This window comes from Brachyhypopomus gauderio, unplaced genomic scaffold (genome assembly GCF_052324685.1).
Source record: "Brachyhypopomus gauderio isolate BG-103 unplaced genomic scaffold, BGAUD_0.2 sc44, whole genome shotgun sequence".
NCBI lineage: Eukaryota > Metazoa > Chordata > Actinopteri > Gymnotiformes > Hypopomidae > Brachyhypopomus > Brachyhypopomus gauderio.
Genome location: NW_027506870.1, coordinates 3024133 through 3096221, shown reverse-complemented (window position 1 = coordinate 3096221; position 72089 = coordinate 3024133). Strand labels below are relative to the sequence as shown.

The 72089-nt window shown below is 37.6% G+C and overlaps 2 protein-coding genes across 2 annotated transcripts; one reads left to right on the top strand and one right to left on the bottom strand.

Moving 5' to 3' along the window:
• Positions 1 to 50596: 50596 nt before the first annotated feature.
• On the top strand, positions 50597 to 55657 carry LOC143486124 (uncharacterized). Its single transcript, XM_076985974.1, has 8 exons — positions 50597 to 51027; positions 51650 to 52320; positions 52428 to 52473; positions 52606 to 52697; positions 52938 to 53048; positions 53415 to 53518; positions 54874 to 55046; positions 55407 to 55657. The coding sequence occupies exons 1-8, from the start codon at positions 51001 to 51003 to the stop codon at positions 55611 to 55613; spliced, it is 1431 nt and encodes a 476-aa protein (XP_076842089.1). The 5' UTR covers positions 50597 to 51000; the 3' UTR covers positions 55614 to 55657.
• A 75-nt stretch (positions 55658 to 55732) lies between these two features.
• LOC143486078 (uncharacterized) lies at positions 55733 to 61966 on the bottom strand. Its single transcript, XM_076985871.1, has 16 exons — positions 61535 to 61966; positions 61148 to 61220; positions 60737 to 60878; positions 60409 to 60607; positions 59763 to 59838; positions 59312 to 59568; positions 59160 to 59201; positions 58985 to 59064; positions 58531 to 58640; positions 58178 to 58378; positions 57639 to 57725; positions 57160 to 57419; positions 56913 to 57041; positions 56486 to 56626; positions 56270 to 56384; positions 55733 to 56186 (listed from the first exon to the last, which is right to left on the bottom strand). The coding sequence occupies exons 1-16, from the start codon at positions 61559 to 61561 to the stop codon at positions 55957 to 55959; spliced, it is 2169 nt and encodes a 722-aa protein (XP_076841986.1). The 5' UTR covers positions 61562 to 61966; the 3' UTR covers positions 55733 to 55956.
• Positions 61967 to 72089: the final 10123 nt, after the last annotated feature.

Below are 72089 nucleotides of genomic sequence, written 5' to 3'. Positions count from 1 at the left end.
GTTTGGATGTGATAACAAGCTGTTTTATCATGTTTGTAATGTTACACATGCATTTCCAAACAAGTAGTAAGTCTTGCATTTAGGAGTTCAAAACAGCGTTTGCTGGCGCTGTAAACGCTCTAAACAGTGTTTCTGAGCATAACTTGGAGCAAAAGTGCAACTTTTGAAGAATGAACTGAAAACTCATATTTTGTTCCAAAACAGTGTTTGGATGTGATAACAAGCTGTTTTATCATGTTTGTAATGTTACACATGCATTTCCTAACAAGTAGTAAGTCTTGTATTAAGGCGTTCAAAACAGCGTTTGCTGGCGCTGTAAGCGCTCTAAACAGTGTTTCTGAGCATAACTTGTGGCAAAAGTGCAACTTTTGAAGAATGAAAAGAAAACTCGTATTTTGAATGAAAACAGTATTTGGATGTGATAACAAGCTGTTTTATCGTGTTTGTAATGTTACACATGCATTTCCAAACAAGTAGTAAGTCTTGCATTAAGGCGTTCAAAACAGCGTTTGCTGGCGCTGTAAGCAGTGTTTCTGAGCATAACTTGGGGCAAAAGTGCAACTTTTGAAGAATGAACTGAAAACTCATATTTTGTTTCAAAACAGTGTTTGGATGTGATAACAAGCTGTTTTATCGTGTTTGTAATGTTACACATGCATTTCCAAACAAGTAGTAAGTCTTGCATTAAGGCGTTCAAAACCGCGTTTGCTTGCGCTGTAAACGCTCTAAACAGTGTTTCTGAGCATAACTTGGAGCAAAAGTGCAACTTTTGAAGAATGAACTGAAAACTCATATTTTGTTCCAAAACAGTGTTTGGATGTGATAACAAGCTGTTTTATCATGTTTGTAATGTTACACATGCATTTCCAAACAAGTAGTAAGTCTTGTATTAAGGCGTTCAAAACAGCGTTTGCTGGCGCTGTAAACGCTCTAAACAGTGTTTCTGAGCATAACTTGTGGCAAAAGTGCTACTTTTGAAGAATGAACAGAAAACTCATATTTTGAATGAAAACAGTGTTTGGATGTGATAACAAGCTGTTTTATCATGTTTGTAATGTTACACATGCATTTCCAAACAAGTAGTAAGTCTTGCATTTAGGCATTCAAAACAGCGTTTGCTGGCGCTGTAAACGCTCTAAACAGTGTTTCTGAGCATAACTTGGAGCAAAAGTGCAACTTTTGAAGAATGAACTGAAAACTCATATTTTGTTCCAAAACAGTGTTTGGATGTGATAACAAGCTGTTTTATCATGTTTGTAATGTTACACATGCATTTCCAAACAAGTAGTAAGTCTTTTATTAAGGCGTTCAAAACAGCGTTTGCTGGCGCTGTAAGCGCTCTAAACAGTGTTTCTGAGCATAACTTGTGGCAAAAGTGCAACTTTTGAAGAATGAAAAGAAAACTCATATTTTGAATGAAAACAGTGTTTGGATGTGATAACAAGCTGTTTTATCATGTTTGTAATGTTACACATGTATTTCCAAACAAGTAGTAAGTCTTGCATTTAGGCGTTCAAAACCGCGTTTGCTTGCGCTGTAAACGCTCTAAACAGTGTTTCTGAGCATAACTTGGAGCAAAAGTGCAACTTTTGAAGAATGAAATGAAAACTCATATTTTGTTCCAAAACAGTGTTCGGATGTGATAACAAGCTGTTTTATCATGTTTGTAATGTTACACATGCATTTCTTAACAAGTAGTAAGTCTTGTATTAAGGCGTTCAAAACAGCGTTTGCTGGCGCTGTAAGCGCTCTAAACAGTGTTTCTGAGCATAACTTGTGGCAAAAGTGCAACTTTTGAAGAATGAAAAGAAAACTCATATTTTGAATGAAAACAGTGTTTGGATGTGATAACAAGCTGTTTTATCATGTTTGTAATGTTACACATGTATTTCCAAACAAGTAGTAAGTCTTGCATTTAGGCGTTCAAAACCGCGTTTGCTTGCGCTGTAAACGCTCTAAACAGTGTTTCTGAGCATAACTTGGAGCAAAAGTGCAACTTTTGAAGAATGAAATGAAAACTCATATTTTGTTCCAAAACAGTGTTCGGATGTGATAACAAGCTGTTTTATCATGTTTGTAATGTTACACATGCATTTCTTAACAAGTAGTAAGTCTTGTATTAAGGCGTTCAAAACAGCGTTTGCTGGCGCTGTAAACGCTCTAAACAGTGTTTCTGAGCATAACGTGGCAAAAGTGCAACTTTTTAAGAATGAAAAGAAAACTCATATTTTGAATGAAAACAGTGTTTGGATGTGATAACAAGCTGTTTTATCATGTTTGTAATGTTACACATGCATTTCCTAACAAGTAGTAAGTCTTGTATTAAGGCGTTCAAAACAGCGTTTGCTGGCGCTGTAAACGCTCTAAACAGTGTTTCTGAGCATAACTTGGAGCAAAAGTGCAACTTTTGAAGAATGAACTGAAAACTCATATTTTGTTCCAAAACAGTGTTTGGATGTGATAACAAGCTGTTTTATCATGTTTGTAATGTTACACATGCATTTCCTAACAAGTAGTAAGTCTTGTATTAAGGATTCAAAACAGCGTTTGCTGGCGCTGTAAGAGCTCTAAACAGTGTTTCTGAGCATAACTTGTGGCAAAAGTGTAACTTTTGAAGAATGAAAAGAAAACTCATATTTTGAATGAAAACAGTGTTTGGATGTGATAACAAGCTGTTTTATCATGTTTGTAATGTTAAACATGCATTTCCAAACAAGTAGTAAGTCTTGCATTTAGGCGTTCAAAACAGCGTTTGCTGGCGCTGTAAACGCTCTAAACAGTGTTTCTGAGCATAACGTGGCAAAAGTGCAACTTTTTAAGAATGAAAAGAAAACTCATATTTTGAATGAAAACAGTGTTTGGATGTGATAACAAGCTGTTTTATCATGTTTGTAATGTTACACATGCATTTCCAAACAAGTAGTAAGTCTTGCATTTAGGAGTTCAAAACAGCGTTTGCTGGCGCTGTAAACGCTCTAAACAGTGTTTCTGAGCATAACTTGGAGCAAAAGAGCAACTTTTGAAGAATGAACTGAAAACTCATATTTTGTTCCAAAACAGTGTTTGGATGTGATAACAAGCTGTTTTATCATGTTTGTAATGTTACACATGCATTTCCAAACAAGTAGTAAGTCTTTTATTAAGGCGTTCAAAACAGCGTTTGCTGGCGCTGTAAGCGCTCTAAACAGTGTTTCTGAGCATAACTTGTGGCAAAAGTGCAACTTTTGAAGAGTGAACTGAAAACTCATATTTGGTTTCAAAACAGTGTTTGGATGTGATAACAAGCTGTTTTATCATGTTTGTAATGTTACACATGCATTTCCAAACAAGTAGTAAGTCTTGCATTAAGGCCTTCAAAACAGCGTTTGCTGGCGCTGTAAGCGCTCTAAACAGTGTTTCTGAGCATAACTTGTGGCAAAAGTGCAACTTCTGAAGAATGAAAAGAAAACTCATATTTTGTTCCAAAACAGTGTTTGGATGTGATAACAAGCTGTTTTATCATGTTTGTAATGTTACACATGCATTTCTTAACAAGTAGTAAGTCTTGTATTAAGGCGTTCAAAACAGCGTTTGCTGGCGCTGTAAACGCTCTAAACAGTGTTTCTGAGCATAACGTGGCAAAAGTGCAACTTTTTAAGAATGAAAAGAAAACTCATATTTTGAATGAAAACAGTGTTTGGATGTGATAACAAGCTGTTTTATCATGTTTGTAATGTTACACATGCATTTCCAAACAAGTAGTAAGTCTTGCATTTAGGAGTTCAAAACAGCGTTTGCTGGCGCTGTAAACGCTCTAAACAGTGTTTCTGAGCATAACTTGGAGCAAAAGTGCAACTTTTGAAGAATGAACTGAAAACTCATATTTTGTTCCAAAACAGTGTTTGGATGTGATAACAAGCTGTTTTATCATGTTTGTAATGTTACACATGCATTTCCAAACAAGTAGTAAGTCTTTTATTAAGGCGTTCAAAACAGCGTTTGCTGGCGCTGTAAGCGCTCTAAACAGTGTTTCTGAGCATAACTTGTGGCAAAAGTGCAACTTTTGAAGAATGAAAAGAAAACTCATATTTTGAATGAAAACAGTGTTTGGATGTGATAACAAGCTGTTTTATCATGTTTGTAATGTTACACATGTATTTCCAAACAAGTAGTAAGTCTTGCATTTAGGCGTTCAAAACCGCGTTTGCTTGCGCTGTAAACGCTCTAAACAGTGTTTCTGAGCATAACTTGGAGCAAAAGTGCAACTTTTGAAGAATGAAATGAAAACTCATATTTTGTTCCAAAACAGTGTTCGGATGTGATAACAAGCTGTTTTATCATGTTTGTAATGTTACACATGCATTTCTTAACAAGTAGTAAGTCTTGTATTAAGGCGTTCAAAACAGCGTTTGCTGGCGCTGTAAACGCTCTAAACAGTGTTTCTGAGCATAACGTGGCAAAAGTGCAACTTTTTAAGAATGAAAAGAAAACTCATATTTTGAATGAAAACAGTGTTTGGATGTGATAACAAGCTGTTTTATCATGTTTGTAATGTTACACATGCATTTCCTAACAAGTAGTAAGTCTTGTATTAAGGCGTTCAAAACAGCGTTTGCTGGCGCTGTAAACGCTCTAAACAGTGTTTCTGAGCATAACTTGGAGCAAAAGTGCAACTTTTGAAGAATGAACTGAAAACTCATATTTTGTTCCAAAACAGTGTTTGGATGTGATAACAAGCTGTTTTATCATGTTTGTAATGTTACACATGCATTTCCTAACAAGTAGTAAGTCTTGTATTAAGGCGTTCAAAACAGCGTTTGCTGGCGCTGTAAGCGCTCTAAACAGTGTTTCTGAGCATAACTTGTGGCAAAAGTGCAACTTCTGAAGAATGAAAAGAAAACTCATATTTTGAATGAAAACAGTGTTTGGATGTGATAACAAGCTGTTTTATCATGTTTGTAATGATACACATGCATTTCCAAACAAGTAGTAAGTCTTGCATTTAGGAGTTCAAAACAGCGTTTGCTGGCGCTGTAAACGCTCTAAACAGTGTTTCTGAGCATAACTTGGAGCAAAAGTGCAACTTTTGAAGAATGAACTGAAAACTCATATTTTGTTCCAAAACAGTGTTTGGATTTGATAACAAGCTGTTTTATCATGTTTGTAATGTTACACATGCATTTCCTAACAAGTAGTAAGTCTTGTATTAAGGCGTTCAAAACAGCGTTTGCTGGCGTTGTAAGAGCTCTAAACAGTGTTTCTGAGCATAACTTGTGGCAAAAGTGTAACTTTTGAAGAATGAAAAGAAAACTCATATTTTGAATGAAAACAGTGTTTGGATGTGATAACAAGCTGTTTTATCATGTTTGTAATGTTAAACATGCATTTCCAAACAAGTAGTAAGTCTTGCATTTAGGCGTTCAAAACAGCGTTTGCTGGCGCTGTAAACGCTCTAAACAGTGTTTCTGAGCATAACGTGGCAAAAGTGCAACTTTTTAAGAATGAAAAGAAAACTCATATTTTGAATGAAAACAGTGTTTGGATGTGATAACAAGCTGTTTTATCATGTTTGTAATGTTACACATGCATTTCCAAACAAGTAGTAAGTCTTGCATTTAGGAATTCAAAACAGCGTTTGCTGGCGCTGTAAACGCTCTAAACAGTGTTTCTGAGCATAACTTGGAGCAAAAGTGCAACTTTTGAAGAATGAACTGAAAACTCATATTTTGTTCCAAAACAGTGTTTGGATGTGATAATAAGCTGTTTTATCATGTTTGTAATGTTACACATGCATTTCCAAACAAGTAGTAAGTCTTGTATTAAGGCGTTCAAAACAGCGTTTGCTGGCGCTGTAAGCGCTCTAAACAGTGTTTCTGAGCATAACTTGTGGCAAAAGTGCAACTTTTGAAGAATGAAAAGAAAACTCATATTTTGAATGAAAACAGTGTTTGGATGTGATAACAAGCTGTTTTATCATGTTTGTAATGTTACACATGCATTTCCATACAAGTAGTAAGTCTTGCATTTAGGAGTTCAAAACAGCGTTGTTTCTGAGCATAACTTGGAGCAAAAGTGCAACTTTTGAAGAATGAAAAGAAAACTCATATTTTGAATGAAAACAGTGTTTGGATGTGATAACACAAGCTGTTTTATCATGTTTGTAATGTTACACATGCATTTCCTAACAAGTAGTAAGTCTTGTATTAAGGCGTTCAAAACAGCGTTTGCTGGCGCTGTAAGAGCTCTAAACAGTGTTTCTGAGCATAACTTGTGGCAAAAGTGTAACTTTTGAAGAATGAAAAGAAAACTCATATTTTGAATGAAAACAGTGTTTGGATGTGATAACAAGCTGTTTTATCATGTTTGTAATGTTAAACATGCATTTCCAAACAAGTAGTAAGTCTTGCATTTAGGCATTCAAAACAGCGTTTGCTGGCGCTGTAAACGCTCTAAACAGTGTTTCTGAGCATAACGTGGCAAAAGTGCAACTTTTTAAGAATGAAAAGAAAACTCATATTTTGAATGAAAACAGTGTTTGGATGTGATAACAAGCTGTTTTATCATGTTTGTAATGTTACACATGCATTTCCAAACAAGTAGTAAGTCTTGCATTTAGGAGTTCAAAACAGCGTTTGCTGGCGCTGTAAACGCTCTAAACAGTGTTTCTGAGCATAACTTGGAGCAAAAGTGCAACTTTTGAAGAATGAACTGAAAACTCATATTTTGTTCCAAAACAGTGTTTGGATGTGATAACAAGCTGTTTTATCATGTTTGTAATGTTACACATGCATTTCCAAACAAGTAGTAAGTCTTTTATTAAGGCGTTCAAAACAGCGTTTGCTGGCGCTGTAAGCGCTCTAAACAGTGTTTCTGAGCATAACTTGTGGCAAAAGTGCAACTTTTGAAGAATGAAAAGAAAACTCATATTTTGAATGAAAACAGTGTTTGGATGTGATAACAAGCTGTTTTATCATGTTTGTAATGTTACACATGTATTTCCAAACAAGTAGTAAGTCTTGCATTTAGGCGTTCAAAACCGCGTTTGCTTGCGCTGTAAACGCTCTAAACAGTGTTTCTGAGCATAACTTGGAGCAAAAGTGCAACTTTTGAAGAATGAAATGAAAACTCATATTTTGTTCCAAAACAGTGTTCGGATGTGATAACAAGCTGTTTTATCATGTTTGTAATGTTACACATGCATTTCTTAACAAGTAGTAAGTCTTGTATTAAGGCGTTCAAAACAGCGTTTGCTGGCGCTGTAAACGCTCTAAACAGTGTTTCTGAGCATAACGTGGCAAAAGTGCAACTTTTTAAGAATGAAAAGAAAACTCATATTTTGAATGAAAACAGTGTTTGGATGTGATAACAAGCTGTTTTATCATGTTTGTAATGTTACACATGCATTTCCTAACAAGTAGTAAGTCTTGTATTAAGGCGTTCAAAACAGCGTTTGCTGGCGCTGTAAACGCTCTAAACAGTGTTTCTGAGCATAACTTGGAGCAAAAGTGCAACTTTTGAAGAATGAACTGAAAACTCATATTTTGTTCCAAAACAGTGTTTGGATGTGATAAGCTGTTTTATCATGTTTGTAATGTTACACATGCATTTCCTAACAAGTAGTAAGTCTTGTATTAAGGCGTTCAAAACAGCGTTTGCTGGCGCTGTAAGCGCTCTAAACAGTGTTTCTGAGCTTAACTTGTGGCAAAAGTGCAACTTCTGAAGAATGAAAAGAAAACTCATATTTTGAATGAAAACAGTGTTTGGATGTGATAACAAGCTGTTTTATCATGTTTGTAATGATACACATGCATTTCCAAACAAGTAGTAAGTCTTGCATTTAGGAGTTCAAAACAGCGTTTGCTGGCGCTGTAAACGCTCTAAACAGTGTTTCTGAGCATAACTTGGAGCAAAAGTGCAACTTTTGAAGAATGAACTGAAAACTCATATTTTGTTCCAAAACAGTGTTTGGATTTGATAACAAGCTGTTTTATCATGTTTGTAATGTTACACATGCATTTCCTAACAAGTAGTAAGTCTTGTATTAAGGCGTTCAAAACAGCGTTTGCTGGCGTTGTAAGAGCTCTAAACAGTGTTTCTGAGCATAACTTGTGGCAAAAGTGTAACTTTTGAAGAATGAAAAGAAAACTCATATTTTGAATGAAAACAGTGTTTGGATGTGATAACAAGCTGTTTTATCATGTTTGTAATGTTAAACATGCATTTCCAAACAAGTAGTAAGTCTTGCATTTAGGCGTTCAAAACAGCGTTTGCTGGCGCTGTAAACGCTCTAAACAGTGTTTCTGAGCATAACGTGGCAAAAGTGCAACTTTTTAAGAATGAAAAGAAAACTCATATTTTGAATGAAAACAGTGTTTGGATGTGATAACAAGCTGTTTTATCATGTTTGTAATGTTACACATGCATTTCCAAACAAGTAGTAAGTCTTGCATTTAGGAATTCAAAACAGCGTTTGCTGGCGCTGTAAACGCTCTAAACAGTGTTTCTGAGCATAACTTGGAGCAAAAGTGCAACTTTTGAAGAATGAACTGAAAACTCATATTTTGTTCCAAAACAGTGTTTGGATGTGATAATAAGCTGTTTTATCATGTTTGTAATGTTACACATGCATTTCCAAACAAGTAGTAAGTCTTGTATTAAGGCGTTCAAAACAGCGTTTGCTGGCGCTGTAAGCGCTCTAAACAGTGTTTCTGAGCATAACTTGTGGCAAAAGTGCAACTTTTGAAGAATGAAAAGAAAACTCATATTTTGAATGAAAACAGTGTTTGGATGTGATAACAAGCTGTTTTATCATGTTTGTAATGTTACACATGCATTTCCATACAAGTAGTAAGTCTTGCATTTAGGAGTTCAAAACAGCGTTGTTTCTGAGCATAACTTGGAGCAAAAGTGCAACTTTTGAAGAATGAAAAGAAAACTCATATTTTGAATGAAAACAGTGTTTGGATGTGATAACACAAGCTGTTTTATCATGTTTGTAATGTTACACATGCATTTCCAAACAAGTAGTAAGTCTTGCATTTAGGCGTTCAAAACAGCGTTTGCTGGCGCTGTAAACGCTCTAAACAGTGTTTCTGAGCATAACTTGGAGCATAAGTGCAACTTTTGAAGAATGAACTGAAAACTCATATTTTGTTCCAAAACAGTGTTTGGATGTGATAACAAGCTGTTTTATCATGTTTGTAATGTTAAACCTGCATTTCCAAACAAGTAGTAAGTCTTGTATTAAGGCGTTCAAAACAGCGTTTGCTGGCGTTGTAAGAGCTCTAAACAGTGTTTCTGAGCATAACTTGTGGCAAAAGTGTAACTTTTGAAGAATGAAAAGAAAACTCATATTTTGAATGAAAACAGTGTTTGGATGTGATAACAAGCTGTTTTATCATGTTTGTAATGTTAAACATGCATTTCCAAACAAGTAGTAAGTCTTGCATTTAGGCGTTCAAAACAGCGTTTGCTGGCGCTGTAAACGCTCTAAACAGTGTTTCTGAGCATAACGTGGCAAAAGTGCAACTTTTTAAGAATGAAAAGAAAACTCATATTTTGAATGAAAACAGTGTTTGGATGTGATAACAAGCTGTTTTATCATGTTTGTAATGTTACACATGCATTTCCAAACAAGTAGTAAGTCTTGCATTTAGGAGTTCAAAACAGCGTTTGCTGGCGCTGTAAACGCTCTAAACAGTGTTTCTGAGCATAACTTGGAGCAAAAGTGCAACTTTTGAAGAATGAACTGAAAACTCATATTTTGTTCCAAAACAGTGTTTGGATGTGATAACAAGCTGTTTTATCATGTTTGTAATGTTACACATGCATTTCCTAACAAGTATTAAGTCTTGTATTAAGGCGTTCAAAACAGCGTTTGCTGGCGCTGTAAGCGCTCTAAACAGTGTTTCTGAGCATAACTTGTGGCAAAAGTGCAACTTTTGAAGAATGAAAAGAAAACTCATATTTTGAATGAAAACAGTGTTTGGATGTGATAACACAAGCTGTTTTATCATGTTTGTAATGTTACACATGCATTTCCAAACAAGTAGTAAGTCTTGCATTTAGGCGTTCAAAACAGCGTTTGCTGGCGCTGTAAACGCTCTAAACAGTGTTTCTGAGCATAACTTGGAGCAAAAGTGCAACTTTTGAAGAATGAACTGAAAACTCATATTTTGTTCCAAAACAGTGTTTGGATGTGATAACAAGCTGTTTTATCATGTTTGTAATGTTAAACATGCATTTCCAAACAAGTAGTAAGTCTTGTATTAAGGCGTTCAAAACAGCGTTTGCTGGCGCTGTAAGCGCTCTAAACAGTGTTTCTGAGCATAACTTGTGGCAAAAGTGCAACTTTTGAAGAGTGAACTGAAAACTTGGCTGCTTCCTGCTGACCGACGCTGTTGCGGAGCGAATTTTGAAATTGTTTTCTAAAGTATAATAATCTATTTACGTGCTAACCTTTACCTTTTGCATTCCTAGATACATTTTACAGGTTTTATTCCGGCCGCTGACCAACTTTCTGCCTTCACAAATCAGCTAGCGTAAGTTTATATATCGGCTAGACACGGTAAGTGTTTTGATTTATTCATGGCTGGTGTTGGTTTGTTCCCGTGTTCGGAGTGTGGCATGTTTAGTCTAGACCCTTTCGCCACTGATAGTAATAGTGATAGTATTTGTCAGAGGTGCAAACTAGTAAATTCTCTCGTGGCGAAAGTGGAAAGTTTAGAGCGACGCGTCCACTCATTATTGAGGGATAGAGAGACAGGGTCTGTAGTAGGTGTGGACGCGCCAGGGAGAACTAGCGCCTCCGCGACTCCGGCGATAGAGCCCTCACAGCGGGGCGAATGGGTGACGTCTCGGCGGCGTAGTCGGAGAGCGAGGGCTGCAGCTACCGCTAACGCCAGCGCTAGCCCACCAGAGCACCACTCCCCGGTTCACGTGTCCAACAGGTTTGCCCCGCTCAGTGTTACACCCGCTGAGGAGACTCTGGTGATAGGAGACTCTATAGTCCGACACGTGAAAGTAGCTGTAGCTGTAGGGGCACCAGCGGTTACAGTCAGCTGTTTACCGGGAGCCAGAGCGCCGGACATTAGTGGCAACCTTAGATTGTTAGCTCATAGGAGGTTTTCTAGGATAGTGATTCATGTAGGGGCCAACGATATACGTCTGCGGCAGTCAGAGGTGACTAAGGCTAATGTTAAAGAGGTGGTTAAATTAGCCCAGACGATGTCCGATGCCGTAATCTGCTCTGGCCCCATCCCAATGCGGCGCGGTGATGAGCAGTACAGCAGGCTCACGTCGCTAAACCGCTGGATGTCCAAGTGGTGTTCAGAAAATCAAGTGGGCTTTATTAATAATTGGGAAGAGTTCGAGGGCAAGCCTGGTCTTTTAGGCAGGGACGGTGTCCACCCCACCCGGGATGGCGCTGCCCTGTTATCTTGCAGCATAGCCCATAGCCTGTTAGCTAGTCGGCAGAGTAGCATTAGGAGCTGCTGACTGTCCAGGGTCGCGACCAGGCCGCAGACTAACGGGTTAAACCTGTCTGCGAGCTGCTTAGAGGCGTCACCAAGTTCCCTTAGGATTGAGACTGTGTCTGTGCCCCGGGTTAAACTAAATCATAAGAAAATAGTCCGCCCGAAGTTTTTAACTAATATTCAGACTTCACATCAAATTATTACAACCTATATGACCGATCTGAAAATTGGATTAATCAATATTCGATCGCTCAACTCAAAAGCAGTTTTTGTAAATGAACTTATAACAGACCAGAAAATTGATATTCTTTGTCTAACTGAAACGTGGGTTCAATCTGGTGATTATTTAACTCTAAACGAAGCCACTCCTGTGGGATATAGTTATATACATAGACCTAGACTGTCAGGCAGAGGAGGTGGAATATGTATAATCTATCGTGATTGTTTAGAAATTCATCAGAAATACTTAGATATCTCAAACTCATTTGAGATGCAGTCTATTAATGTTATTAGTCCATCTGAAAATAAAAGTACATTCTCCCTAACTAATGTATACAGACCACCAGGGCCTTACTCAGATTTCTTAAACGATTTCACCGATTTTGCAGCAAATTTAGCAGTATGTAGTGACAAAATAATAATGGTAGGAGACTTTAACATACACTTTGATAATGCGGAGGATCCACTGACAAGGGCTTTTACTTCTATATTGAACTCTGTCGGCATTAAACAAAACGTAGTAGGACCTACACATTATCGAAATCATACCCTAGATCTAATATTAACGCTGGGTATCGACGTAGATAATATAAACATACTCCCGCAAACCGTAGCAATCTCCGATCATTATTTAGTAAAATTCTATTTTCACCTTAACATAAATACCCGCCCGTCTCCTCGGCAGTGTATAAAGCGCTCAATAAATTCATCAACAGCAGCACGGTTTATTGAAACCCTCCCTGACTTAACTGCTTTAGCCCACTCGCCATCCGATCCAGGAGAGTTAGATAGTCTAACCGACTACTTAGAGAATACCTGCAGATCAGCTCTAGATATAGTAGCTCCACTAAAATATAAAAAAGCTAGATCCAAAAAGCTCGCCCCATGGTACACCGACCAAACTAGAAACTTAAAACAAATAGCACGTAAATTAGAGCGGAAATGGCGATCTACTAAATTGGAAGTATTCCACTGTGCCTGGAAGGATAGCATTATTGACTACAAACGGGCACTCACTAAAGCACGCTCAGCATACTTAGCCTCACTGATAGAGAAAAATATAAACAATCCTAGATTTCTTTTTAATACTATTTCTAAACTTACAAAAAATCAAGCAGGCACAGAACCTCAGATTCCAGTAAACCTCACTAGTAATGTATTTATAGATTTCTTTGATAATAAAATAGAGAATATTAGACAAAATATAAAACCCTTTATTAGCAATACAACTGGTATGTCATCTGGTTTGGTTGATATTGATTTAAATTACATACCGGGAGAAAAACTTGATGCTTTTCATCCACTCCCAAAATCAGAATTAGAGAAAATAATTTCTTCCTTAAATTGTACTACCTGCACATTAGACTCAGTTCCCTCAAAGTTATTAAAAGGGGTATTACCAGCTGTAACTGAACCTCTTCTAACTATAGTTAACTCATCCATTACAATAGGTCACATGCCAAAATCATGTAAATTAGCAATTATCAAACCTCTGATCAAGAAACCAAATCTTGATCCGACTGTGCTATCTAATTATAGACCCATTTCAAACACATCATTTATATCTAAGATCATAGAAAAAGCTGTTGCCCAGCAATTATGCCTATATCTGCATAGGAATAACACATTTGAAAAGTTCCAATCTGGTTTTAGGCCCCATCACAGTACTGAAACAGCATTAGTTAAAGTAACAAATGATCTCCTCCTTGCATCAGATCAAGGCTATGTATCACTGTTAGTGCTTCTTGATCTTAGTGCAGCTTTCGACACAATTGATCATAGGATCTTGCTAGAAAGGTTAGAACGCTGGGTTGGAGTCTCAGGCACAGCCCTTTCATGGTTTCAGTCTTACTTAACAAATCGCTATCAGTTTGTAGAGCTCAATAATATTTCATCCAAACGTACAATGGTTAAATATGGGGTCCCGCAAGGCTCCATCTTAGGACCACTATTATTTACATTATATATGCTACCATTGGGCACAGTTATAAACAAACATGGTGTCAATTTTCACTGCTATGCGGATGACACTCAACTTTACATATCAGCCAAACCCGATGACAAACTCAGTTTAGGAAAAATTGAGGCCTGTGTAAGAGATATTAAATGCTGGATGTCTCTAAACTTCCTACAATTAAATGAGGACAAAACAGAAGTTCTCCTTGTGGGCCCTAAGGCCGCAAGACAGAAAATTCCAAATTTAATGCTTAATCTTGCAGACTATCCCATTACACCTGGCACAGTAGCCAAAAACCTAGGCGTCATACTCGACTCCGACCTATCATTTGATAAATATATAGATAATACTACTAGGATAGCTTTTCTACATCTCCGCAACATTGCCAAATTAAGAAATGCATTATCACAGGATGATGCAGAAAAATTGGTGCACGCATTTGTTAGCTCTAGACTAGACTACTGCAATTCACTACTGTCAGGATGTTCAAATAGGAATCTAAATAAACTTCAAGTAGTTCAAAATGCCGCAGCTAGAGTTCTGACCAGAACTAGAAAATTTCAGCATATTAGACCAGTCCTATCAGCCCTGCATTGGCTCCCAGTTAAATTTCGTATTGATTTTAAAATTCTATTATTAGCATATAAAGCACTACACGGGCTTGCTCCTGAATACCTCCAGGAACTTATTTCCTACTATGAACCCCCACGTCAACTAAGATCACAGGGTGCTGGTCTGTTATTAGTTCCACAAATTAACAAGGTAACAGCAGGGGGAAGAGCCTTTTCTTATAAGGCCCCCCAGCTTTGGAATAATCTTCCTAAATGTGTCCGGGACTCTGACACAGTCACAATCTTTAAATCTAGGTTGAAAACCCACTTATTTAGTCTAGCGTTTGATAATTAATATCCCCCTTAGATAAAGGTACAGATCCAGGGGTTCATAGATGAAGGGTTTTATGGTAGACTGGGGCGCTGGTGCTGTCGTCCTGTCACTGCTCGTGGTCACTCAAGTTTGTTGACAGTGCAGTGGACGGATGCCATTGTCTCAGAATGCCCCCAAGCCTATGTTACCTTCTGGTTCTGCCTTTTTTTTAGCTAGGCTGTAATAATTTAACTTAGTGCCGGAGTTGCTGCCACACTCCAGAAATGTTTATAATTTTACCTGTCCTGTATATGTCCTCATACAGAGCTAATTTTCCCTGTTTCATTTCTCCACATGGCTGCCCGCCTGCTTGAGGAATAATGAGATGAGGAGAGACAAGCGATCCATCCTGGCCGGCCACCTCCTGCCTAACCGGATGCCTACACCATGATGGACATTATTACATATTTTTCGGTCTAAATTGACATTATTGCATCTTTTACATTCTGTCTACATTCTGTCTATATTGTTGTTGTTGTCATGGTGACCGGTGTCGGCCAGAGGAGGATGGGTTCCCCCCCTGAGTCTTGGTTCCTCTCAAGGTTTCTTCCTCATGCAAAAAACTAGGGAGTTTTTCCTTGCCACTGTCGCCTTTGGCTTGCTCACTGGGGGCTAGGACTCGGCACTTGTAAAGCTGCTTTGTGACAACAACTGTTGTAAAAAGCGCTATATAAATAAAATTTGATTGATTGATTGATAACTCATATTTGGTTTCAAAACAGTGTTTGGATGTGATAACAAGCTGTTTTATCATGTTTGTAATGTTACACATGCATTTCCAAACAAGTAGTAAGTCTTGCATTAAGGCCTTCAAAACAGCGTTTGCTGGCGCTGTAAGCGCTCTAAACAGTGTTTCTGAGCATAACTTGTGGCAAAAGTGCAACTTCTGAAGAATGAAAAGAAAACTCATATTTTGAATGAAAACAGTGTTTGGATGTGATAACAAGCTGTTTTATCATGTTTGTAATGTTACACATGCATTTCCTAACAAGTAGTAAGTCTTGTATTAAGGCGTTCAAAACAGCGTTTGCTGGCGCTGTAAACGCTCTAAACAGTGTTTCTGAGCATAACTTGGAGCAAAAGTGCAACTTTTGAAGAATGAACTGAAAACTCATATTTTGTTCCAAAACAGTGTTTGGATGTGATAACAAGCTGTTTTATCATGTTTGTAATGTTACACATGCATTTCCTAACAAGTAGTAAGTCTTGTATTAAGGCGTTCAAAACAGCGTTTGCTGGCGCTGTAAGCGCTCTAAACAGTGTTTCTGAGCATAACTTGTGGCAAAAGTGCAACTTCTGAAGAATGAAAAGAAAACTCATATTTTGAATGAAAACAGTGTTTGGATGTGATAACAAGCTGTTTTATCATGTTTGTAATGATACACATGCATTTCCAAACAAGTAGTAAGTCTTGCATTTAGGAGTTCAAAACAGCGTTTGCTGGCGCTGTAAACGCTCTAAACAGTGTTTCTGAGCATAACTTGGAGCAAAAGTGCAACTTTTGAAGAATGAACTGAAAACTCATATTTTGTTCCAAAACAGTGTTTGGATTTGATAACAAGCTGTTTTATCATGTTTGTAATGTTACACATGCATTTCCTAACAAGTAGTAAGTCTTGTATTAAGGCGTTCAAAACAGCGTTTGCTGGCGTTGTAAGAGCTCTAAACAGTGTTTCTGAGCATAACTTGTGGCAAAAGTGTAACTTTTGAAGAATGAAAAGAAAACTCATATTTTGAATGAAAACAGTGTTTGGATGTGATAACAAGCTGTTTTATCATGTTTGTAATGTTAAACATGCATTTCCAAACAAGTAGTAAGTCTTGCATTTAGGCGTTCAAAACAGCGTTTGCTGGCGCTGTAAACGCTCTAAACAGTGTTTCTGAGCATAACGTGGCAAAAGTGCAACTTTTTAAGAATGAAAAGAAAACTCATATTTTGAATGAAAACAGTGTTTGGATGTGATAACAAGCTGTTTTATCATGTTTGTAATGTTACACATGCATTTCCAAACAAGTAGTAAGTCTTGCATTTAGGAATTCAAAACAGCGTTTGCTGGCGCTGTAAACGCTCTAAACAGTGTTTCTGAGCATAACTTGGAGCAAAAGTGCAACTTTTGAAGAATGAACTGAAAACTCATATTTTGTTCCAAAACAGTGTTTGGATGTGATAATAAGCTGTTTTATCATGTTTGTAATGTTACACATGCATTTCCAAACAAGTAGTAAGTCTTGTATTAAGGCGTTCAAAACAGCGTTTGCTGGCGCTGTAAGCGCTCTAAACAGTGTTTCTGAGCATAACTTGTGGCAAAAGTGCAACTTTTGAAGAATGAAAAGAAAACTCATATTTTGAATGAAAACAGTGTTTGGATGTGATAACAAGCTGTTTTATCATGTTTGTAATGTTACACATGCATTTCCATACAAGTAGTAAGTCTTGCATTTAGGAGTTCAAAACAGCGTTGTTTCTGAGCATAACTTGGAGCAAAAGTGCAACTTTTGAAGAATGAAAAGAAAACTCATATTTTGAATGAAAACAGTGTTTGGATGTGATAACACAAGCTGTTTTATCATGTTTGTAATGTTACACATGCATTTCCTAACAAGTAGTAAGTCTTGTATTAAGGCGTTCAAAACAGCGTTTGCTGGCGCTGTAAGAGCTCTAAACAGTGTTTCTGAGCATAACTTGTGGCAAAAGTGTAACTTTTGAAGAATGAAAAGAAAACTCATATTTTGAATGAAAACAGTGTTTGGATGTGATAACAAGCTGTTTTATCATGTTTGTAATGTTAAACATGCATTTCCAAACAAGTAGTAAGTCTTGCATTTAGGCATTCAAAACAGCGTTTGCTGGCGCTGTAAACGCTCTAAACAGTGTTTCTGAGCATAACGTGGCAAAAGTGCAACTTTTTAAGAATGAAAAGAAAACTCATATTTTGAATGAAAACAGTGTTTGGATGTGATAACAAGCTGTTTTATCATGTTTGTAATGTTACACATGCATTTCCAAACAAGTAGTAAGTCTTGCATTTAGGAGTTCAAAACAGCGTTTGCTGGCGCTGTAAACGCTCTAAACAGTGTTTCTGAGCATAACTTGGAGCAAAAGTGCAACTTTTGAAGAATGAACTGAAAACTCATATTTTGTTCCAAAACAGTGTTTGGATGTGATAACAAGCTGTTTTATCATGTTTGTAATGTTACACATGCATTTCCAAACAAGTAGTAAGTCTTTTATTAAGGCGTTCAAAACAGCGTTTGCTGGCGCTGTAAGCGCTCTAAACAGTGTTTCTGAGCATAACTTGTGGCAAAAGTGCAACTTTTGAAGAATGAAAAGAAAACTCATATTTTGAATGAAAACAGTGTTTGGATGTGATAACAAGCTGTTTTATCATGTTTGTAATGTTACACATGTATTTCCAAACAAGTAGTAAGTCTTGCATTTAGGCGTTCAAAACCGCGTTTGCTTGCGCTGTAAACGCTCTAAACAGTGTTTCTGAGCATAACTTGGAGCAAAAGTGCAACTTTTGAAGAATGAAATGAAAACTCATATTTTGTTCCAAAACAGTGTTCGGATGTGATAACAAGCTGTTTTATCATGTTTGTAATGTTACACATGCATTTCTTAACAAGTAGTAAGTCTTGTATTAAGGCGTTCAAAACAGCGTTTGCTGGCGCTGTAAACGCTCTAAACAGTGTTTCTGAGCATAACGTGGCAAAAGTGCAACTTTTTAAGAATGAAAAGAAAACTCATATTTTGAATGAAAACAGTGTTTGGATGTGATAACAAGCTGTTTTATCATGTTTGTAATGTTACACATGCATTTCCTAACAAGTAGTAAGTCTTGTATTAAGGCGTTCAAAACAGCGTTTGCTGGCGCTGTAAACGCTCTAAACAGTGTTTCTGAGCATAACTTGGAGCAAAAGTGCAACTTTTGAAGAATGAACTGAAAACTCATATTTTGTTCCAAAACAGTGTTTGGATGTGATAAGCTGTTTTATCATGTTTGTAATGTTACACATGCATTTCCTAACAAGTAGTAAGTCTTGTATTAAGGCGTTCAAAACAGCGTTTGCTGGCGCTGTAAGCGCTCTAAACAGTGTTTCTGAGCTTAACTTGTGGCAAAAGTGCAACTTCTGAAGAATGAAAAGAAAACTCATATTTTGAATGAAAACAGTGTTTGGATGTGATAACAAGCTGTTTTATCATGTTTGTAATGATACACATGCATTTCCAAACAAGTAGTAAGTCTTGCATTTAGGAGTTCAAAACAGCGTTTGCTGGCGCTGTAAACGCTCTAAACAGTGTTTCTGAGCATAACTTGGAGCAAAAGTGCAACTTTTGAAGAATGAACTGAAAACTCATATTTTGTTCCAAAACAGTGTTTGGATTTGATAACAAGCTGTTTTATCATGTTTGTAATGTTACACATGCATTTCCTAACAAGTAGTAAGTCTTGTATTAAGGCGTTCAAAACAGCGTTTGCTGGCGTTGTAAGAGCTCTAAACAGTGTTTCTGAGCATAACTTGTGGCAAAAGTGTAACTTTTGAAGAATGAAAAGAAAACTCATATTTTGAATGAAAACAGTGTTTGGATGTGATAACAAGCTGTTTTATCATGTTTGTAATGTTAAACATGCATTTCCAAACAAGTAGTAAGTCTTGCATTTAGGCGTTCAAAACAGCGTTTGCTGGCGCTGTAAACGCTCTAAACAGTGTTTCTGAGCATAACGTGGCAAAAGTGCAACTTTTTAAGAATGAAAAGAAAACTCATATTTTGAATGAAAACAGTGTTTGGATGTGATAACAAGCTGTTTTATCATGTTTGTAATGTTACACATGCATTTCCAAACAAGTAGTAAGTCTTGCATTTAGGAATTCAAAACAGCGTTTGCTGGCGCTGTAAACGCTCTAAACAGTGTTTCTGAGCATAACTTGGAGCAAAAGTGCAACTTTTGAAGAATGAACTGAAAACTCATATTTTGTTCCAAAACAGTGTTTGGATGTGATAATAAGCTGTTTTATCATGTTTGTAATGTTACACATGCATTTCCAAACAAGTAGTAAGTCTTGTATTAAGGCGTTCAAAACAGCGTTTGCTGGCGCTGTAAGCGCTCTAAACAGTGTTTCTGAGCATAACTTGTGGCAAAAGTGCAACTTTTGAAGAATGAAAAGAAAACTCATATTTTGAATGAAAACAGTGTTTGGATGTGATAACAAGCTGTTTTATCATGTTTGTAATGTTACACATGCATTTCCATACAAGTAGTAAGTCTTGCATTTAGGAGTTCAAAACAGCGTTGTTTCTGAGCATAACTTGGAGCAAAAGTGCAACTTTTGAAGAATGAAAAGAAAACTCATATTTTGAATGAAAACAGTGTTTGGATGTGATAACACAAGCTGTTTTATCATGTTTGTAATGTTACACATGCATTTCCAAACAAGTAGTAAGTCTTGCATTTAGGCGTTCAAAACAGCGTTTGCTGGCGCTGTAAACGCTCTAAACAGTGTTTCTGAGCATAACTTGGAGCATAAGTGCAACTTTTGAAGAATGAACTGAAAACTCATATTTTGTTCCAAAACAGTGTTTGGATGTGATAACAAGCTGTTTTATCATGTTTGTAATGTTAAACCTGCATTTCCAAACAAGTAGTAAGTCTTGTATTAAGGCGTTCAAAACAGCGTTTGCTGGCGTTGTAAGAGCTCTAAACAGTGTTTCTGAGCATAACTTGTGGCAAAAGTGTAACTTTTGAAGAATGAAAAGAAAACTCATATTTTGAATGAAAACAGTGTTTGGATGTGATAACAAGCTGTTTTATCATGTTTGTAATGTTAAACATGCATTTCCAAACAAGTAGTAAGTCTTGCATTTAGGCGTTCAAAACAGCGTTTGCTGGCGCTGTAAACGCTCTAAACAGTGTTTCTGAGCATAACGTGGCAAAAGTGCAACTTTTTAAGAATGAAAAGAAAACTCATATTTTGAATGAAAACAGTGTTTGGATGTGATAACAAGCTGTTTTATCATGTTTGTAATGTTACACATGCATTTCCAAACAAGTAGTAAGTCTTGCATTTAGGAGTTCAAAACAGCGTTTGCTGGCGCTGTAAACGCTCTAAACAGTGTTTCTGAGCATAACTTGGAGCAAAAGTGCAACTTTTGAAGAATGAACTGAAAACTCATATTTTGTTCCAAAACAGTGTTTGGATGTGATAACAAGCTGTTTTATCATGTTTGTAATGTTACACATGCATTTCCTAACAAGTATTAAGTCTTGTATTAAGGCGTTCAAAACAGCGTTTGCTGGCGCTGTAAGCGCTCTAAACAGTGTTTCTGAGCATAACTTGTGGCAAAAGTGCAACTTTTGAAGAATGAAAAGAAAACTCATATTTTGAATGAAAACAGTGTTTGGATGTGATAACACAAGCTGTTTTATCATGTTTGTAATGTTACACATGCATTTCCAAACAAGTAGTAAGTCTTGCATTTAGGCGTTCAAAACAGCGTTTGCTGGCGCTGTAAACGCTCTAAACAGTGTTTCTGAGCATAACTTGGAGCAAAAGTGCAACTTTTGAAGAATGAACTGAAAACTCATATTTTGTTCCAAAACAGTGTTTGGATGTGATAACAAGCTGTTTTATCATGTTTGTAATGTTAAACATGCATTTCCAAACAAGTAGTAAGTCTTGTATTAAGGCGTTCAAAACAGCGTTTGCTGGCGCTGTAAGCGCTCTAAACAGTGTTTCTGAGCATAACTTGTGGCAAAAGTGCAACTTTTGAAGAGTGAACTGAAAACTCATATTTGGTTTCAAAACAGTGTTTGGATGTGATAACAAGCTGTTTTATCATGTTTGTAATGTTACACATGCATTTCCAAACAAGTAGTAAGTCTTGCATTAAGGCCTTCAAAACAGCGTTTGCTGGCGCTGTAAGCGCTCTAAACAGTGTTTCTGAGCATAACTTGTGGCAAAAGTGCAACTTCTGAAGAATGAAAAGAAAACTCATATTTTGAATGAAAACAGTGTTTGGATGTGATAACAAGCTGTTTTATCATGTTTGTAATGTTACACATGCATTTCCAAACAAGTAGTAAGTCTTGCATTTAGGAGTTCAAAACAGCGTTTGCTGGCGCTGTAAACGCTCTAAACAGTGTTTCTGAGCATAACTTGGAGCAAAAGTGCAACTTTTGAAGAATGAACTGAAAACTCATATTTTGTTCCAAAACAGTGTTTGGATGTGATAACAAGCTGTTTTATCATGTTTGTAATGTTACACATGCATTTCCTAACAAGTAGTAAGTCTTGTATTAAGGCGTTCAAAACAGCGTTTGCTGGCGCTGTAAACGCTCTAAACAGTGTTTCTGAGCATAACTTGGAGCAAAAGTGCAACTTTTGAAGAATGAACTGAAAACTCATATTTTGTTCCAAAACAGTGTTTGGATGTGATAACAAGCTGTTTTATCATGTTTGTAATGTTACACATGCATTTCCAAACAAGTAGTAAGTCTTGCATTTAGGCGTTCAAAACAGCGTTTGCTGGCGCTGTAAACGCTCTAAACAGTGTTTCTGAGCATAACTTGGAGCAAAAGTGCAACTTTTGAAGAATGAACTGAAAACTCATATTTTGTTCCAAAACAGTGTTTGGATGTGATAACAAGCTGTTTTATCATGTTTGTAATGTTAAACATGCATTTCCAAACAAGTAGTAAGTCTTGTATTAAGGCGTTCAAAACAGCGTTTGCTGGCGCTGTAAGCGCTCTAAACAGTGTTTCTGAGCATAACTTGTGGCAAAAGTGCAACTTCTGAAGAATGAAAAGAAAACTCATATTTTGAATGAAAACAGTGTTTGGATGTGATAACAAGCTGTTTTATCATGTTTGTAATGTTACACATGCATTTCCAAACAAGTAGTAAGTCTTGCATTTAGGAGTTCAAAACAGCGTTTGCTGGCGCTGTAAACGCTCTAAACAGTGTTTCTGAGCATAACTTGGAGCAAAAGTGCAACTTTTGAAGAATGAACTGAAAACTCATATTTTGTTCCAAAACAGTGTTTGGATGTGATAACAAGCTGTTTTATCATGTTTGTAATGTTACACATGCATTTCCGAACAAGTAGTAAGTCTTGTATTAAGGCGTTCAAAACAGCGTTTGCTGGCGCTGTAAACGCTCTAAACAGTGTTTCTGAGCATAACTTGGAGCAAAAGTGCAACTTTTGAAGAATGAACTGAAAACTCATATTTTGAATGAAAACAGTGTTTGGATGTGATAACAAGCTGTTTTATCATGTTTGTAATGTTACACATGCATTTCCTAACAAGTAGTAAGTCTTGTATTAAGGCGTTCAAAACAGCGTTTGCTGGCGTTGTAAGAGCTCTAAACAGTGTTTCTGAGCATAACTTGTGGCAAAAGTGTAACTTTTGAAGAATGAAAAGAAAACTCATATTTTGAATGAAAACAGTGTTTGGATGTGATAACAAGCTGTTTTATCATGTTTGTAATGTTAAACATGCATTTCCAAACAAGTAGTAAGTCTTGCATTTAGGCGTTCAAAACAGCGTTTGCTGGCGCTGTAAACGCTCTAAACAGTGTTTCTGAGCATAACGTGGCAAAAGTGCAACTTTTTAAGAATGAAAAGAAAACTCATATTTTGAATGAAAACAGTGTTTGGATGTGATAACAAGCTGTTTTATCATGTTTGTAATGTTACACATGCATTTCCTAACAAGTAGTAAGTCTTGTATTAAGGCGTTCAAAACAGCGTTTGCTGGCGCTGTAAACGCTCTAAACAGTGTTTCTGAGCATAACTTGGAGCAAAAGTGCAACTTTTGAAGAATGAACTGAAAACTCATATTTTGAATGAAAACAGTGTTTGGATGTGATAACAAGCTGTTTTATCATGTTTGTAATGTTACACATGCATTTCCTAACAAGTAGTAAGTCTTGTATTAAGGCGTTCAAAACAGCGTTTGCTGGCGTTGTAAGAGCTCTAAACAGTGTTTCTGAGCATAACTTGTGGCAAAAGTGTAACTTTTGAAGAATGAAAAGAAAACTCATATTTTGAATGAAAACAGTGTTTGGATGTGATAACAAGCTGTTTTATCATGTTTGTAATGTTAAACATGCATTTCCAAACAAGTAGTAAGTCTTGCATTTAGGCGTTCAAAACAGCGTTTGCTGGCGCTGTAAACGCTCTAAACAGTGTTTCTGAGCATAACGTGGCAAAAGTGCAACTTTTTAAGAATGAAAAGAAAACTCATATTTTGAATGAAAACAGTGTTTGGATGTGATAACAAGCTGTTTTATCATGTTTGTAATGTTACACATGCATTTCCAAACAAGTAGTAAGTCTTGCATTTAGGAGTTCAAAACAGCGTTTGCTGGCGCTGTAAACGCTCTAAACAGTGTTTCTGAGCATAACTTGGAGCAAAAGTGCAACTTTTGAAGAATGAACTGAAAACTCATATTTTGTTCCAAAACAGTGTTTGGATGTGATAACAAGCTGTTTTATCATGTTTGTAATGTTACACATGCATTTCCTAACAAGTAGTAAGTCTTGTATTAAGGCGTTCAAAACAGCGTTTGCTGGCGCTGTAAGCGCTCTAAACAGTGTTTCTGAGCATAACTTGTGGCAAAAGTGCAACTTCTGAAGAATGAAAAGAAAACTCATATTTTGAATGAAAACAGTGTTTGGATGTGATAACAAGCTGTTTTATCATGTTTGTAATGATACACATGCATTTCCAAACAAGTAGTAAGTCTTGCATTTAGGAGTTCAAAACAGCGTTTGCTGGCGCTGTAAACGCTCTAAACAGTGTTTCTGAGCATAACTTGGAGCAAAAGTGCAACTTTTGAAGAATGAACTGAAAACTCATATTTTGTTCCAAAACAGTGTTTGGATTTGATAACAAGCTGTTTTATCATGTTTGTAATGTTACACATGCATTTCCTAACAAGTAGTAAGTCTTGTATTAAGGCGTTCAAAACAGCGTTTGCTGGCGTTGTAAGAGCTCTAAACAGTGTTTCTGAGCATAACTTGTGGCAAAAGTGTAACTTTTGAAGAATGAAAAGAAAACTCATATTTTGAATGAAAACAGTGTTTGGATGTGATAACAAGCTGTTTTATCATGTTTGTAATGTTAAACATGCATTTCCAAACAAGTAGTAAGTCTTGCATTTAGGCGTTCAAAACAGCGTTTGCTGGCGCTGTAAACGCTCTAAACAGTGTTTCTGAGCATAACGTGGCAAAAGTGCAACTTTTTAAGAATGAAAAGAAAACTCATATTTTGAATGAAAACAGTGTTTGGATGTGATAACAAGCTGTTTTATCATGTTTGTAATGTTACACATGCATTTCCGAACAAGTAGTAAGTCTTGTATTAAGGCGTTCAAAACAGCGTTTGCTGGCGCTGTAAACGCTCTAAACAGTGTTTCTGAGCATAACTTGGAGCAAAAGTGCAACTTTTGAAGAATGAACTGAAAACTCATATTTTGAATGAAAACAGTGTTTGGATGTGATAACAAGCTGTTTTATCATGTTTGTAATGTTACACATGCATTTCCTAACAAGTAGTAAGTCTTGTATTAAGGCGTTCAAAACAGCGTTTGCTGGCGTTGTAAGAGCTCTAAACAGTGTTTCTGAGCATAACTTGTGGCAAAAGTGTAACTTTTGAAGAATGAAAAGAAAACTCATATTTTGAATGAAAACAGTGTTTGGATGTGATAACAAGCTGTTTTATCATGTTTGTAATGTTAAACATGCATTTCCAAACAAGTAGTAAGTCTTGCATTTAGGCGTTCAAAACAGCGTTTGCTGGCGCTGTAAACGCTCTAAACAGTGTTTCTGAGCATAACGTGGCAAAAGTGCAACTTTTTAAGAATGAAAAGAAAACTCATATTTTGAATGAAAACAGTGTTTGGATGTGATAACAAGCTGTTTTATCATGTTTGTAATGTTACACATGCATTTCCAAACAAGTAGTAAGTCTTGCATTTAGGAGTTCAAAACAGCGTTTGCTGGCGCTGTAAACGCTCTAAACAGTGTTTCTGAGCATAACTTGGAGCAAAAGTGCAACTTTTGAAGAATGAACTGAAAACTCATATTTTGAATGAAAACAGTGTTTGGATGTGATAACAAGCTGTTTTATCATGTTTGTAATGTTACACATGCATTTCCTAACAAGTAGTAAGTCTTGTATTAAGGCGTTCAAAACAGCGTTTGCTGGCGTTGTAAGAGCTCTAAACAGTGTTTCTGAGCATAACTTGTGGCAAAAGTGTAACTTTTGAAGAATGAAAAGAAAACTCATATTTTGAATGAAAACAGTGTTTGGATGTGATAACAAGCTGTTTTATCATGTTTGTAATGTTAAACATGCATTTCCAAACAAGTAGTAAGTCTTGCATTTAGGCGTTCAAAACAGCGTTTGCTGGCGCTGTAAACGCTCTAAACAGTGTTTCTGAGCATAACGTGGCAAAAGTGCAACTTTTTAAGAATGAAAAGAAAACTCATATTTTGAATGAAAACAGTGTTTGGATGTGATAACAAGCTGTTTTATCATGTTTGTAATGTTACACATGCATTTCCAAACAAGTAGTAAGTCTTGCATTTAGGAGTTCAAAACAGCGTTTGCTGGCGCTGTAAACGCTCTAAACAGTGTTTCTGAGCATAACTTGGAGCAAAAGTGCAACTTTTGAAGAATGAACTGAAAACTCATATTTTGTTCCAAAACAGTGTTTGGATGTGATAACAAGCTGTTTTATCATGTTTGTAATGTTACACATGCATTTCCTAACAAGTAGTAAGTCTTGTATTAAGGCGTTCAAAACAGCGTTTGCTGGCGCTGTAAGCGCTCTAAACAGTGTTTCTGAGCATAACTTGTGGCAAAAGTGCAACTTCTGAAGAATGAAAAGAAAACTCATATTTTGAATGAAAACAGTGTTGGATGTGATAACAAGCTGTTTTATCATGTTTGTAATGATACACATGCATTTCCAAACAAGTAGTAAGTCTTGCATTTAGGAGTTCAAAACAGCGTTTGCTGGCGCTGTAAACGCTCTAAACAGTGTTTCTGAGCATAACTTGGAGCAAAAGTGCAACTTTTGAAGAATGAACTGAAAACTCATATTTTGTTCCAAAACAGTGTTTGGATTTGATAACAAGCTGTTTTATCATGTTTGTAATGTTACACATGCATTTCCTAACAAGTAGTAAGTCTTGTATTAAGGCGTTCAAAACAGCGTTTGCTGGCGTTGTAAGAGCTCTAAACAGTGTTTCTGAGCATAACTTGTGGCAAAAGTGTAACTTTTGAAGAATGAAAAGAAAACTCATATTTTGAATGAAAACAGTGTTTGGATGTGATAACAAGCTGTTTTATCATGTTTGTAATGTTAAACATGCATTTCCAAACAAGTAGTAAGTCTTGCATTTAGGCGTTCAAAACAGCGTTTGCTGGCGCTGTAAACGCTCTAAACAGTGTTTCTGAGCATAACGTGGCAAAAGTGCAACTTTTTAAGAATGAAAAGAAAACTCATATTTGAATGAAAACAGTGTTTGGATGTGATAACAAGCTGTTTTATCATGTTTGTAATGTTACACATGCATTTCCAAACAAGTAGTAAGTCTTGCATTTAGGAATTCAAAACAGCGTTTGCTGGCGCTGTAAACGCTCTAAACAGTGTTTCTGAGCATAACTTGGAGCAAAAGTGCAACTTTTGAAGAATGAACTGAAAACTCATATTTTGTTCCAAAACAGTGTTTGGATGTGATAATAAGCTGTTTTATCATGTTTGTAATGTTACACATGCATTCCAAACAAGTAGTAAGTCTTGTATTAAGGCGTTCAAAAACAGCGTTTGCTGGCGCTGTAAGCGCTCTAAACAGTGTTTCTGAGCATAACTTGTGGCAAAAGTGCAACTTTTGAAGAATGAAAAGAAAACTCATATTTTGAATGAAAACAGTGTTTGGATGTGATAACAAGCTGTTTTATCATGTTTGTAATGTTACACATGCATTTCCATACAAGTAGTAAGTCTTGCATTTAGGAGTTCAAAACAGCGTTGTTTCTGAGCATAACTTGGAGCAAAAGTGCAACTTTTGAAGAATGAAAAGAAAACTCATATTTTGAATGAAAACAGTGTTTGGATGTGATAACACAAGCTGTTTTATCATGTTTGTAATGTTACACATGCATTTCCAAACAAGTAGTAAGTCTTGCATTTAGGCGTTCAAAACAGCGTTTGCTGGCGCTGTAAACGCTCTAAACAGTGTTTCTGAGCATAACTTGGAGCATAAGTGCAACTTTTGAAGAATGAACTGAAAACTCATATTTTGTTCCAAAACAGTGTTTGGATGTGATAACAAGCTGTTTTATCATGTTTGTAATGTTAAACCTGCATTTCCAAACAAGTAGTAAGTCTTGTATTAAGGCGTTCAAAACAGCGTTTGCTGGCGTTGTAAGAGCTCTAAACAGTGTTTCTGAGCATAACTTGTGGCAAAAGTGTAACTTTTGAAGAATGAAAAGAAAACTCATATTTTGAATGAAAACAGTGTTTGGATGTGATAACAAGCTGTTTTATCATGTTTGTAATGTTAAACATGCATTTCCAAACAAGTAGTAAGTCTTGCATTTAGGCGTTCAAAACAGCGTTTGCTGGCGCTGTAAACGCTCTAAACAGTGTTTCTGAGCATAACGTGGCAAAAGTGCAACTTTTTAAGAATGAAAAGAAAACTCATATTTTGAATGAAAACAGTGTTTGGATGTGATAACAAGCTGTTTTATCATGTTTGTAATGTTACACATGCATTTCCAAACAAGTAGTAAGTCTTGCATTTAGGAGTTCAAAACAGCGTTTGCTGGCGCTGTAAACGCTCTAAACAGTGTTTCTGAGCATAACTTGGAGCAAAAGTGCAACTTTTGAAGAATGAACTGAAAACTCATATTTGTTCCAAAACAGTGTTTGGATGTGATAACAAGCTGTTTTATCATGTTTGTAATGTTACACATGCATTTCCTAACAAGTATTAAGTCTTGTATTAAGGCGTTCAAAACAGCGTTTGCTGGCGCTGTAAGCGCTCTAAACAGTGTTTCTGAGCATAACTTGTGGCAAAAGTGCAACTTTTGAAGAATGAAAAGAAAACTCATATTTTGAATGAAAACAGTGTTTGGATGTGATAACACAAGCTGTTTTATCATGTTTGTAATGTTACACATGCATTTCCAAACAAGTAGTAAGTCTTGCATTTAGGCGTTCAAAACAGCGTTTGCTGGCGCTGTAAACGCTCTAAACAGTGTTTCTGAGCATAACTTGGAGCAAAAGTGCAACTTTTGAAGAATGAACTGAAAACTCATATTTTGTTCCAAAACAGTGTTTGGATGTGATAACAAGCTGTTTTATCATGTTTGTAATGTTAAACATGCATTTCCAAACAAGTAGTAAGTCTTGTATTAAGGCGTTCAAAACAGCGTTTGCTGGCGCTGTAAGCGCTCTAAACAGTGTTTCTGAGCATAACTTGTGGCAAAAGTGCAACTTTTGAAGAGTGAACTGAAAACTCATATTTGGTTTCAAAACAGTGTTTGGATGTGATAACAAGCTGTTTTATCATGTTTGTAATGTTACACATGCATTTCCAAACAAGTAGTAAGTCTTGCATTAAGGCCTTCAAAACAGCGTTTGCTGGCGCTGTAAGCGCTCTAAACAGTGTTTCTGAGCATAACTTGTGGCAAAAGTGCAACTTCTGAAGAATGAAAAGAAAACTCATATTTTGAATGAAAACAGTGTTTGGATGTGATAACAAGCTGTTTTATCATGTTTGTAATGTTACACATGCATTTCCAAACAAGTAGTAAGTCTTGCATTTAGGAGTTCAAAACAGCGTTTGCTGGCGCTGTAAACGCTCTAAACAGTGTTTCTGAGCATAACTTGGAGCAAAAGTGCAACTTTTGAAGAATGAACTGAAAACTCATCTTTTGTTCCAAAACAGTGTTTGGATGTGATAACAAGCTGTTTTATCATGTTTGTAATGTTAAACATGCATTTCCAAACAAGTAGTAAGTCTTGTATTAAGGGCGTTCAAAACAGCGTTTGCTGGCGCTGTAAGCGCTCTAAACAGTGTTTCTGAGCATAACTTGTGGCAAAAGTGCAACTTCTGAAGAATGAAAAGAAAACTCATATTTTGAATGAAAACAGTGTTTGGATGTGATAACAAGCTGTTTTATCATGTTTGTAATGTTACACATGCATTTCCAAACAAGTAGTAAGTCTTGCATTTAGGAGTTCAAAACAGCGTTTGCTGGCGCTGTAAACGCTCTAAACAGTGTTTCTGAGCATAACTTGGAGCAAAAGTGCAACTTTTGAAGAATGAACTGAAAACTCATATTTTGTTCCAAAACAGTGTTTGGATGTGATAACAAGCTGTTTTATCATGTTTGTAATGTTACACATGCATTTCCGAACAAGTAGTAAGTCTTGTATTAAGGCGTTCAAAACAGCGTTTGCTGGCGCTGTAAACGCTCTAAACAGTGTTTCTGAGCATAACTTGGAGCAAAAGTGCAACTTTTGAAGAATGAACTGAAAACTCATATTTTGAATGAAAACAGTGTTTGGATGTGATAACAAGCTGTTTTATCATGTTTGTAATGTTACACATGCATTTCCTAACAAGTAGTAAGTCTTGTATTAAGGCGTTCAAAACAGCGTTTGCTGGCGTTGTAAGAGCTCTAAACAGTGTTTCTGAGCATAACTTGTGGCAAAAGTGTAACTTTTGAAGAATGAAAAGAAAACTCATATTTTGAATGAAAACAGTGTTTGGATGTGATAACAAGCTGTTTTATCATGTTTGTAATGTTAAACATGCATTTCCAAACAAGTAGTAAGTCTTGCATTTAGGCGTTCAAAACAGCGTTTGCTGGCGCTGTAAACGCTCTAAACAGTGTTTCTGAGCATAACGTGGCAAAAGTGCAACTTTTTAAGAATGAAAAGAAAACTCATATTTTGAATGAAAACAGTGTTTGGATGTGATAACAAGCTGTTTTATCATGTTTGTAATGTTACACATGCATTTCCTAACAAGTAGTAAGTCTTGTATTAAGGCGTTCAAAACAGCGTTTGCTGGCGCTGTAAACGCTCTAAACAGTGTTTCTGAGCATAACTTGGAGCAAAAGTGCAACTTTTGAAGAATGAACTGAAAACTCATATTTTGTTCCAAAACAGTGTTTGGATGTGATAATAAGCTGTTTTATCATGTTTGTAATGTTACACATGCATTTCCAAACAAGTAGTAAGTCTTGTATTAAGGCGTTCAAAACAGCGTTTGCTGGCGCTGTAAGCGCTCTAAACAGTGTTTTCTGAGCATAACTTGTGGCAAAAGTGCAACTTTTGAAGAATGAAAAGAAAACTCATATTTTGAATGAAAACAGTGTTTGGATGTGATAACAAGCTGTTTTATCATGTTTGTAATGTTACACATGCATTTCCATACAAGTAGTAAGTCTTGCATTTAGGAGTTCAAAACAGCGTTGTTTCTGAGCATAACTTGGAGCAAAAGTGCAACTTTTGAAGAATGAAAAGAAAACTCATATTTTGAATGAAAACAGTGTTTGGATGTGATAACACAAGCTGTTTTATCATGTTTGTAATGTTACACATGCATTTCCAAACAAGTAGTAAGTCTTGCATTTAGGCGTTCAAAACAGCGTTTGCTGGCGCTGTAAACGCTCTAAACAGTGTTTCTGAGCATAACTTGGAGCATAAGTGCAACTTTTGAAGAATGAACTGAAAACTCATATTTTGTTCCAAAACAGTGTTTGGATGTGATAACAAGCTGTTTTTATCATGTTTGTAATGTTAAACCTGCATTTCCAAACAAGTAGTAAGTCTTGTATTAAGGCGTTCAAAACAGCGTTTGCTGGCGTTGTAAGAGCTCTAAACAGTGTTTCTGAGCATAACTTGTGGCAAAAGTGTAACTTTTGAAGAATGAAAAGAAAACTCATATTTTGAATGAAAACAGTGTTTGGATGTGATAACAAGCTGTTTTATCATGTTTGTAATGTTAAACATGCATTTCCAAACAAGTAGTAAGTCTTGCATTTAGGCGTTCAAAACAGCGTTTGCTGGCGCTGTAAACGCTCTAAACAGTGTTTCTGAGCATAACGTGGCAAAAGTGCAACTTTTTAAGAATGAAAAGAAAACTCATATTTTGAATGAAAACAGTGTTTGGATGTGATAACAAGCTGTTTTATCATGTTTGTAATGTTACACATGCATTTCCAAACAAGTAGTAAGTCTTGCATTTAGGAGTTCAAAACAGCGTTTGCTGGCGCTGTAAACGCTCTAAACAGTGTTTCTGAGCATAACTTGGAGCAAAAGTGCAACTTTTGAAGAATGAACTGAAAACTCATATTTTGTTCCAAAACAGTGTTTGGATGTGATAACAAGCTGTTTTATCATGTTTGTAATGTTACACATGCATTTCCTAACAAGTATTAAGTCTTGTATTAAGGCGTTCAAAACAGCGTTTGCTGGCGCTGTAAGCGCTCTAAACAGTGTTTCTGAGCATAACTTGTGGCAAAAGTGCAACTTTTGAAGAATGAAAAGAAAACTCATATTTTGAATGAAAACAGTGTTTGGATGTGATAACACAAGCTGTTTTATCATGTTTGTAATGTTACACATGCATTTCCAAACAAGTAGTAAGTCTTGCATTTAGGCGTTCAAAACAGCGTTTGCTGGCGCTGTAAACGCTCTAAACAGTGTTTCTGAGCATAACTTGGAGCAAAAGTGCAACTTTTGAAGAATGAACTGAAAACTCATATTTTGTTCCAAAACAGTGTTTGGATGTGATAACAAGCTGTTTTATCATGTTTGTAATGTTAAACATGCATTTCCAAACAAGTAGTAAGTCTTGTATTAAGGCGTTCAAAACAGCGTTTGCTGGCGCTGTAAGCGCTCTAAACAGTGTTTCTGAGCATAACTTGTGGCAAAAGTGCAACTTTTGAAGAGTGAACTGAAAACTCATATTTGGTTTCAAAACAGTGTTTGGATGTGATAACAAGCTGTTTTATCATGTTTGTAATGTTACACATGCATTTCCAAACAAGTAGTAAGTCTTGCATTAAGGCCTTCAAAACAGCGTTTGCTGGCGCTGTAAGCGCTCTAAACAGTGTTTCTGAGCATAACTTGTGGCAAAAGTGCAACTTCTGAAGAATGAAAAGAAAACTCATATTTTGAATGAAAACAGTGTTTGGATGTGATAACAAGCTGTTTTATCATGTTTGTAATGTTACACATGCATTTCCAAACAAGTAGTAAGTCTTGCATTTAGGAGTTCAAAACAGCGTTTGCTGGCGCTGTAAACGCTCTAAACAGTGTTTCTGAGCATAACTTGGAGCAAAAGTGCAACTTTTGAAGAATGAACTGAAAACTCATATTTTGTTCCAAAACAGTGTTTGGATGTGATAACAAGCTGTTTTATCATGTTTGTAATGTTAAACATGCATTTCCAAACAAGTAGTAAGTCTTGTATTAAGGCGTTCAAAACAGCGTTTGCTGGCGCTGTAAGCGCTCTAAACAGTGTTTCTGAGCATAACTTGTGGCAAAAGTGCAACTTCTGAAGAATGAAAAGAAAACTCATATTTTGAATGAAAACAGTGTTTGGATGTGATAACAAGCTGTTTTATCATGTTTGTAATGTTACACATGCATTTCCAAACAAGTAGTAAGTCTTGCATTTAGGAGTTCAAAACAGCGTTTGGCTGGCGCTGTAAACGCTCTAAACAGTGTTTCTGAGCATAACTTGGAGCAAAAGTGCAACTTTTGAAGAATGAACTGAAAACTCATATTTTGTTCCAAAACAGTGTTTGGATGTGATAACAAGCTGTTTTATCATGTTTGTAATGTTACACATGCATTTCCGAACAAGTAGTAAGTCTTGTATTAAGGCGTTCAAAACAGCGTTTGCTGGCGCTGTAAACGCTCTAAACAGTGTTTCTGAGCATAACTTGGAGCAAAAGTGCAACTTTTGAAGAATGAACTGAAAACTCATATTTTGAATGAAAACAGTGTTTGGATGTGATAACAAGCTGTTTTATCATGTTTGTAATGTTACACATGCATTTCCTAACAAGTAGTAAGTCTTGTATTAAGGCGTTCAAAACAGCGTTTGCTGGCGTTGTAAGAGCTCTAAACAGTGTTTCTGAGCATAACTTGTGGCAAAAGTGTAACTTTTGAAGAATGAAAAGAAAACTCATATTTTGAATGAAAACAGTGTTTGGATGTGATAACAAGCTGTTTTATCATGTTTGTAATGTTAAACATGCATTTCCAAACAAGTAGTAAGTCTTGCATTTAGGCGTTCAAAACAGCGTTTGCTGGCGCTGTAAACGCTCTAAACAGTGTTTCTGAGCATAACGTGGCAAAAGTGCAACTTTTTAAGAATGAAAAGAAAACTCATATTTTGAATGAAAACAGTGTTTGGATGTGATAACAAGCTGTTTTATCATGTTTGTAATGTTACACATGCATTTCCTAACAAGTAGTAAGTCTTGTATTAAGGCGTTCAAAACAGCGTTTGCTGGCGCTGTAAACGCTCTAAACAGTGTTTCTGAGCATAACTTGGAGCAAAAGTGCAACTTTTGAAGAATGAACTGAAAACTCATATTTGAATGAAAACAGTGTTTGGATGTGATAACAAGCTGTTTTATCATGTTTGTAATGTTACACATGCATTTCCTAACAAGTAGTAAGTCTTGTATTAAGGCGTTCAAAACAGCGTTTGCTGGCGTTGTAAGAGCTCTAAACAGTGTTTCTGAGCATAACTTGTGGCAAAAGTGTAACTTTTGAAGAATGAAAAGAAAACTCATATTTTGAATGAAAACAGTGTTTGGATGTGATAACAAGCTGTTTTATCATGTTTGTAATGTTAAACATGCATTTCCAAACAAGTAGTAAGTCTTGCATTTAGGCGTTCAAAACAGCGTTTGCTGGCGCTGTAAACGCTCTAAACAGTGTTTCTGAGCATAACGTGGCAAAAGTGCAACTTTTTAAGAATGAAAAGAAAACTCATATTTTGAATGAAAACAGTGTTTGGATGTGATAACAAGCTGTTTTATCATGTTTGTAATGTTACACATGCATTTCCAAACAAGTAGTAAGTCTTGCATTTAGGAATTCAAAACAGCGTTTGCTGGCGCTGTAAACGCTCTAAACAGTGTTTCTGAGCATAACTTGGAGCAAAAGTGCAACTTTTGAAGAATGAACTGAAAACTCATATTTTGTTCCAAAACAGTGTTTGGATGTGATAATAAGCTGTTTTATCATGTTTGTAATGTTACACATGCATTTCCAAACAAGTAGTAAGTCTTGTATTAAGGCGTTCAAAACAGCGTTTGCTGGCGCTGTAAGCGCTCTAAACAGTGTTTCTGAGCATAACTTGTGGCAAAAGTGCAACTTTTGAAGAATGAAAAGAAAACTCATATTTTGAATGAAAACAGTGTTTGGATGTGATAACAAGCTGTTTTATCATGTTTGTAATGTTACACATGCATTTCCATACAAGTAGTAAGTCTTGCATTTAGGAGTTCAAAACAGCGTTGTTTCTGAGCATAACTTGGAGCAAAAGTGCAACTTTTGAAGAATGAAAAGAAAACTCATATTTTGAATGAAAACAGTGTTTGGATGTGATAACACAAGCTGTTTTATCATGTTTGTAATGTTACACATGCATTTCCAAACAAGTAGTAAGTCTTGCATTTAGGCGTTCAAAACAGCGTTTGCTGGCGCTGTAAACGCTCTAAACAGTGTTTCTGAGCATAACTTGGAGCATAAGTGCAACTTTTGAAGAATGAACTGAAAACTCATATTTTGTTCCAAAACAGTGTTTGGATGTGATAACAAGCTGTTTTATCATGTTTGTAATGTTAAACCTGCATTTCCAAACAAGTAGTAAGTCTTGTATTAAAGGCGTTCAAAACAGCGTTTGCTGGCGTTGTAAGAGCTCTAAACAGTGTTTCTGAGCATAACTTGTGGCAAAAGTGTAACTTTTGAAGAATGAAAAGAAAACTCATATTTTGAATGAAAACAGTGTTTGGATGTGATAACAAGCTGTTTTGCGTTCAAAACAGCGTTTGCTGGCGCTGTAAACGCTCTAAACAGTGTTTCTGAGCATAACGTGGCAAAAGTGCAACTTTTTAAGAATGAAAAGAAAACTCATATTTTGAATGAAAACAGTGTTTGGATGTGATAACAAGCTGTTTTATCATGTTTGTAATGTTACACATGCATTTCCAAACAAGTAGTAAGTCTTGCATTTAGGAGTTCAAAACAGCGTTTGCTGGCGCTGTAAACGCTCTAAACAGTGTTTCTGAGCATAACTTGGAGCAAAAGTGCAACTTTTGAAGAATGAACTGAAAACTCATATTTTGTTCCAAAACAGTGTTTGGATGTGATAACAAGCTGTTTTATCATGTTTGTAATGTTACACATGCATTTCCTAACAGTATTAAGTCTTGTATTAAGGCGTTCAAAACAGCGTTTGCTGGCGCTGTAAGCGCTCTAAACAGTGTTTTCTGAGCATAACTTGTGGCAAAAGTGCAACTTTTGAAGAATGAAAAGAAAACTCATATTTTGAATGAAAACAGTGTTTGGATGTGATAACACAAGCTGTTTTATCATGTTTGTAATGTTACACATGCATTTCCAAACAAGTAGTAAGTCTTGCATTTAGGCGTTCAAAAACAGCGTTTGCTGGCGCTGTAAACGCTCTAAACAGTGTTTCTGAGCATAACTTGGAGCAAAAGTGCAACTTTTGAAGAATGAACTGAAAACTCATATTTTGTATCCAAAACAGTGTTTGGATGTGATAACAAGCTGTTTTATCATGTTTGTAATGTTAAACATGCAATTTCCAAACAAGTAGTAAGTCTTGTATTAAGGCGTTCAAAACAGCGTTTGCTGGCGCTGTAAGCGCTCTAAACAGTGTTTCTGAGCATAACTTGTGGCAAAAGTTGCAACTTTTGAAGAGTGAACTGAAAAACTCATATTTGGTTTCAAAACAGTGTTTGGATGTGATAACAAGCTGTTTTATCATGTTTGTAATGTTACTCATGCATTTCCAAACAAGTAGTAAGTCTTGCATTAAGGCCTTCAAAACAGCGTTTGCTGGCGCTGTAAGCGCTCTAAACAGTGTTTCTGAGCATAACTTGTGGCAAAAGTGCAACTTCTGAAGAATGAAAAGAAAACTCATATTTTGAATGAAAACAGTGTTGTGGATGTGATAACAAGCTGTTTTATCATGTTTGTAATGTTACACATGCATTTCCAAACAAGTAGTAAGTCTTGCATTTAGGAGTTCAAAACAGCGTTTGCTGGTGCTGTAAACGCTCTAAACAGTGTTTCTGAGCATAACTTGGAGCAAAAGTGCAACTTTTGAAGAATGAACTGAAAACTCATATTTTGTTCCAAAAACAGTGTTTGGATGTGATAACAAGCTGTTTTATCATGTTTGTAATGTTAAACATGCATTTCCAAACAAGTAGTAAGTCTTGTATTAAGGCGTTCAAAAACAGCGTTTGCTGGCGCTGTAAGCGCTCTAAACAGTGTTTCTGAGCATAACTTGTGGCAAAAAGTGCAACTTCTGAAGAATGAAAAGAAAACTCATATTTTGAATGAAAAACAGTGTTTGGATGTGATAACAAGCTGTTTTATCATGTTTGTAATGTTACACATGGCATTTTCCAAACAAGTAGTAAGTCTTGCATTTAGGAGTTCAAAACAGCGTTTGCTGGCGCTGTAAACGCTCTAAACAGTGTTTCCTGAGCATAACTTGGAGCAAAAGTGCAACTTTTGAAGAATGAACTGAAAACTCATATTTTGTTCCAAAACAGTGTTTGGATGTGATAACAAGCTGTTTTATCATGTTTGTAATGTTACACATGCATTTCCGAACAAGTAGTAAGTCTTGTATTAAGGCGTTCAAAACAGCGTTTGCTGGCGCTGTAAACGCATCTAAACAGTGTTTCTGAGCATAACTTGGAGCAAAAGTGCAACTTTTGAAGAATGAACTGAAAACTCATATTTTGAATGAAAACAGTGTTTGGATGTGATAACAAGCTGTTTTATCATGTTTGTAATGTTACACATGCATTTCCTAACAAGTAGTAAGTCTTGTATTAAGGCGTTCAAAACAGCGTTTGCTGGCGTTGTAAGAGCTCTAAACAGTGTTTCTGAGCATAACTTGTGGCAAAAGTGTAACTTTTTGAAGAATGAAAAGAAAACTCATATTTTGAATGAAAACAGTGTTTGGATGTGATAACAAGCTGTTTTATCATGTTTGTAATGTTAAACATGCATTTCCAAACAAGTAGTAAGTCTTGCATTTAGGCGTTTCAAAACAGCGTTTGCTGGCGCTGTAAACGCTCTAAACAGTGTTTCTGAGCATAACGTGGCAAAAGTGCAACTTTTTAAGAATGAAAAGAAAACTCATATTTTGAATGAAAAACAGTGTTTGGATGTGATAACAAGCTGTTTTTATCATGTTTGTAATTGTTACACATGCATTTCCTAACAAGTAGTAAGTCTTGTATTAAGGCGTTCAAAACAGCGTTTGCTGGCGCTGTAAACGCTCTAAACAGTGTTTCTGAGCATAACTTGGAGCAAAAGTGCAACTTTTGAAAGAATGAACTGAAAACTCATATTTTTGAATGAAAACAGTGTTTGGATGTGATAACAAGCTGTTTTATCATGTTTGTAATGTTACACATGCATTTCCTAACAAGTAGTAAGTCTTGTATTAAGGCGTTCAAAACAGCGTTTGCTGGCGTTGTAAGAGCTCTAAACAGTGTTTTCTGAGCATAACTTGTGGCAAAAGTGTAACTTTTGAAGAATGAAAAGAAAACTCATATTTTGAATGAAAACAGTGTTTGGATGTGATAAGCTGTTTTATCATGTTTGTAATGTTAAATCATGCATTTTCCAAACAAGTAGTAAGTCTTGCATTTAGGCGTTCAAAACAGCGTTTGCTGGCGCTGTAAACGCTCTAAACAGTGTTTCTGAGCATAACGTGGGCAAAAGTGCAACTTTTTAAGAATGAAAAAGAAAACTCATATTTTGAATGAAAACAGTGTTTGGATGTGATAACAAGCTTGTTTTATCATGTTTGTAATGTTACACATGCATTTCCAAACAAGTAGTAAGTCTTGCATTTAGGAGTTCAAAACAGCGTTTGCTGGCGCTGTAAACGCTCTAAACAGTGTTTCTGAGCATAACTTGGAGCAAAAGTGCAACTTTTGAAGAATGAACTGAAAACTCATATTTGTTTCCAAAACAGTGTTTGGATGTGATAACAAGCTGTTTTATCATGTTTGTAATGTTACACATGCATATCCTAACAAGTAGTAAGTCTTTGTATTAAGGCGTTCAAAACAGCGTTTGCCTGGCGCTGTAAAGCGCTCTAAACAGTGTTTCTGAGCATAACTTGTGGCAAAAGTGCAACTTCTGAAGAATGAAAAGAAAACTCATATTTTGAATGAAAACAGTGTTTTGGATGTGATAACAAGCTGTTTTATCATGTTTGTAATGATACACATGCATTTCCAAACAAGTAGTAAGTCTTGCATTTAGGAGTTCAAAACAGCGTTTGCTGGCGCTGTAAACGCTCTAATCAGTGTTTCTGAGCATAACTTGGAGCAAAAGTGCAACTTTTGAAGAATGAACTGAAAACTCATATTTTGTTCCAAAACAGTGTTTGGATTTGATAACAAGCTGTTTTATCATGTTTGTAATGTTACACATGCATTTCCTAACAAGTAGTAAGTCTTGTATTAAGGCGTTCAAAACAGCGTTTGCTGGCGTTGTAAGAGCTCTAAACAGTGTTTCTGAGCATAACTTGTGGCAAAAGTGTAACTTTTGAAGAATGAAAAGAAAACTCATATTTTGAATGAAAACAGTGTTTGGATGTGATAACAAGCTGTTTTATCATGTTTGTAATGTTAAACATGCATTTCCAAACAAGTAGTAAGTCTTGCATTTAGGCGTTCAAAACAGCGTTTGCTGGCGCTGTAAACGCTCTAAACAGTGTTTCTGAGCATAACGTGGCAAAAGTGCAACTTTTTAAGAAATGAAAAGAAAACTCATATTTTGAATGAAAACAGTGTTTGGATGTGATAACAAGCTGTTTTATCATGTTTGTAATGTTACACATGCATTTCCAAACAAGTAGTAAGTCTTGCATTTAGGAATTCAAAACAGCGTTTGCTGGCGCTGTAAACGCTCTTAAACAGTGTTTCTGAGCATAACTTGGAGCAAAAGTGCAACTTTTGAAGAATGAACTGAAAACTCATATTTTGTTCCAAAACAGTGTTTGGATGTGATAATAAGCTGTTTTATCATGTTTGTAATGTTACACATGCATTTCCAAACAAGTAGTAAGTCTTGTATTAAGGCGTTCAAAACAGCGTTTTGCTGGCGCTGTAAGCGCTCTAAACAGTGTTTCTGAGCATAACTTGTGGCAAAAGTGCAACTTTTGAAGAATGAAAAGAAAACTCATATTTTGAATGAAAACCAGTGTTTGGATGTGATAACAAGCTGTTTTATCATGTTTGTAATGTTACACATGCATTTCCATACAAGTAGTAAGTCTTGCATTTAGGAGTTCAAAACAGCGTTGTTTCTGAGCATAACTTGGAGCAAAAGTGCAACTTTTGAAGAATGAAAAGAAAACTCATATTTTGAATGAAAACAGTGTTTGGATGTGATAACACAAGCTGTTTTATCATGTTTGTAATGGTTACACATTGCATTTCCAAACAAGTAGTAAGTCTTGCATTTAGGCGTTCAAAACAGCGTTTGCTGGCGCTGTAAACGCTCTAAACAGTGTTTCTGAGCATAACTTGGAGCATAAGTGCAACTTTTGAAGAATGAACTGAAAACTCATATTTTGTTCCAAAACAGTGTTTGGATGTGATAACAAGCTGTTTTAATCATGTTTGTAATGTTAAACCTGCATTTCCAAACAAGTAGTAAGTCTTGTATTATGGCGTTCAAAAACAGCGTTTGCTGGCGTTGTAAGAGCTCTAAACAGTGTTTCTGAGCATAACTTGTGGCAAAAGTGTAACTTTTGAAGAATGAAAAGAAAACTCATATTTTGAATGAAAACAGTGTTTGGATGTGATAACAAGCTGTTTTATCATGTTTGTAATGTTAAACATGCATTTCCAAACAAGTAGTAAGTCTTGCATTTAGGCGTTCAAAACAGCGTTTGCTGGCGCTGTAAACGCTCTAAACAGTGTTTCTGAGCATAACGTGGCAAAAAGTGCAACTTTTTAAGAATGAAAAAGAAAACTCATATTTTGAATGAAATCAGTGTTTGGATGTGATAACAAGCTGTTTTATCATGTTTGTAATGTTACACATGTGCATTTTCCATAACAAGTAGTAAGTCTTGCATTTAGGAGTTTCAAAACAGCGTTTGCTGGCGCTGTAAACGCTCTAAACAGTGTTTCTGAGCATAACTTGGAGCAAAGTGCAACTTTTGAAGAATGAACTGAAAACTCATATTTTGTTACCAAAACAGTGTTTTGGATGTGATAACAAGCTGTTTTATCATGTTTGTAATGTTACACATGCATTTCCTAACAAGTATTAAGTCTTGTATTAAGGCGTTCAAAAACAGCGTTTTGCTGGCGCTAGTAAGCGCTCTAAACAGTGTTTCTGAGCATAACTTGTGGCAAAAGTGCAACTTTTGAAGAATGAAAAGAAAACTCATATTTTGAATGAAAACAGTGTTTGGATGTGATAACACAAGCTGTTTTATCATGTTTGTAATGTTACACATGCATTTCCAAACAAGTAGTAAGTCTTGCATTTAGGCGTTCAAAACAGCGTTTGCTGGCGCTGTAAACGCTCTAAAACAGTGTTTCTGAGCATAACTTGGAGCAAAAGTGCAACTTTTGAAGAATGAACTGAAAACTCATATTTTGTTCCAAAACAGTGTTTGGATGTGATAACAAGCTGTTTTATCATGTTTGTAATGTTAAACATGCATTTCCAAACAAGTAGTAAGTCTTGTATTAAGGCGTTCAAAACAGCGTTTGCTGGCGCTGTAAGCGCTCTAAACAGTGTTTTCTGAGCATAACTTGTGGCAAAAGTGCAACTTTTGAAGAGTGAACTGAAAACTCATATTTGGTTTCAAAACAGTGTTTTGGATGTGATAACAAGCTGTTTTATCATGTTTGTAATGTTACACATGCATTTCCAAACAAGTAGTAAGTCTTGCATTAAGGCCTTCAAAACAGCGTTTGCTGGCGCTGTAAAGCGCTCTAAACAGTGTTTTCTGAGCATAACTTGTGGCAAAAGTGCAACTTCTGAAGAATGAAAAGAAAACTCATATTTTGAATGAAAACAGTGTTTGGATGTGATAAACAAGCTGTTTTATCATGTTTGTAATGTTACACATGCATTTCCAAACAAGTAGTAAGTCTTGCATTTAGGAGTTTCAAAACAGCGTTTGCTGGCGCTGTAAACGCTCTAAACAGTGTTTCTGAGCATAACTTGGAGCAAAAGTGCAACTTTTGAAGAATGAACTGAAAACTCATATTTTGTTCCAAAACAGTGTTTGGATGTGATAACAAGCTGTTTTATCATGTTTGTAATGTTACACATGCAATTCCTAACAAGTAGTAAGTCTTGTATTAAGGCGTTCAAAACAGCGTTTTGCTGGCGCTGTAAACGCTCTAAACAGTGTTTCTGAGCATAACTTGGAGCAAAAAGTGCAACTTTTGAAGAATGAACTGAAAACTCATATTTTGTTCCAAAACAGTGTTTGGATGTGATAACAAGCTGTTTTATCATGTTTGTAATGTTACACATGCATTTCCTAACAAGTAGTAAGTCTTGTATTAAGGCGTTCAAAACAGCGTTTGCTGGCGCTGTAAACGCTCTAAACAGTGTTTCTGAGCATAACTTGGAGCAAAAGTGCAACTTTTGAAGAATGAACTGAAAACTCATATTTTGTTCCAAAACAGTGTTTGGATGTGATAACAAGCTGTTTTATCATGTTTGTAATGTTAAACCTGCATTTCCAAACAAGTAGTAAGTCTTGTATTAAGGCGTTCAAAACAGCGTTTGCTGGCGTTGTAAGAGCTCTAAACAGTGTTTCTGAGCATAACTTGTGGCAAAAGTGCAACTTTTGAAGAGTGAACTGAAAACTCATATTTGGTTTCAAAACAGTGTTTGGATGTGATAACAAGCTGTTTTATCATGTTTGTAATGTTACACATGCATTTCCAAACAAGTAGTAAGTCTTGCATTAAGGCCTTCAAAACAGCGTTTGCTGGCGCTGTAAGCGCTCTAAACAGTGTTTCTGAGCATAACTTGTGGCAAAAGTGCAACTTCTGAAGAATGAAAAGAAAACTCATATTTTGAATGAAAACAGTGTTTGGATGTGATAACAAGCTGTTTTATCATGTTTGTAATGTTACACATGCATTTCCAAACAAGTAGTAAGTCTTGCATTTAGGAGTTCAAAACAGCGTTTGCTGGCGCTGTAAACGCTCTAAACAGTGTTTCTGAGCATAACTTGGAGCAAAAGTGCAACTTTTGAAGAATGAACTGAAAACTCATATTTTGTTCCAAAACAGTGTTTGGATGTGATAACAAGCTGTTTTATCATGTTCGTAATGTTACACATGCATTTCCTAACAAGTAGTAAGTCTTGTATTAAGGCGTTCAAAACAGCGTTTGCTGGCGCTGTAAACGCTCTAAACAGTGTTTCTGAGCATAACTTGGAGCAAAAGTGCAACTTTTGAAGAATGAACTGAAAACTCATATTTTGTTCCAAAACAGTGTTTGGATGTGATAACAAGCTGTTTTATCATGTTTGTAATGTTACACATGCATTTCCTAACAAGTAGTAAGTCTTGTATTAAGGCGTTCAAAACAGCGTTTGCTGGCGCTGTAAACGCTCTAAACAGTGTTTCTGAGCATAACTTGGAGCAAAAGTGCAACTTTTGAAGAATGAACTGAAAACTCATATTTTGTTCCAAAACAGTGTTTGGATGTGATAACAAGCTGTTTTATCATGTTTGTAATGTTAAACCTGCATTTCCAAACAAGTAGTAAGTCTTGTATTAAGGCGTTCAAAACAGCGTTTGCTGGCGTTGTAAGAGCTCTAAACAGTGTTTCTGAGCATAACTTGTGGCAAAAGTGTAACTTTTGAAGAATGAAAAGAAAACTCATATTTTGAATGAAAACAGTGTTTGGATGTGATAACAAGCTGTTTTATCATGTTTGTAATGTTAAACATGCATTTCCAAACAAGTAGTAAGTCTTGCATTTAGGCGTTCAAAACAGCGTTTGCTGGCGCTGTAAACGCTCTAAACAGTGTTTCTGAGCATAACGTGGCAAAAGTGCAACTTTTTAAGAATGAAAAGAAAACTCATATTTTGAATGAAAACAGTGTTTGGATGTGATAACAAGCTGTTTTATCATGTTTGTAATGTTACACATGCATTTCCAAACAAGTAGTAAGTCTTGCATTTAGGAGTTCAAAACAGCGTTTGCTGGCGCTGTAAACGCTCTAAACAGTGTTTCTGAGCATAACTTGGAGCAAAAGTGCAACTTTTGAAGAATGAACTGAAAACTCATATTTTGTTCCAAAACAGTGTTTGGATGTGATAATAAGCTGTTTTATCATGTTTGTAATGTTACACATGCATTTCCTAACAAGTATTAAGTCTTGTATTAAGGCGTTCAAAACAGCGTTTGCTGGCGCTGTTAGCGCTCTAAACAGTGTTTCTGAGCATAACTTGTGGCAAAAGTGCAACTTTTGAAGAATGAAAAGAAAACTCATATTTTGAATGAAAACAGTGTTTGGATGTGATAACAAGCTGTTTTATCATGTTTGTAATGTTACACATGCATTTCCATACAAATAGTAAGTCTTGCATTTAGGAGTTCAAAACAGCGTTTGCTGACGCTGTAAACGCTCTAAACAGTGTTTCTGAGCATAACTTGGAGCAAAAGTGCAACTTTTGAAGAATGAACTGAAAACTCATATTTTGTTCCAAAACAGTGTTTGGATGTGATAACAAGCTGTTTTATCATGTTTGTAATGTTACACATGCATTTCCAAACAAGTAGTAAGTCTTGTATTAAGGCGTTCAAAACATCGTTTGCTGGCGCTGTAAGCGCTCTAAACAGTGTTTCTGAGCATAACTTGTGGCAAAAGTGCAACTTTTGAAGAATGAAAAGAAAACTCATATTTTGAATGAAAACAGTGTTTGGATGTGATAACACAAGCTGTTTTATCATGTTTGTAATGTTACACATGCATTTCCAAACAAGTAGTAAGTCTTGCATTTAGGCGTTCAAAACAGCGTTTGCTGGCGCTGTAAACGCTCTAAACAGTGTTTCTGAGCATAACTTGGAGCAAAAGTGCAACTTTTGAAGAATGAACTGAAAACTCATATTTTGTTCCAAAACAGTGTTTGGATGTGATAACAAGCTGTTTTATCATGTTTGTAATGTTAAACATGCATTTCCAAACAAGTAGTAAGTCTTGTATTAAGGCGTTCAAAACAGCGTTTGCTGGCGCTGTAAGCGCTCTAAACAGTGTTTCTGAGCATAACTTGTGGCAAAAGTGCAACTTCTGAAGAATGAAAAGAAAACTCATATTTTGAATGAAAACAGTGTTTGGATGTGATAACAAGCTGTTTTATCATGTTTGTAATGTTACACATGCATTTCCAAACAAGTAGTAAGTCTTGCATTTAGGAGTTCAAAACAGCGTTTGCTGGCGCTGTAAACGCTCTAAACAGTGTTTCTGAGCATAACTTGGAGCAAAAGTGCAACTTTTGAAGAATGAACTGAAAACTCATATTTTGTTCCAAAACAGTGTTTGGATGTGATAACAAGCTGTTTTATCATGTTTGTAATGTTACACATGCATTTCCTAACAAGTAGTAAGTCTTGTATTAAGGCGTTCAAAACAGCGTTTGCTGGCGCTGTAAACGCTCTAAACAGTGTTTCTGAGCATAACTTGGAGCAAAAGTGCAACTTTTGAAGAATGAACTGAAAACTCATATTTTGAATGAAAACAGTGTTTGGATGTGATAACAAGCTGTTTTATCATGTTTGTAATGTTACACATGCATTTCCTAACAAGTAGTAAGTCTTGTATTAAGGCGTTCAAAACAGCGTTTGCTGGCGTTGTAAGAGCTCTAAACAGTGTTTCTGAGCATAACTTGTGGCAAAAGTGTAACTTTTGAAGAATGAAAAGAAAACTCATATTTTGAATGAAAACAGTGTTTGGATGTGATAACAAGCTGTTTTATCATGTTTGTAATGTTAAACATGCATTTCCAAACAAGTAGTAAGTCTTGCATTTAGGCGTTCAAAACAGCGTTTGCTGGCGCTGTAAACGCTCTAAACAGTGTTTCTGAGCATAACGTGGCAAAAGTGCAACTTTTTAAGAATGAAAAGAAAACTCATATTTTGAATGAAAACAGTGTTTGGATGTGATAACAAGCTGTTTTATCATGTTTGTAATGTTACACATGCATTTCCTAACAAGTAGTAAGTCTTGTATTAAGGCGTTCAAAACAGCGTTTGCTGGCGCTGTAAACGCTCTAAACAGTGTTTCTGAGCATAACTTGGAGCAAAAGTGCAACTTTTGAAGAATGAACTGAAAACTCATATTTTGAATGAAAACAGTGTTTGGATGTGATAACAAGCTGTTTTATCATGTTTGTAATGTTACACATGCATTTCCTAACAAGTAGTAAGTCTTGTATTAAGGCGTTCAAAACAGCGTTTGCTGGCGTTGTAAGAGCTCTAAACAGTGTTTCTGAGCATAACTTGTGGCAAAAGTGTAACTTTTGAAGAATGAAAAGAAAACTCATATTTTGAATGAAAACAGTGTTTGGATGTGATAACAAGCTGTTTTATCATGTTTGTAATGTTAAACATGCATTTCCAAACAAGTAGTAAGTCTTGCATTTAGGCGTTCAAAACAGCGTTTGCTGGCGCTGTAAACGCTCTAAACAGTGTTTCTGAGCATAACGTGGCAAAAGTGCAACTTTTTAAGAATGAAAAGAAAACTCATATTTTGAATGAAAACAGTGTTTGGATGTGATAACAAGCTGTTTTATCATGTTTGTAATGTTACACATGCATTTCCAAACAAGTAGTAAGTCTTGCATTTAGGAGTTCAAAACAGCGTTTGCTGGCGCTGTAAACGCTCTAAACAGTGTTTCTGAGCATAACTTGGAGCAAAAGTGCAACTTTTGAAGAATGAACTGAAAACTCATATTTTGTTCCAAAACAGTGTTTGGATGTGATAATAAGCTGTTTTATCATGTTTGTAATGTTACACATGCATTTCCAAACAAGTAGTAAGTCTTGTATTAAGGCGTTCAAAACAGCGTTTGCTGGCGCTGTAAGCGCTCTAAACAGTGTTTCTGAGCATAACTTGTGGCAAAAGTGCAACTTTTGAAGAATGAAAAGAAAACTCATATTTTGAATGAAAACAGTGTTTGGATGTGATAACAAGCTGTTTTATCATGTTTGTAATGTTACACATGCATTTCCATACAAGTAGTAAGTCTTGCATTTAGGAGTTCAAAACAGCGTTGTTTCTGAGCATAACTTGGAGCAAAAGTGCAACTTTTGAAGAATGAAAAGAAAACTCATATTTTGAATGAAAACAGTGTTTGGATGTGATAACACAAGCTGTTTTATCATGTTTGTAATGTTACACATGCATTTCCAAACAAGTAGTAAGTCTTGCATTTAGGCGTTCAAAACAGCGTTTGCTGGCGCTGTAAACGCTCTAAACAGTGTTTCTGAGCATAACTTGGAGCAAAAGTGCAACTTTTGAAGAATGAACTGAAAACTCATATTTTGTTCCAAAACAGTGTTTGGATGTGATAACAAGCTGTTTTATCATGTTTGTAATGTTAAACCTGCATTTCCAAACAAGTAGTAAGTCTTGTATTAAGGCGTTCAAAACAGCGTTTGCTGGCGCTGTAAGCGCTCTAAACAGTGTTTCTGAGCATAACTTGTGGCAAAAGTGCAACTTTTGAAGAGTGAACTGAAAACTCATATTTGGTTTCAAAACAGTGTTTGGATGTGATAACAAGCTGTTTTATCATGTTTGTAATGTTACACATGCATTTCCAAACAAGTAGTAAGTCTTGCATTAAGGCCTTCAAAACAGCGTTTGCTGGCGCTGTAAGCGCTCTAAACAGTGTTTCTGAGCATAACTTGGGGCAAAAGTGCAACTTTTGAAGAATGAACTGAAAACTCATATTTTGTTTCAAAACAGTGTTTGGATGTGATAACAAGCTGTTTTATCATGTTTGTAATGTTACACATGCATTTCCAAACAAGTAGTAAGTCTTGCATTAAGGCGTTCAAAACAGTGTTTGCTGGCGCTGTAAGCCCTCTAAACAGTGTTTCTGAGCATAACTTGGGGCAAAAGTGCAACTTCTGAAGAATGAACTGAAAACTCATATTTTGTTTCAAAACAGTGTTTGGATGTGATAACAAGCTGTTTTATCATGGTTGTAATGTTACAAATGCATTTCCAAACAAGTAGTAAGTCTTGTGCTTCAATCTCCACCGACGTCGTCTGGGTCATTCCAGGATTTTGGTACATTTCCTGTCCCACCACTTAAATTTCAAATGTACATATCCAAAATATCTAAATGACTATTGTTTTTTTAACACTGTACTTGTTATAAGACAAACTGTAAAATTTGGTGGAAAAATAAGCTCCTTAGACATTATTCAAAAGACCGAATACCTTTGGAGGTATCAAAAAATGGCCGTTTTCTCTTGTCCCACACATTGGGTGACCAACGCCAAATTTAACAATTAAAATAAGCTCTAAATAAATTACTTCCTCTTGTATATTGTTGAAATGCATCTCCTTTACTTATGAAAACAACTTCTTTGGTCTACATTGTATTGCATGTCACAGTTTTTACACTATTAAGTTGTGTCCTACAACATGTGCACAGCCCTGTTACCATAAGGAATTTTATCTGGCAGAGAAAGAGTTAAAAATATTTGTTTACTGGCACAAAGGAATTTGCATCACTAGGACATTTCCTGCCCACATATTTGGTTTTTTTCTAAACATATTTGGTTTTTTTCCAAATATGTTTGTCCAAGTGGTGTGTGTCACTCAGTGAATGCAACTCTGTTCCTCATATTGTAAGACTAATATTGAGTAGAGTCAAAATTTACTTTATATACTTATATAACCATATTTGTCCTTGATCTTGTATACATAGCTACATTTTACAGTTAGCATCTCTTCCTGGGGTAGACCACAACTTACCCTGTTAGTCACAACCCTGCTTCCATATCTGAACTTGACAAATAAAACTTTTTGATAGTCTATAACCTGTAGCTAATAAATATGTGACTAAAAATGATCAAATTGAAGATCAAATTTTCAGAAGTGACCACCCCTGAAATGTACCAAAATCCTGGAATGACCTGCCTCCAGTGATGGCTAAGTTACCTTGAAAAAGTAATCCGATTACTGATTACTGATTACTCATTACTCATTTTAAAAGTAACTTAGTTACGTTACTGATTACTTGATTTTAAAACTACGTTAGATTACAAGTTACTTTAGTAGTTACATTCAGCAGCAAAATTAATTTTTCCAATATTCACTTTATTGCAAGTGCATTTTTAACAGTAACAATGTACTGAAGCAGGTTCGGTAACTGATGTAGAAACTGCTTAATCCAAAAATCCCGAGGAGGGAAACTTTATTGATAACGCAACCCTGGTGCGAGCAGGCTCCGCCCCCCCAGTGTCACTTAAAGGGCTAAGACTCCTTGAGTGGCCAAGTGTCCATTAGGGAATTCGCTGTGAGGAGTAGTAGTCGCTACAGTATCTCCTGACATTACGTTTGTGTAGCTGCACGGTATTATTTGTACATTTATTTGTAAACGTAATACAATCGAACTGTTCAGTCAGACAGCTTGTGAAACGAAATACCATTACAATTTAAAGCATTTTAAAGTAGGCAACATTAGTCAAAATTCCAGCACTTTTCAAACGTGGAACACAAAGCAACATTCAAATTCATCAGGTAAATGTTCATTCCCCTGTTTTTGAGGGGTGCTTCTTTACACTACCACATATAGTTACGGGAGGACACTGCAAAGAATGACTTGTAAAGCCTGGTTTATACTTTCGCGAGCGACCGTAGCGCGCGACTCCGCCCACCTCGCGCGACCCTGCGCGAGCGGTGTAGGCGTTTATACTTTCGCGAACGTCGCTGCAGTGTTCTCCGAAACGATAGGTGGCGATAGGTGGCAGTGGAGAATAAAAAACCTCTGCAAAACCGGGGAAAGAACATTTTTACCTGACCAGAGACAGTATATATACATTAGGTATCAAACATAAATATGGCTTTGCAATGTTGTCCGAAACGATATGTGGTAGTATAAAGAAACACCCCTCAAAAAAAGGGGAATGAACATTTACCTGACGCATTTTGATGTTGCTTTGTGTTTCAGGTTTGAAAAGTGCTGGAATTTAGGCTAAAGTACATTAAAATGTTGAAATTACGTTAACAAATACTAGCCTCTTGTAATTCCAGGACGAAACATGAGAGAACGTGAAGACGTTAAGATTGAGCGTTTTGAAAATAAACAACCATTAAATAATGTGATAAAAAGCGAATTATTTCGAATTATTTCGAGTATGTGTATTAATATTTAACTTAATTATGTTTATCGTGCTGTAAAATATTGAAATGGACCTTGAAAGTTCCGTACAAGTGCTTTAATTCCACCTTGTTTAGGTGTATGAACCCTGCAAATATGACTTTGTCGATCGCGCTGAAGCGCGGCGCGCGCGCGAAGTTACAAAATTCGAGAGGTGCACGACCTCGCGCCGCGACAGCGCGCGAGGCCCTCGCGCACGGGCGGAGCCACCGCGATTACGTCATTTTCGCCGCGCGGACCCTCGCGCCGCTCGTGGAGCGTCGAGTATAAACCAGGCTTAAAACGTGCTCGCGCTCTCACAGGGTCGCGTATGGTGTCATTTCCGTGCCAAAACTAGGGCGCGCAAAAACACATTTCGCGAGCGTAAATATTCACCTCGCGAGCGTAAATAATTGACTCGCGAGCGTAAATATTCAACTCGCGAGCGTAAAAATGACAGTCGCGAGCACAGAACGCCGAATTGCGTGCGCGTTTGTGTTAGTGCGCGCGCTCAAACTGTCTTTTTTCACGCTCGAGTGTTTTTTTCCTTCTCTATTTTACAACGGCGCTCGCGCGACAAGCACATTCTCTTCGGATGTTTTTTGCGCGAGTTTTGATAAGGGGTGTTTTTGGCACTTTGGGGGCGGGCTCATGGGAGTTTCTTTCAGTCAATGCTATTGGCTGATGACGGCTCCTGATTTTGTGAGTGACAGCACAGTACATAAAGTCTTTTCAGAAGATGGCGGAGCACGACGAGCGCGGACTGGTGAGTTAGCTACCTATCCAGGTTTGAAGTAAATTTGGGGTTGATTTAATTTATAAGTATAATTTAATAGACAATCTTAACATTTTGTAATGCGCATGCAGTCACTGATTTATGTAGTACCTATGATAATTTTTACTAAAAGTGGATTTTCGTACTGAAGCGTTACCGTAAGTCGTTTGAAAAAGCGAGCTGGGTTAGTTAGCTATAACATGGAGTTCAGGATACAACCTTAATGTCATGTTGGTAACATTAACTTTTTGTTTGCATGCGCTAGAGAGCACATATTAAGTGGATTAGAAACCAAATACCTGTTACTGTTGAAAGGCGAGCCAAGGTTATTTGTATAGTATGTTTCATACACAGCAGCTGTTGAAAGCGCTTAAAGGACATTGATATTTTTAACCAGTGGTCTTATTGCAAACAGTTTTGGTAGGCCTTGCTTGCTTTTTGAATTGCCATTCATTGAATTCCACTCACTTAATCATACCATAGCTACAGCTAATCTGCTCTAACAATAGTAATCTTTAACTAACAGCTGGTAGTGGCTTAGTATGTTTTTAAGCTTTTAATTATGCTAATTGAGTATTACTTTTCCTAATGTAGTTTTCCTCTGTCTTTGCAGAACATTTTAAGCAGGCAGATTCTCACCAGGTTGCTCTCTAAATTGGAACGGGCATTTACAGGAGAACCTATGGATTTAGATTATATGGAGTTTACATGTAGGCAGGAATTGTATCTTTGTAATGCCCTTTCCAGACACATTGATGTGCCTACAGACATATTACATGCCTTGCAGGAACTATTAATGCTTGTGACAGACCAGATAGAACGTAATAGTGGAAGAAATATGCCAATTGACACAGTACCTGGAGAGACAGGGCGTCCTAGGTTAGACATTGATAGAGAGAGTTTGCAGGAGCTCTTGGAAACTGACCTGCCTGTTCCCTGCATCTCTAAGATGCTGGGAGTGTCAAAAAGAACAGTATTTAGACGAATGCAGGAGTTTGGTCTTTGTCGGAAAAGGCACAGCAGCATGAGTGACGAGGAGCTTGACAGTGTAATACAGAACATTAAACAAGAAATGCCAACTGCCGGCTACCGCATGGTGAAGGGGAGGCTGCTGTCCATGGGTATCCATGTCCAGTGGAGGAGGGTGGCTGCATCCATGCACCGTGTGGACTCTTTGGGCATCCTGACGAGACTAACTGGCTTAGGATGCGTCGTGCGTAGGACATATTCTGTGAATGGACCTCTTTCACTTTGGCATGTGGATACAAACCACAAACTTATCAGGTTGGTGATTTTAATTGTTAGTAAAAGGCTAAACGTAAGTAGACTGTCATTTTACTAATGTAGTAAGTAATTAGATTTGTTTATTGGGTTCCAAAAATGTTTTCTAGGTACAACATTGTATTGTTTGGTGCAGTGGATGGATATTCGAGGAAGGTAATTTCTTAATTTCACTTGGTTTGCTAATGTACTTCTCACAGAAACGGCTTCATGCCATAATTTATGTACTACGAACACTAGAATCCTTGTTTTGTTAAAAGGACCGGTTGTCTTTACTTAATAATACAGGTGATGTGCCTGACTGCTTCTACCAACAACTTTGCATCCACTGCATTTGCTGCTTTCAAGGAGGCAACAGAAAGACATGGCATACCGTCAAGGTAACATTTTTGCAGTTTAAATAGATTTGAAACATTGCTACATACACATGAGGATTTTTCTTGCATTATTACAAGCTCAAATAGTTCAAATTGGCTAGTCTTTCAATTTTTTTCTAACTAAAAGTTGTGAAATACCATGCTGAACAAACTGGACAATTCATAGTTAGTAGTTCATTGTAGTACTAGGATATATATTTTGATGTCTTTTGATGTGTGACTGGTCAACTGTGTGTGTTACAGAGTCAGAGCTGACCAAGGGGTCGAAAATGTTGACATTGCCAGATTTATGTTCAGTGTTTGCGGGACAGACAGGGGAAGCTTTATGTCTGGCAAAAGTGTTCATAATCAAAGGTTGATCATGTTTCATCACACATTTGAGGCATATATTTCCCAGAGGTCCTTCATTGAGGTCCTTAATGTCCTTAATTAAGGAATCATTAAAGTACAAATCTAAATTAATCTAAACTATATTGTAACATTACACATATTTTTCTTCTCTTTGTGTTGTTTTTAAAAAGTAGAATCATTGCATATAAAATATTTGACAGCAATGTGTAAATTATTGTCATTAGAATTCATTAATAAAGGTCAGAGTGATTGAGAGGCTACATTTCAAAGGGTTTCAGCCAACATGTCTCTCTTGCTTGTTCATTTGCTAGCTGGAACCAAATTTTTCATGTGTCTGCATTAAACTGATTAAAATGTTTACGTTCCTAGGATTGAACGTCTATGGCGTGATGTCAGGACCTGTGTCACCTCAAAGTACTACAACATGCTTCAGAGCTTGGAGAAGGTTCAGCTTCTTGATGTTTGCTCCACAGGTTGGGAACCCCAGTCACTCTTTAATGTATTGATAAAACATGGATAATTGGATAGTTACAGTAGCCTTTTAACCCTGATGAGATCCGGGCGTGGTCTACCTTCTTGGGGTCCAGCTGGGCGTGGGGGACCCATTGCATTTTTTGTTAAAATAATCAGCAGATTTAGCCCAATTGCAAGTAAAATAAACAATACATATGTTAAATTAGTTTGCTCTCATTTATTTATTAGTTACTTTTTTATTAAAATGTAACACAATAAGGAAATGAATCATAAATCATGCTGGCTGACAGGCTGGTCCTATGGCTAGCTGCTGACGGGCTGGTGCTAACGGAGCTGGCTGCTGCTCATCCTCCTTTTCATTATCACTATCAGACTCTGATATTTCAGAAATGTGATCCTGAAATTTCTTCTTCTGAATCACCATCAAAATCCTCTGTCTCTTCCAATAGCAGCTGTAAGGCAGTCTGAACTGAGAATCGCTTTGCCATCTTTTATAGCATTTTTAGCATTTTTAGCATTTATAGCATCATGTCCCCATGATTGGATGAAACACACACTCACACACACATACACACACACACACACACACACACACACACACACACACACACACACACACACACACACACACACACACACACACACACAGGTCCAGAGAGGAGGGAGGGATAATGAGGGCTGAGAGAAAAGATGCTTCTTTCAGATCTCACCCCTTTGTCTCTATAGAGATTCTTCGTCTGCTGTCTGACAATATGCAATCAACCCCTGATGTGACAACCATCAAAAGTGTTGATGGTTGCTCACCTTTGCATGCCAAACTCCTCTGTCCTTTGTTTGTATATCCTTTAAAGTCATACAGACGACTATCAACTACCCAACCCAATGTTGATTGCCCACTTTGACTAGCCCAGGGCCCAGTGGACCCTGGACCCTGTATGTAATACAAATGTGAAGGGGGGGGTACGGGGGGTGGTCATTGAAAATATTTTCTGATTTATGTTGCTCACAGAAAATGAGCCAAGGACCAATGAATCTCAGTTTGAAAAAAAAAAAATTGTAGAATTTTTTTAAGCTGATTTTTTAAAAATGGGTCCCACAGACCCTTGGACCATATAAGGGTTAATAAACTTGAACATGCATAAAAGGCAATTGGAGCTTAAGCATTACCAAATTTTCATTGTTCCCCTCATTCTATTTTTGCATGAGTTTCAAAAACTTTTTTTGCTTTAACTGGAAATTTGTTAAATATTTTGACTACCAACAATGGCTAAAATTTGAGCAGTAACTTCATTTGCTCTAATTAAAACACAATTTATTGGTAAGCATTACTTAACTCCTACCTTACACTTAACAGAAGACCTTTTCACTGTCCACACTGTGTTCCTGCCAAAACTGAAGAAAGACCTTGAGTGTTTTGTGGAAGGTTGGAACAATCATCCAATCCGGACGGAAAACAACATGACTCCTGAGCAATTATGGATCATGGGGATGAGAAATACCAATATTAACCAGCCAGAGGATGCTGAGGTATCCCCCCCCCCTTTAAGAATCCTGCTACTGCTGTTTAAGCTTCTATAATTGTTTGGTACTAGCAATAGTCTGTGACTATAGTATATTTAGTTTTTGCAGTTTGGTGGAATATTTCCAATTTCCTGTAAACTTGGGTAGACACAATTAGTGATTTTAATTTGTCAAACTCGGACGATAAAAGAACAGCAGTTATAAACTACTGTTCGATTGCTCCAGCAAACACTATAGACAGTGACAGTTCCTAATTGCGCAGTAGTATCATAATTTAAAATAGTTCATTCTGTTGTGTTACATTTATTGTACAATGTAGTGTGTTGAAGTTTAGGCTCAGTACTCTGTTCTGTTTTTCTGCACTAGGATATAGAGGAGCCAGACATTGACTGGGACATTGCAACAACCCACAGCGGTGAGATGGATGGTGAGATCGTGGTTCCTCAGATCGAGCCTCCTTTGAGTGAACAACAAAGACAAGGAGTTCAGTTGCTCATTGAACAGAGTGACCCAGACATGTCAGCAAGGGACCTGTATTTAACATGTCGTGAATATATTTTTGCCACTGGCTGATGGTTTGTTTTAAAGGCTCTTAAATAAAGACAACTGTAAATGTACGAGTTTGTTTATTGGGAACTGGGGACAGGCGAATTAGTTCAACAACTTGACAGTTCCTCAGCCATGATCTACAGTAAGACAAACAAGTAAAATATGGTTATTCATAAATGCATATGGAATGTGTACATTCACACCAACTCAACCTTATTGAAAGTAATAGTTTTATCCACTTTAATAGACTTAAACAAAAAGGACCAACAAAAGCAATGAAGTCAACATGTATTAACACAAGTTGATATTTTAGTAATAATAGAAATGGTGATTACTGTCAAATGAGGTTGTTTGAAAACTCAGCTCTTTAAACGAGGCCAAAGCCAGTCTCCACAGATTGAATACAGACAGCAAGATCATCCTCAAGCTCCTCAAATCTCCTGTAGTGGTTTGGTATCCGTAGACGTTCTGAACATGTTGCTGAGGTTGGAAGGTGTCTGGGTCCTCTGGACTGAACGACTTCCAGCTTCAGGCATCGAGGTGGCACTTCCCAGCCAGTCCAGAACCTCATAAGCATCTTTAAGCTTTTAGGGGATGCTAAGCCAAACAACATAGTAAGTAATTTGCTGACATTTCACATACTGATATGTAACATTAATAAAAAAAAAAGGAATGAGTACCCCGTTGAACAAATCTTCTGAAAAATTCAGAGAGAAGAGTAAGCGTCTCTTGAGGCATGTCATCATCTTCGCTATCGGATCCTGGCTGGGGCCACATAATGGCCTGCAGGATAAGCTTCAGTTTTGTATTGAAAGATTGAATAGAAAAGTTCACAATTATGTAAAACTTAACCCAAGCCACCAAACTGTTCTTAAAACATTTTTTAAAATGGCTACCTGTGGGGTTAACTGAACATCTTTGTCTGTAGGGAACAGCAGGGGTACAACATCAGGTCTGTGTTCGATAATTGGCCAGATGCCCGTGTCTTTTATCCCTTTCCTGAGCTGTTTAATCTGAGCAGTCACTCTACCAAGCACCTGTAAAAATTAAATGCAGAGCATAGATAAGGTAGTTTCAAATGTGTTTTGGTGCACACATTTTAGAGGCTTGATTACTTCTTATTTAGGACAACAGCAAACGTAAGTAGCAGTCAGCTGGTGAGAGATCCAACTACATATTTCGTGCTGTCTCAATTACTGTTTATGGCTGTTTAAGTCACAGCAATTAATGTTGATATAATGAATTATGCATTATTTATATTAGGAGTAAATTATATTATGGCATGACAAAATGTACCTCAAAATATTAAAGAATTATACGTACAGCATGGGAGAGGAGCTGTTGAAATATTAGCAGCTTGTTGGTGTGCTTTGTAGGGACTGTGCAGTACCAGTCCAAACAGAGCCTGGTTATTCTTGAGGATTCTTCCTCAGTCCACTCTTCCTTCAGCAGCTTTAACACATTAGTTTCATTGTCAAAGTTCTCTGAAATTATCCCAAGACATCTGTACATTTCTAAACCCATTAGAGTTCTGTTCTAAACCCATAGTTCTGTGTCTAGTGGTACTCACAAGGCTAATGGTTTCCCTTTGCTCCATGTCAGGGCAGTCATTTAGGCACAGTTTTGATTTCGTCATCTCATTTTGGCCATTCATCAAAGCACTGACTACTGCCCGACTCAACCCACTCAGTGTAGGACCACCATTAATCACAGAGTGGCCAAGGATCCTTCCCGCCATGGGGAACAGGTCACTCTCCAACAGCACTGGTGATGCAGCAGGGACCAGGTGCTCAGGTTCTCCTTCAAACAGGAGAGTCTCTGCTGCATTGCCTGCATCAAGATCCATTAATTGTATTGAAATCAAAGGAAAAAAATATTTTGCTAGTCTGCTAATGTTTAGCATAACCAAAGTGGCAAAAAACTTTCATGCAACATGTAACCATGTTATCACGTATGCGATCAGATAGTAATACTTATTCATTAAGATTGTTAATAAGTATTAATACTCAGTGCTCAGTACTTTGAAACAAGAGTTAACAGTACACATACCAAAGTTTAGGTTAAATCCATGTTTTAACCTGGAAATGGCTAATGATAGGATATGTCTAGCCACACCTACTCCAATAGCAGCATCCCCTACAACAGGGGTACTCAACTAAATTTGTCCGCGGTCCAATTTTGGCAGATAGCTGTCACCTGAGGTCCGGGGGGTGGCGAACGCAAGTTGTTGAGCTGGGGTGGTGAACGTAACACTCGTGACGGAGTGTTTTTTTCAATAGCCCTGAAATAAATACTCCGGTTTAAAATTAATTCTCCCGTCAAAATGAATAAATATGTTTTTTTTGGGTCCGTATCCAGTTAATCAGGAATGAGATTGGGTCCGGACAGGACTGCGTTCGGGTCCGGATACGGACCGCGGTCCGCCAGTTGCCGACCCCTGCCCTACAATAACAAAATGTTTAAAAGCATACAGTGAAAAACTGATCAGAATAAAGTGCATGAAAACGTTGCTGGGTTGGATAGAGAATACTGTTCATTGTGTTTTAGTTCATGCACTGCATGATTTTAACCAATTTCTCACTATATACCTTTAATCATGCAGTGGAAAGGAGCTGTCAACTGGCGTTTTTCACGGTCCTCTTTGTAGAAACGGATAAGCGAACCGTCCCTTTGCTCGTCATCTGTTGCATCCAAGTTCAAATATAGCGAAGGCTGACTCTCCCCTTCTTGCTTAAGTTGTTCCAAAAAGAAGCGTAAAGCCTCTTGTGGGTCTTTTATCGATTTCCATGCTTAATGAAAAAGAGCAGATACACTTGTTCATATAAAAAAATACAGGATATAAGGGGAAAATGCTCTGACTGAACTGGACAAATTTACAGCAAACAAAAATAAAATCTCATATAAATATACTTAAATAAAAACATTTAGATTGTTACATTACCTTCTATTCCTGGACGTAAGGGGGAAGCATTTGTAAGTACTGACTGAACCATAGTAGCTGCATAGGATGTGCTGGGTTCCTCACCAGGGTCAAGATGACTGCTAAGTGGTCTTACAACAGCAAAAGACCATTTACAGGTTATACCAGTTATGTCCACAATGACTTTTCATTCATTAAAATAAAGCACTTGCAAACTGCCAAAAAAGGTCAAGCACATAGTGGGAAAACATTGAGCTTATCTTAACAAAATAGACAAAATATGGGTTGGCATTTCTTTGATTTCTTAATTGAAATAAGTAAAGGAATCGAACCACGCCAATATCATTCCACTATGTACAGACTGCTTAAATCTGGACTCAAACCAGACCAGAACCATCAGTTGAAAAGCCCTGGAGGAAATATTAGTGTACTGCACATGCTCTACATGAACTGGTTCATGTCAATAGATACCTACCGCTCTGACTCTTCACCACATGAGCTTGCATGTAAAGGCAGGCTATTCACAGGGTATGGCACCTCACAGATGGGGCAAAGCTGCAAAACACAGAAATGGTATAGATACATTTTAATTGCCTTTCCAATTAGGTGATATCCCAGACTGGAACTTTGTTATTAATACTTTACGTTACCTCAGTTTGATCATTGGCAACTTCACAATCAGAGTCAGAGGCCTGGCAGTTCAAGATAAAAAGTCAATGCCATAATTACTAATGCCTATAAAACCATCAGAAAGGAATAGGTGCATATTGACAGGAGCAAAGCTACTGCATGTAGTACATACGTCGACAGTTTGCTGACAGTCTTTAACATGAAGTGACAGCAGCTGCACAGGTACAGGGATCTGACAGTTGTTGCACTTTGCCTTAGGCATCCTGGAGAACTCTTCAGCTGTGAAGGGCAGAGGGCTGGTGTCCAAGCTGCCCTGGATGGGCATAATATAATAGCAGCTCTTTCCCGTATAGCCAGTTGCCAGTTGGGCACCAGAATAGCCCTCTGCCTCAGGTGACACAACGTTAAGCTTTCGTTGCCCTGAGCCTCCTGTTTAATTGAAATAAAAGTCATTATGGATAAGAAGCACCAAATAAATTGCTTGTAAAGCAACCTGCTAAGTCCTGTAAAGCGCTTTGTGACAACGCTTTGTGTGTTGTGAAAAGCGCTATACAAACATATTTGATTTGATTTGATTTAAGTCAAGATTGTCACTGAACTTTCAAATAAATAAAATTTCTTACCAGCTGCTTTGTACAGCAACCAGGCCCCATCCAAAGCAGCCATTTTGGGGAAGGATTCTGTAAGGAGTGCTGAAATCTGAGATTGAATGTGAAAACAAGTGTCATATAAAAAGTGAATTTTGTACTTCTGTTTTCCATCCATTATCTTTATCGTTTAATCCCGCTAATCAGGGTAATGCAGGGGATGGAGCCAATTCCAGCATCAATGGGCGAAGGCAGGTACACCATGGACAGGTTGCCCGTCTACTACATGGCCAACACACCCACACGCACTTACATCTATAGGCAATTTAATGACTGATAAACCTAACACACATCTTTGGACTGTGGGAGGAAATCGGAGTACGAGGAGAAAACCCATACAGGCACAGGAAGAACATGCAAACTCCACACAGAACGGCCGAGACCCAGACCGCCTTGCCATGAGGCGAAAATGCTAACCACCACACCACGATGCCTCCCATACTTCTGCTATCAATAATCTAAATATTCCAACATAGATCCACAGTATTTGGGAGTGGAACAAATCTCTTAGTAGAAATCACTTAATTAGGGAAATAAAATGTGTGTCAATTGTTGGAATAAGCGATGACAAGAATACCCAGAATAACATGAATAATGTCCAAAATAAAAATTTTATACTTGCTTCTGAATGGTTGGCATCTTCAGGAACATCAATGGTCCTTCGCCCCAGCCCAGCCTGGAGAAGCACCATCTCCTCAACAGTCTTGGGCGTATGAGCCATAACTTTGTCCATTAAAAAAAACTGTATGTGTTTTGACTTCACTGCCCTTTTTCGAAGCTTGACATTTGTGGTTCTCTTCTTAAACACACCTGGAAATGCTCTGGAAAAGGGGGAATATATCAAATACAATCACTATTAATTAACATATATTTTGGATATGTCGAAATGAGAAAAAAAAACATTAAAAATGTTTATCCTTGGCTTTCAATTTCTTCCATGTTATTCAGACCTGGCCATATTTTCATCCACGCTGCTGCGTGAGGTGCTTGAGGTTGCAGACACAGCGGGCGGGGGTGCTTCTGTTCTGCGGCTTGTCCCTGGGGGTGCCTGCTCCCCTGATGCTGTCTGGCCTCTCTGAACCTCAGCTCCATCTACATTATTAGCCTAATAAGTCATCCTAGTAGTGGTACTGTGTAAACGATCAGCTTTAATGGTAGCACTACATGAACTGTTGTAGCTACAAAACGTGACACTGGAGACAACTATATCCTGAGCTTGTTTTAAATTAATTACAAAAGTGTAGGTACAACTGAATCACTAGGATATAGCAGACGCCATGCCAAAGTAAAATAGCCAAGTGGAAATTAGCTATGAAAAGATGGAACTAGGTCTAACAGAAACGTGTAATGGGTTACTTTACCATTTTGAGATGGCAACTCCAAGGCGTGCTGCAGCATTCCGATGATGCGCCTCGCTGCATTTTGTAATTGCGACTAGTTTAAGTTGGAAGAATAAACAAATTGTTAGCGCTAGCTAACGAAAATATCTTCGTAATGTTAGTTACCAACATGACATTAAGGTTGTATCCTGAACTCCATGTTATAGCTAACTAACCCAGCTCGCTTTTTCAAACGACTTACGGTAACGCTTCAGTACGAAAATCCACTTTTAGTAAAAATTATCATAGGTACTACATAAATCAGTGACTGCATGCGCATTACAAAATGTTAAGATTGTCTATTAAATTATACTTATAAATTAAATCAACCCCAAATTTACTTCAAACCTGGATAGGTAGCTAACTCACCAGTCCGCGCTCGTCGTGCTCCGCCATCTTCTGAAAAGACTTTATGTACTGTGCTGTCACTCACAAAATCAGGAGCCGTCATCAGCCAATAGCATTGACTGAAAGAAACTCCCATGAGCCCGCCCCCAAAGTGCCAAAAACACCCCTTATCAAAACTCGCGCAAAAAACATCCGAAGAGAATGTGCTTGTCGCGCGAGCGCCGTTGTAAAATAGAGAAGGAAAAAAACACTCGAGCGTGAAAAAAGACAGTTTGAGCGCGCGCACTAACACAAACGCGCACGCAATTCGGCGTTCTGTGCTCGCGACTGTCATTTTTACGCTCGCGAGTTGAATATTTACGCTCGCGAGTCAATTATTTACGCTCGCGAGGTGAATATTTACGCTCGCGAAATGTGTTTTTGCGCGCCCTAGTTTTGGCACGGTAATGACGCCATAGTCGCGCGCAGTGTGCGGAGTCGAGCGCTACGGTCAGACGCAAAAGTATATACAATTTCTGTGTTGTTTTTTGCTAAATCCAAGTCGAGTTGAAGAAGAGCATAGCCCCTGGTAAGTAGTTAACTGGATAGAATACAGCTACATGCAAATATATATATATATCAAAAGTAGTAATCAAAAGTAAAGAAAGAAGTTGAACAGATAATAAATGAGATACAAGAGGAGACAACAACCATGAGATATAAGATAGTTAACATGGCTTATTACATCGAATTCGGCGATAGAATAAAATAATAATACTTTAATCAATTCGGTGTAGGGTTGCCACCTGTCCCGGTTTTCACGTGACTGTCCCGGTTTTCCTTCTTTTTAATATTCGGTCCCGGCAAAAAAAAATAATTTAATGTCCTGTTTTTCAGGTTAGTTCAAACGACTATTTAGACTGTTTCTGCACACTTTAAATCTGTCTTTTTTTTCTCGCTGTGTCCATTTTACACCCCCCGGTAACATTTTACGTTCGCCACCCCGTCAACATTTTACACTCGCCACCCACCACCCCGTGTCAGTATGTCTGTTTTGTCAGACAGGTGGTAACCCTAATTCGGTGTCGTCAGCATATGGTGTCTCAACCAAATGAAAATGCTGCTATTTGTTTCATAAACACATGTTTCACGACACCGAATTTATTAAATTATTTTTTTCTTGTTCTATCGCCAAACTCGATGTAATAAGCCATGATAACTATCTTGTATCTCATGGTTGTTATTTATTATTTGTTCAACTTCTTTCTTTACTTTTGATTAGTGATGGCCGTTATCGGCGTTAACGCCGAAGTGTCATGTGACTCCAAGCGAGCTTCCAATTGGCTGGTGACGAAAAGTTGCTGAGCCAAATTGCTCAGCCGAGCGCACACGGTGAGATTTCGGGCACGCGTGCCAGAAAATATCAAACACGTAGATAAATGTCTCACAGGCTCAAGAGGCAGAGAATTCTGTCTCAAGCGTCCGCACACGGCGAGCAACTAGCTGAGCAAACGGGCACGCGTGACTGTTTGCTCAGCTAGTTGCTCGCTGTGTGCGGGGGCGAAGAAATTGAAAGAGAATATTTTAAAGTTGTTATGACGTTTAAGTTCATTTTGGAATACTGAGCGACCAGCTGTGTAAATGCTGTATGTTTTGAAGACCAGAGCTTAATTCGTCGAGTATTTCTTTGTCGAATCGTCTCGGTAAGGCATCTCGTTTATTTTTCGTTACTGTTGTAATCATAGTTTGTTTATCATTGCTAAATACTTCAGTGAAACCTGAGAATTGTATTTTGTTTGTTAATACTTGTTGTGTTAAATGTGGAAGGGTATATTTTGGTTGAAATTATGAGTAAGTTTAAAGCTAGGAATGAGCTGACCGTAATTCCCATGCTGTGATCAAGCACCTAGCACGTGCACTGCGGTAAAGTTGGATTCACGTTCGCATATTCGGAATTCTTTCTTCAATAATTTTAAGACATTATCAGAAAAAGTGCCAAAATGTGCAAATTCTTATTTCTGGCAAACAAAACAAATGCCTACAACCTTCTTTACGCCAGGAATATACGTATTTTAAGTTGTAGACAACATTTTATTTATTTAAAATGTAATATTGTGACCGCTACAACGTCTAAGGCACCGTCTACAAATTACATTAACACGGTTAACACGGATGCAAGTGGCGGTAGTAAAGGCCCCAGAGCACTGTGCACTCCATCATAAGAGCACCAAACAAGTTGTATTACACAAAGTGCATCCTAAATAAACACTCTATACATCAGAGATGGGTATTCATAGCTGTTATCTATTTGTTGTAGTACATTGTTGTCTTTTTATTTCAATAGCTTTTAAATAGTCATCATAAGACCACTAAACAAGTTCTAACATATTAAGGGCATCCTAAACAACAATCTATAACTCAGATATGTGTATTTCTAACTCTTGTCTATTTGTGGTGGTGAGTTTTTATCTTATAATTTCAATAGCTTTTAAACTGTCCATCATAAGACCATAAAACAAGTTCTTGTATATTAAGGGCATCTTAAACAACAACCTACAACTCAAATATGGGTATTTCTACCTCTTGTGTATTTGTGGTGGTGAGTTTTTATCTTATCATTTCAATAGCTTTTAAGTGGTCCATCATAAGAGCACCAAACAAGTTTTATTACATAAAGGGTATCCTAAACAACAACCTACAACTCTTACATGGGTATTTGTACCTTGCACCAATTTGTGGTACTCAGTTGTTGTCTTATTATTTCAATAGCTTTTAAACAGTCCATCATAAGAGCACCAAACAAGCTGTATTACATTAAGTACATGATGACCAGCAATCTACAACTCAGATATGAGTATTTCTACCTCTTATCTATTTGTGGTGGTGAGTTTCTGTCTAACAATTTCTATAGCTTTTAAACGGTCCATCATAAGACCACCAATCAATTTGCATTATGCAAAGTACATCCTATACAACAACCTACAACTCAGATATGGGTATTTCTGTCTCTTACCTATTTGTGGTGGTGAGTTTTTATCTTATAATTTCAATAGCTTTTAAACGGTCCATCATAAGACCACCAATCAAGTTGTATTACAGCGAGTGCCTCTTAAATAACAATCTCTAAGTCTCATATGGATTTTTGTTTTGTCATGGGTGGAAGACATGCTGAAAAATGAAGCCAACGTGAGTGTTGTAGGGGTTTCACCTACTAATCCTTTAAAGTAGATATAATTTGTTTTATAGATATATAGATTATATAGATATAATCAGTCTCATTAATTTAGAATCAGTCTCATATTCGAATTATACCAGAACCACAAGTTTAGTTATCAACTAAAGGTAATTAATGGTTTGGTATGTGAAGGATTTAACTATGAATTCTTTGGAGGTTTTGGCAACAACCACTTTTGAATGACATCAACACAGACAATTTGCTGAAAATAAATGATACATTTATTTAAAACTATCTATTCTAAAACAAACGGAATCAACAAGGATCAGTATTTAACAGTGAAGACTAGTATCTAGTGTGTGTGTGTGTGTGTGTAAAAAGGGGAGGAGAATAAATGTGTGTGCGTGCGCTTGTGAGGAGGCGGGAGTTGTAGTATCAGTTCTCCTATGGAGAACAAAGCAACTAAAATGGCTAAAATGCTGTGCTGATCTACGGGACTCGCCTGCGGCCTCGTGCCTACGACTGCAGCACAGCAGTGCCAATATTACACGTTATAGCACGAACCTTGAGTGTATTATTGCGTAAAATAATATAATAATAATCATTTTAATAATAATCATTTTTAATAATTTAGCTTCACTTTGCTCATATTTGTTTGCCTTTGCGAAGTTCGCTTTGCTTGGCCAAATTCGCGTGTATGTGTCCCCGGCTTTAACGTTTGATGTGGGAGTCTCCTGTGTTAAACTGGCGCTTAGTATCTCCACAGATTGCAATTTGGGTACTAGCACATTGCTTTGGATAAAAGCATCTCTTAAATGTAGTGTATTTTGTGGTGGAATTGATGGCACAGAATTCGAGGTCTTATAATATATTAAGCAGTATTTATTTGATAGCAAGAGAGTTACAAAATATAAAAGTATAAAAGTATGATGTGAAGCTTACGCTTCATGCAGTAACTCTGAACTGTCTCTATCAGTCCAGATTCTTATAGTCAAAGTGTGTGTGTAGAAAAAACTAAGGATGCTGCTTCCCAGGAGCAGTTATCAGTTTTCCTGGGATTCAACCTTGGGTGCTTAGAAACAGATAAGCAATATTATCACTAGCTCTGCTGCTGCACAGAAAACTTTAGTCTTACAGAAAAACATCTTCAATATGGTTACAGTTAATTACTAAGCAATATATTTCACACAGACCGTGCTATAGTGTCTGCATGGACATGATTAACATGAATCACACATGAATATAATCAATATTTCCTTCACATTCTCCCCCTTTGATTCTCTTAATCATTCAACATAATCTTCATGCAACAGTAGTCATTCTTTCAGAAAGCTTTAGGAATCATCTGGTTCTGCAACCCAGTCGCCAGGAATGAAGGAGTGGAGCAGATGGTCTGCTGGTTCTAGCAACACTGCTTTCACCTGCTTAGACACAGTACATAGACTTGTACAAAGACAAACTTTTGAATTAGTTGTTCATTCAACAGGTGCATCTCCAGCTCTGCGGGTCCGAGACCTGTGTTGGGAGACCTGCCAAAGACAATTTCGAATGCTGTCAGCCCTGTCTTAGCTTGTGGTCTGGTCCTACACTGCCACAACACTAATGGCAAACATTTTGTCCAGGCCATCCCTGTTTCCTGGCTGGTCTTGGCAAGACCTGCTTTTATTGTGCTGTTTGCTCTTTCTACTGCACCTGCACTGGCAGGGTGGTAGCTGTAATGCTTGCGCATGTCTATACCTACATATTTAGTCAGATTTTGAAGTCCTGTGTGGACAAAGGGTGTCCTGTTATCACTGGAAATTCTCTGTGGCAGACCCCACCGGGGAATGACCTCTCTCAGGAACATCTTAGAAACCGCATCACTGTCCTTTTTCCCTGTTGGAAAAGCTTCCACCCACTTACTGAACATGCATACACGTACTAGAAGGAACTTCTTTCCTTCAGATGGTGTTAGTTCCACAAAGTCTATTTGCCAGTTTTGAAACGGTTCTGTCTGGTGTCCTGATGGGGCTGGTATTGTGTTGGTGTCTCTTCTAGTGGAGTTCTGTGTACAGATCAAACATTTTGAGTATAAGTAGTGATACCTGGTGCGTACCAGTGTTTTGTTATGCTGTCTACTATTCCCCCTTTGCTCATGTGACTCCTCTCATGAGCAATCTTAACTAGGCCTCGCATGTAAGCCTTTGGTAGGCAAGGTCTAGTAGTATCAGGGTGTACCCATACGCCTCCTGTTTTAACACAGCCCGCCCGTTTCCACTGGGCCTTCTCTGAGGAGGCCATTTGTTGGATATCAATTGTAGTTATTGGGGTGGATGCATGTTCTTGTTGGGTGGCTTGTAAGTCAGGCGTTGCATGCGCTGTGGCTTTTGCAGTGGCATCTGTAAAAGCATCACCTCTCGCTGCCTCATCTTGGGATTAGGTGTGCGCTGCGCATTTAATGATTGCTACTTGCGCTGGTAGCTGGACAGCATCTAGTAGTTACGTTACTAGTTTGTGGTTCTTAATTTTGCTGCCAGAACTAGTTAGGAAATCTCTTTCTATATGGCGCCAAAATCGTGCACTACTCCCCAAGCATATCTGGAGTCTGTACAGATATTCACTGCTTTCCCTTTGGCCAATTTGGCCTTGGTGAGGGCTACTAGCTCAGCTGCCTGAGCTGAATAGCTGCTTCCCCCTTGGGAGTCAACTCAAATGTTGAAATGCTAGATCCTTTGGTGGGAATCAGTTATCTGAGGGGCCCCTGGCTCTCTGTATAGGAGAGAATAAAGGTGCGACAATATGAACACATACCAAGAAATGATAACAGTTGTTTCTTAGTTCGCAGTTTGGGAAGCTTCAGTATGGTTTGTTGTGAGATAACGTGTCCTAAGAAGTTTAATTTCTCTCTGCAGTATCACAACTTTGATTTGGATGCCTTGTGGCCTTCCTCTGCTAGATGATTTAGCAGTGCCATAATGGCCTGTCTGCAAAGGTCTCTGTTTGGAGCACAAACTAAGAGATCATTTGTATTTTGAACTAAAGCTGTTCCCTCTGGAAGTTCAAATGTTTCTAATCTCACATGTAGTGCAGCATTGTAAATGGTGGGTGATTCATAGTAACCTTGACATAATTTAGTGAGTGTGTGTGTGTGTGTGTATATATATATTTTTTTGAAAAGGCAAACCAATTTGGCTATCTGGATGAACTGGAATGCTAAAAAAAGAAAAATGCATTGGCAAGATCCACTACACTGAACCACTGGCTGTCGGGGGGAACCTGAGAGAATGGTGTAAGGATTTGGGACTTCTGGGGATCTAGGGTGTGCTGCCACTTGACAGCTTGCAAATCCTGAACAAACCTCCATTCCTCTCGCCCTGGCTTCTTAACTGGGAAAACTGAGAGTTCTTACTGGTGAGGTTTCGCATGGCACTATCACGCCAGCCTCTCGTAGTAATTGGAAAATGGACCTGATGCCTTCCATGGCTTCAGGTTTCAATGGGTATTGGTGTTGTTTGGGTCTGTAATCAGATTTGGGAACGATGCACACATCTTTTAATGAGGCCCACATCGTTCTTTCCCTTAGCCCACAGAGCTGGCGGAACTTTTGCCAATTCTAATTCTTCCGCTGGGAGGAGGGTCATACGTATGGCCTTGGTTTGTGTGTTGTCATTTTGGTCAAATAATTCCAGTGTGTTAGGTAGTGATATGTGGGGCGTGGCCCATGGAACACAATAGAGATTTTGTCCTTTTGATTCATTTGTCCTTCACTCAATCTCACTAGGCCTGCTGCCCATGTGTCGTTCAAGATCAAGTCAGTCATGGTCATTAAGTCATGCAGCTCTGCATAGATCCTGGTCTCATACTCTGTATCTAGTCAGTCAGATATGTATGTGCAATGAAATATGTCACTTGGTTTAATGTAAAAAATCTGCTGGTAACTAGTGTTGTCAAAAAAATCGATATATCGATACTGAACATTCTGAAACGGTACAATACTCGTTTCCCTTAAGTATCGATTCTTTTTACATAAAATGCGCTTTTGTTTGACCCACCCAAGGTGCCGTAATGCACAGGACAGTTTGTAATGCTAATATGGCAGCTAAAGCAAACGCAGTGCTGTTGGATTCGAAGCAGATACAGATGGAAAACTGAAAGACATGAACAAGCCCGTTTGCAAGCGGTGCTTTTGGAACATTTCAACGAAGGGCGCTAAAGCCTGGTTGAGTGACCATAGCGCTCGACTCCGCGCGTACCTCCGCGAGTGGTGGAGGCTTTATACTTTCCGCTTTGCAGTGTTGTCCGAAACTGTATGTGGTAGTATAAAAGAAACACCCCTCAAAACAGGGGAATGAGCACTTACCTGACGAATTTTAATGCTGCTTTGTGTTTCAGGTTTGAAAAGTACTGCAATTTAGGCTAAAGTACTTGAAAATGTTGAAATTTCGTTTCACAACAAATATCTGTCTGACTGAACAGTTTTCTTGTTAACAAATACGAGCCTCTTGTAATTCCAGGATGAAACATGAGAGAATGTGAAAACGTTAAGATTGGGCGTTTTGAAAATAAACAACCATAAAATAATGTGATTAAAAGCGCAATATTTCTAATCATTTCGAGTATATGTATAAATATTTAACTTAATTAAGTTTAACGTGCTGGGAAATATTAGTACAAGCGCTTGAATTGAACCCTGCAAACATGACTTTGTTCATTGCGCTGAGGCGCGGCGCGCGCGAAGTTAAAAATTCGAGAGGTGCACGACCTCGCGTGCGCCGCGCTTCAGCGCGATGAACAAAGTCATGTTTGCAGGGTTCATACACCTTCTGGAATTCAAACACTTGTATGTCACTTTCAAGGTCCATTTCAATATTTCCCAGCACGAGCAAAGACACTTTGTCAGACGTTCAAAAGACGTCCACTGAAAAGCCAGAATGAAAGTTTTAGCGACGTCTTTTTTAAACGTCTATTACTGCCGTTCAGTTGCAGTTTTTGCACGTCCTGACATCCAATAAAGGTCCTAGTCAGACGTTCAGATAGAAAACTCGTCATAGACGTTCATGTTAAGTTAAAAGGTTATGGTCCTAGTCACACTGTCAGATTTTGAACCAGTGAACGTCCACCAGACATGCAAAAATGGGTCTGGACTGACCGACATGATACAGACTTGATTTTAACATCTTTCTGACGTCGCATGTTTGTTGGGATAAGTTAAATATTTATACATGTACTCGAAATTATTTGCTTTTTTATCACATTATTTAATGGTTGTTTATTTTCAAAACGCCCAATCGTAACATCTTCACGTTCTCATGTTTCATCCTGGAATTACAAGATGCTCGTATTTGTTAACACAAAAGAACTGTTCAGTCAGACAGATATTTGTTGTGAAATGAAGTTACAATTGTCCCAAGGTACAATTTTCAAACACAAAGCAACATTCATATGTTTGTTTATAAAAAAAATAAAAAGGCTTTACAACGGAAATTAGCACCGTATCTGACTTTGGTATCGAAAATGGTATCGAATTTCAATATTTTTTAAAGTATTGTATCGAAGTTGTAATTCTTAGTATCGTGACAAGCCTACTGGTAACACATAAGTCACCTCTGCCATGAAATGCTTTCTGATTCCCCCTTCGGTGCCCCTGTATTGCCATTTATAGGCATAACCTGGTTGTCCTGATGCCAAATGAATTAATTGGGGCTCTCCCCAAAACAAAAAATAGCCCATTCTGGCCACTTTGGAGTATGCATTGCAATTTACACATTAAATGTCAAAACAATACATTAGCTGGGCATGTAGCAGAGATCAGGAAGCTATGTTCAAAATCATTATTATCTACATTACACTGGAGAGGCACAGACACTCTCTAAGACAGTTACCCCTCCCACACCCATTACTCTGACTGCTTCATTATCATGCTTCATTTCACAATTTATCTGGTCAGCCATTATAACGGAGTGTGTTGCTCCACTGTCTACCAAAAAATTGTTTGCGTTTTTCAACCATTATTTCTACCTGTGGGAGTACCACTGGGTTTTTACTAATTAGCTGGACAAAAGAGTAATCTAAATTTGGTACTTTCCTTTTGCTGTATTCTTCCCTCAGTGGCCCGTCGCTGTCCTGCCTCCCCGCCGCCCGTCAGTCCTGCCCTCTTTCCTCAGTGGTCAGATGGCCATCTTTGGACTCTGGACAGTCTCTAGCAAAATGTCCTCGTTTGCCGCAAAAGTAGCATGTGTCTTTGTCTTTGTTTCTCTGTCCACCACGTCCTCCATCTTCTCCGCCTCTGCCTCGGCCTCTTCCTCTGCTACTGATGTAATCTTGGCTGGTCTGGACCATAGTCAGCATGGCTTGCTGTTGTATGTCACTCTGTTTCTGAGTTTTCTTCTTCTCCTTATTTATGAGCTGTGCCCTGTGGTGTTTAGCGTGATCTTCTATCACCAACAGAGGAGCTCTGTTGTATCCAATGCAGTTGGCTCTGATGAGGTCGCTGATGTCTTTTCTCATGTTCTCCAGGAAAGTGTTTCTCAGATGGGCTTCCCACGAGCCGACGTCTGCGGGGCCGTTGGCACGTTGTGCTGGTGCTTCGATTCCGCAGTGGTCTGTATGGACTCTGGTCAGTCGAAAGAGGAAGTCACTGATAAACTCTCCATCTTCTTGTTTGCAAGCTGCTATCTTGTCGTGTTGATGGAGACTGGATATGCAACTTCCACTCTCCACTAGACGTCTTATCATGTCTCTGTACGGTCCGTTCAGATCAGTTCCCCCTCCTCCAGGGACGTCCCACTCAGGTAGGTGGAGACGGACATCACCTGGATTCCAGTCACGGTCGATCTTGTTGAACTGAGGTCCGAGTTTGACCACCAGTAAACGTTTCAGTTCTGATTGGGTCAGTCTACAGGACCGAATAAAAGCCACAAGTTCTTCTCCAAAGCGCCGTCCTCCTATGTCAGACGGTTTGCCCATACCCTCGCCTGCTTTCATGATGTCATCAGAAGTCCAGTGTCTGTGCACCATGATAACTCCGTCCGGGCCGGAGACTTCTACCATCGGGAACTGTGTGACCACTGGTTCGGGCGTGGTTATCATCATCTGGTGGGCTGTCTGATTGGCAACCATCTCATACCATGATCCAGTGTGAGGGCCTGGTGCTGTCGTAAGGCCTCCTCCCTTCACCGCGGTTTGAAGCCTGGTGTACTTACTGACAGGGGAGAGTACGGGGGCCGAGTCTTCTGACAGTTCATGTCATTGTGCATTTTCTAAGGCAGCTCTGACGTCAGCATATGGGGGTGGGTGTGTGTTGTGAGGCGGGTGTTGGAGTGGTGCAGCTGCAGTGGCTCCCTCTCCCCCAGGTACTCCGGGTGGTGGGTTACGTCTCGCGGCATCGAGGTCAGGATCAGCTAAGGAGACACACTGGGACACCTTATTAGTATTTTCTCCAAG

Excerpts from the sequence above, each read along its gene's own strand:
- LOC143486124 (XM_076985974.1), top strand. The coding sequence starts at position 51,001 with ATGGCGGAGCACGACGAGCGCGGACTG. Across the intron at positions 52,321-52,427 it reads ACAAACCACAAACTTATCAG|GTACAACATTGTATTGTTTG; the intron begins GTTGGTGATTTT and ends AATGTTTTCTAG. Across the intron at positions 52,474-52,605 it reads TGGATGGATATTCGAGGAAG|GTGATGTGCCTGACTGCTTC; the intron begins GTAATTTCTTAA and ends TTAATAATACAG.
- LOC143486078 (XM_076985871.1), bottom strand. The coding sequence starts at position 61,561 with ATGGCGGAGCACGACGAGCGCGGACTG. Across the intron at positions 58,641-58,984 it reads TGTGGTGAAGAGTCAGAGCG|ACCACTTAGCAGTCATCTTG; the intron begins GTAGGTATCTAT and ends TGCTGTTGTAAG. Across the intron at positions 57,042-57,159 it reads AAAGGGAAACCATTAGCCTT|CTGCTGAAGGAAGAGTGGAC; the intron begins GTGAGTACCACT and ends AATGTGTTAAAG.